Source organism: Magnolia sinica, chromosome 8, assembly GCF_029962835.1.
Source record: "Magnolia sinica isolate HGM2019 chromosome 8, MsV1, whole genome shotgun sequence".
Lineage (NCBI taxonomy): Eukaryota > Viridiplantae > Streptophyta > Magnoliopsida > Magnoliales > Magnoliaceae > Magnolia > Magnolia sinica.
Window position 1 is genome coordinate 68181352 of NC_080580.1, and position 72089 is coordinate 68253440.

At 38.8% G+C, this 72089-nt stretch overlaps 1 protein-coding gene across 1 annotated transcript; it reads right to left on the minus strand.

The window, feature by feature from the left end:
• Positions 1-2380: 2380 nt before the first annotated feature.
• LOC131253393 (probable phytol kinase 2, chloroplastic) lies at positions 2381-25483 on the minus strand. Its single transcript, XM_058254356.1, has 6 exons — positions 25049-25483; positions 7520-7587; positions 7311-7442; positions 5282-5397; positions 4818-4932; positions 2381-2768 (listed from the first exon to the last, which is right to left on the minus strand). Exons 1-6 carry the CDS (start codon positions 25397-25399, stop codon positions 2591-2593), a joined length of 960 nt encoding a protein of 319 aa, XP_058110339.1. The 5' UTR covers positions 25400-25483; the 3' UTR covers positions 2381-2590.
• Between the last annotated feature and the right edge of the window lie 46606 nt (positions 25484-72089).

Sequence of the window (72089 nt, forward strand, 5' to 3'; positions counted from 1 at the left end):
CGTGACTGAATTGGTCATAGTTACCATTCAGGACACAGTGGAAGAAGGGAGGAGATTTTCAAATCGAGAAAAAGATCCAATTACTTTGGAAGAATTGAACGAGGAGCTGTGTGAGGTGAAAATATCATGCACAGTTCTATAGAGTTACAATAAGGGTGACTTGTCTATCAACTTTTCCACTATAACCCCCAAAAAAACCAGATATGAGATTGGGGGCATGAAAGACTTGCTCTCAACGCTACTCATTTACACATCACATGTTTCCCATAATGGCACGTAAGTCCTAGATCTAATCCATCCATTAGAAAGGCACCACAATATCGATGCACTAGCCCAAGAATTAGGTTGATATACTAGTCAGGTGGGCAACAGTTCGCAAAAATAAATATAAAAATGTACAACTCTAAATACTTTGCTAGAGTTCTTTAATCTTCAACTTGTTTCCAACATTGGGACCCACCTTCTGAGCAGACCATATTAATTCCAGGGAAAACATTGTCAAACAATATAGGTGGTTGGATTTGATCTTAGAGCTAAGTGCTATGATGACAAATTTGCGAAGGTGCAGGGATCAACCCTTGTGAGCAACTAACAAACCTTCCAACAAAAAGAGAGATCTTTGATCTTATGAGTGCTCTCCATAAGTAGAAATGGAAATGGAGGGCTAGGCCCTGCCAAAAAAAAAATTTGCAAATTTGGAAAATTATTTTCACAAAATTAATTAATTAAGGTCATGTTTAGATACACGTTGATAAGCTACTACTTTGGTTGTCAATAGCAAATTAATATCTTACATGAAAAAAGTTAGTTTGGTAACATACCATTTTAAGAGGTACTGGCAATCTTATTATGGCTCATACACTAAGTGAAAGAAAACTATTCATAATTAAAATCACAAAAGAAGACTCTTTTTTTAGCAAGGCCTATTAGAGCCTAACAATTTCCCATCAAGACATAACAATAGGCAGGTATAGGATACTTATATCCATACCCATCAATGGATATTGAACTGGTACACATATCCATATCTATATTGAGTCTGAAATTAGCACTCATACTTGTAACTTGTAGGGTATAAATGTACCCATTAGGTATCAGGTACCCATTTATGATTTGAAATAAAAAATACACACACTATTAACTCAAAAGATAAAAATTTTAAAATAGAAATTAAAACATTATAGTTTTTTGTAATAAAATAATATCAAGCTACCTTGAATTTAAATTAATATTTTTTTTTTTTAAGAAAAAAGAAAAAAAAGCAACACTTCATCATGTTGTTTTTAATCCACCACACAGATAAAAGCTAAAAACCATCACACTAAAATTGCATACTTAAAATACATGGAATGAAAATATAAATTGCCTAAATTATGGGCCCCTATGTATATGCAGAATTAACAAAAAGTTGAGCTTGTTTAGTTATCTGTTTTTCATATTGATGAAAGCTTTTTGGAAGCTGAAAAGTGAAAATATCTTGTGTAATGTAGGTTGGGGTATACCCACACCCAGCCTATTTATTAATTGAGTTGAATTAAGGAAAAAAAACCATAACCCACACCACCTATTTTATCTACACTATACCCGGCCCATGTCAGACTGGGCTTGGGAATCCATTATGTGCCCTATGCCCATTGACAACCCAAAATAACAGGCCCATTTGGAGAATTCTCTGTTCAGATGTAGGAGCCTCATCCATACATTGCTCACCCAGACGGCATCTAGAGAGCACTTGGGTTTCCAATTCAAGAAAGTGGGTGCATAGCTCAATGATTTGACCTTTGATATGATGGCCGCCACCACCAACATATCGATGCGCACCATTGATCTCCCACATTGTAATAATACCCAGACGTTGAATCTTTGGCCTTGCTGCCCTTGAATGTGAGGTTGCAGTGGTTTCTTTCTCAACCATCTATTTGTTGGACACCAATTGAAGGCAGTGATTATCCTTAATGGTCCATCACTAAACCAACTTTTACAAACCAGAAGCTCGAGTATCCTGTAGAAATTATCAGATTGAGCTCTGTATAATACTTCCACGCAAATGATGTAAAAGCATCGCTGCCTTATGACACTAAGGTGGGGGCTAGCAGGTGCATACCATGCACAGAGTGGAAGAAGGGAACAACAAGCAATGCATCCTCACTGTTTCTTTTGATGTGGCCCACTCGAGTCCTTGATCAACCTAAATTTTGGGTTGATGTCCTCACATGGGCAAATGCAACAGATGTATAGAGTGAAGGTCACACAGTCATTAGGGTGGGCCCCACAAAGCCTTTGTAGCAGAGTCTTCCCAATTAGATGCTTCATGTAGACTAGATGCTAAGAGGAGAGATTAGTTCAGGCCACACACATTAAAAAATTAAAAGGAAGCGGGTTAGATATAAGCTGTTTACAGCGCCTTGTATGATAAAATTTAAACCATCTCTTGCCATGTAGCTACATTAACGGTAGTTTTATCCTCTAATAACTAAAGTTCTTAAGACTAATTGTCAGGGCAAAAATGTCCAAAAGCTTCCCGTGTTATATGTAATATAAATATAATAGTAATACAACAACAAAAGGCCAGAAATCAGATATAAAGACATCAGAAAACAAGGCTACCAACCAGCAAAGACGTCAAGGGAACAGTGAGATTGTCGTCAAGCTCTGCGCTTATAGGTAGTGATTCCACTACCGCTGACATGGCAGATACCACAAAAAAGCCTGCTATCAGCCGCCAACTTTCCTCGATCAACCCGAACAAGGAGAAGTAATGCATATACCTATTCCACATTGTCAGATGGCCCACCAGAGATCAGATTAGGAATTAGCTGAAATCAACGGGTATTATATGATCCTCAATCTGAGGTCATGTATACATTTATATGTTTATTTTTGGGTATTTAGATTGTTCTTGTGGTACACATGGTTCAGATCGTTCAAGATAAGCCTCACCATGGATCGGCCACTCCCCAAGAAACTTCCAGGCTGAAATATCCTAGCCAGCCATCCAATCTTTGAGGTTCTTTGTTTCAGTTGAATGCGGACAGCTGCTGCATTTTTATTTTTTTCTTGCAGGACACAGATCAAAACCTATGGCTATCAAGGTATTCCGTATCGATAACGGTGTCCATAACAGTCATCACCATTATTGATACGCATATCGGTTATAATGGTTGTAATGGTCGATACGGGGGCATAACGACCGTTACGACCCCATAACAGTTTTTTTTAACTTAATTTGCCTGAAATTTTCTGGAAAATTACCCCAAAAATCTAGAATAATGTAAATATTTTTTTAAAAACATGTTTACGGTAGCATAACGGTCCACTATTTGGTGAGTTTTGTATTGAGTTGTCTAGTGAATTTTTTAACATAGTTACATCTCTAATGTTTACACATCGCAATCAAACATTGGAATTAGAAATTGAAAAAAATGGCCTTCGGAGCTTATTCGCCCAAATCGCTTCAATCTACCCTAAAAACTATAGTACGAGTGGTTGAAATATGTTGTAGAATAATGCAAGAAAGTATTTGGAATGAGAAAAGTAAAAAATAAAAAAAAATAAAAAAAATAAAAAAGATTTACATAGAAAAAAGAAATGGTCGTTTTTCGACTATTACTGGGGTAATAGTCATTGTATCCCTTAATGGCCGTTCTGGCCCCTATAACGGTCGATATAGCCCCAAAAAACTAGCTGCCCCATTTCACCCCCGCATCGCATGATGGTCACAGCCGTTTCCTATACGTATCGACCTTTACGCAACGGATACGGATCACCTTGATGGCTGAACCATGAGGGAGATATTTTTTCATGGTCCGTCCATGGTGGAGCCCATTGGATGTTTTCGGTCAACAAGCAATGGGCCGCATGCATGCCAAATTGAGATCCATGAACCCTCAATAGGCCAGGACGAGGTCTGTCCAAGCCCGGCAGGCATAAGCGAAACCCAGGACTGAACCCCTCCCCAACCCCTGACGGGCCAGAGCCTTGCCTGGGCCCATGAAGGATCAAAATAGACGGGCCAAGGCCAGCTTGAGATGCTTATGATTGGCCCAAGCTTGGCAGTTCACCCACTTTTGTGCAAGATGGGCTGCTCATGTGTGCTAGACCCAAAAATCAGGCCAGTCCAATAATCAGTTGGGCTACACAACTAGAAAGGAATAAAATATATGAAGTACATAAAATAGGTGTTTGCTTGTGTGTGTGTGTGGGCGCCCGTGTGTTTGACATCTTTAGAAAATAAAATAAAAAACCTAAATGACTCATTCCAGGCTTGGGCCAGGCTGTCAGGTTTTTAGACATTGCTCGAGTCCAGCATGACTGATAAATGGGCTTGAATTTTTGGCCCAGGCCTGGCCCTTGAACCTGATACACCAGCCCAAGCCCAGCCAAAATAGACAGACCTCAAAGCCCTGAAGGGCCACACCAGCCCAGCCTATCGACAGCCAACCTGTGAACGAGCAGATAACCAAGAAAGTACTGATCGCATACCGCCAGCTGCATGCTAACTTAGCATGCAACCCATCTTTCCCACCAACATGTCACTTTCCTAGTACACCTGAGCCATGAAATGGTGAGATCCACATAAAGAAACATGATGAAAAAAAATCAGGCCAGTCCCCTCATCAGATGCATTGCTGATGGTTTGACTTGACAGACAGTCGCCACCACATAACGACTGGATCAGCCTAGTTTCCGAGATGAGTGCTCTTTTGCACTGATATGACATCCTACTAGTGCAATGTTTCTGGGAAAGAATGGGGTTTCTTGATAAGTTAACATGTAACCAGCTGTAGATAATCAGCTCACACCAAAGAAATAGTTACCAGAGAGATGCTATAAAACCAGCGCATCCCATGGCGATGCTGCCAGCAATGGATTTGTTGCAGTTGTAAGGAAGCTTTTGACTTCCAAATCGCCTTCCTATAATGTCAGCCATACCTGGAGCCAAATAGATAAATTAATGTTAAGTAAATACTCAAGGTTGTGCTAAAACAAACAAGGTTTAGAAACCAAGCAGTTGGCCCGGTCTCTGAATCAACTCAGGTTACTCAGCCGAGTCTTTCAATCATCTGGTTTCAGCTTTCACGAAAGATAGGTGAAATCTTTTCCATGTCTTTCACGAGTCATGCCCAGCAGATATGACTCGCACAAGTGAAAGCCAAGTTCAATCTCTACCGGTTGACTCAATTCAGCAGGCCCAAGTCCAAGCACCGAGTTTCTGAACAATTTGTGTCCAACTAGGCAATTGACATGCCAAATGCCATGAATATATTATGAAGGTATGTACCATCTCCAGCACACAAGTTGCAAATTGCAGCAATTGCAATTGGGGAGGTTCGCCAAAAGACAGAAGTAGCCAGAGTTATAGTGCAAGCATAGTACAATGGCCCTTTGAGAAGTTCCCTAGAAGCAATAGATAAGTTAAAATGGTGAAAAACCAATGATTAAAGAGAAATGTGATGGCTACATGTAAGAGTAGGATTTCATTCCACATCGGCATGTGTTTACAAGATCCAGGCCACTCATCAGCAACTGCTATGTGATGTGGCCCAAAAATCTGGCCAATCCAGTCAAGAGCTGTGGACCACATCCACAAAAAAAAAAAAAAAATGGATGGTTAAAAGGAAATTCACCAACTTTTCACTTTAAATGCACACAAGTAGCCCACCCAATGACTAAGCAGCATGATTTTCGTGCCAACGTACTATGGATCCCACCGCCCACCAGACAGATGGCCTGGTTCTTGCACACGTGTTCCATTGGGAGAGTAGGACAATATCCGACTCTTCTGACCATAGGAAGGGCCACAATCAAATCGTGCTATAACAATCAATTCAACAACACATAATAAACTACCAGTATCATCCGACACAACTCCGTATTGTCCATGTCATATCGGTTTTAGTCCAAAACGAAATGACTCACCACACTACTATGGGACTGGAACAGTGATGAGGACATCGTGCACACGCACGCCTGCACACCACCACCCCTACGCACGTACGTACGCAGAAGGAGGATCCCACCATCGATCTGGCTCGATGACGACGTCCAGGGAGGGCCTCCTGGCTAGAAAAGTTTTGGTTCAGAAAAGTGGCCCGATAGTCAAGAAAAGCCCATCATGGGATCTCATGATCGTGGCCCACTCGTCGGATTAGTTTTATATTTTAGGTTTTGCTTATTGTTATTATTTAGAACATCGTAAACGCTTTAGATTTCCTTGTTTGGTTTTTATTTTAGTTTATTTCATCGCCAAGTAATAGGTGTCGCACATGGTGCGAGTTTTTGGGTATAGGGTTCTCCCTATAAATAGGCACCCCCTGTAGTTCTTTTCATTGATTGAAGTTAATAAAAAATTTCTGCTTTATTTTTCTGCTCTCTTATTGAGTTGTGGAAGAATTCAAAAGTGGGTACGAAACCCTCCCTTTTCGAAGGGCTAACTACCATGGTGCGAAGCAACATCGACCCCATTCACCCCCATCTTCCATCACCTTTTTTTCCATCTTCCCTCACCATCCGTACTTCGAATTTGTCCTTTTGTTGTATTAGATTTCTTCATTACAGCAGGTTTCTAGATTTCGGCTCGCAGGCGAGCTGAAACTTCGGCGGAGCACCACGCACAAACCATACATCGGATCGAGCTGAGATTTGGGGGTTTTGGAGTTCATCCCTGGCCGACCAAGGCCAAGGTGGTCTTTTTCTGAATAGTGGGCCCCACACACATGCAGCCGGGATCACACGCACGTCCGTCTGGGCCATTGTTGCTGTCCACACGCGGGATCATCTTTTGGCTCAAGTTTTTATCCTCTTTTATCCTTTCATAGCCGTTTTTTCATGAATCCTAACCCTAGATTACATGATCCCTAATTGATTTGCCTCTTTTTATCACCTTAGGGTTCCTTGAATTGAAATTAGGGAATCCCTTGGATTAAGGACTGATTTTTATGCATGAGTAGTTAATTTTATTTCCCTTTGACATCGTTTGGTTTATAATTTTTATTGGTCCAGTCTTAGCCTGTGTCGGCTTGGACCCGCATAGATTCCCCTTTAATTGAATGTTTGGATTTTCATGTGGGATGTGGAATTTGTGTGATTGTTTCTGAATTGGTGTGATCTAAGCCTGAAATCTTGCATATCATATTTAAATTCACGTCCTGCATCAAACAGGAACAAGTCAGACCGAGTCAGACCAAATTAGACTGATTCAGTGTGAGTTGTACTGGTTTTGGCCCCAAGGAGAGTCGCACTCTGAAATCCCTACTCAAGTCCATGGTGCTGTGTTGCCAACTTGAATAGAAAAGCTTATGAGTTGTAACCTGTAGCCTCCATGTCTGCTTATGGACTTCACCAAAGCTTCATTTTTCCATATTCCAAGGCCCAAAAGAAGCATCCGAATTATATTAACCCCTGGAGCTAGAGCTGCCAAGATTGCTGCTTCACGTCTCGAACTGTAACAATTACACATAGCTGAATCATCAGGCAAGTCAGATAAGTGTGAGAAAGCTTCTTCAGCCATATGATTTACCTGAACAAGGGCCAGAAGAGCATGAACACCAACCCAACACTTATGTGCACTAGCTTACGGTTCAGCTTCTGAAAAAGAATATACACATTGAAAGAATTAGCAATGAACATTGAGAATAAATTGATCTATCAGCGGTGAAAGTCAATCCTGTCAAGAAAATGGAGATTTACTGTTGCATTTGCATCCACAACTTGTAAACTGATTTTTCCTTCTTTTTGTTTTTTTTTCCCCTTTGGCAAGTGTAAATATTGAGTCTACTTTATCGAATCGATTCAACATCTTTTTATATATTTCTTTATTTAATGCGAGGCAATGGATAAGAATCCCCTATACAAAGGGGAAGATCTACGGACCCCCTTTGCAAGAGAATCAGCAATACAGTTTAATGTTATAGGAACTTGATTATAATCTTCAAAAAAGTAAATTTTGATTCAAATAATTGAGTTTTGCTAATACATGCACTTCTACATGCGGCCAGGCATATGAACCCGGCATTTTTGTAGGACATTGCACCCATTCATCACTTGTCCTGAAATTTAGCCAACTCCTCAGATCAGGCAAGTAACAGGCATGTTGAATGTGTGATTATTATTATTATTATTATTAAACCATGCAATGTTTTGGTACATGCATGGCCAGCCTGATGAAAGGACCAACTGATTTTTTGACTGGCTAATCTACTCAATGGGGCCCAACTGATGCACGGATCAGATGTCCCACAGACATGGCCACATGTAGAGGTGCATGTGGGCTTTGCATAACTAAAGAAAACATACAGAAATTTTTATTTTGTTTATAGAAAATACATCATTTATCAAGCCCAATTCTCTGGTGACACAGGAAAGCCATATAGGTACTTACTCATTACACGTATTTGTTTTTCATAACAGCATTTTTATGCATGGGCATTATAGTCCATAAGATCTGTGATAGCCATTAGTATAAAGGGAGAATTTTTGATACTCTAGCAGAGCATGATGGATGATATGCAAGCACTTAGAAACTGCACACATGGCATACAAGTAGTCAAATTAAACCGTCCAAGTTATTGTATCCAGTGTAGATATGTTGTGACCCAATAATTAAGATTATTTGATTATCTAAATATTGAATTGGCGGACATTTATTAAACAGGTAAAATGGAAAATATCCAATTGTCCTACTTCCACAAACAAGTTGCCACGAATCAGAGGTTAGGATTCCTCAACCAATCTGAGTGACTTGACGACAGCAGGCTGCACAATCTAGTTGGTTTTATTTGGGTTAATATGAGTCATGTGTACAATTTCTAAGTTGCTTGAAGATCAAACATCATATGCAGCCTGAGTATGATACAATTCTAGTATAAAATTGTCAAACAGAGTTTTCCTCGAAAACCCTAACTTCAACACTATCAAAATTGGGGATATCTGGGCTGCCGCTATTCTCCTTTCCAGTCACCTCTCATTTGAAATTTTGTTCAAAGGACAAGATTTTATTTATTATGTTGTAGAGTTGTTTCTCAATCCACAATCTCCATTTTTCAACTTGTAAATCACATACCAGATTTTCAAAGCTATTCTTGGATTTGATCTCACTTTACTTTTACCCTCTGTTTCTTTATTATGGTGAAGCAAAAGGGGGGAGAGTATCAGAAGTGAATCAAGGTATGGCAAAGTCCAGCATGTGTATGACTATCAAAATTATCCAGCTGTCCAAATAAAAGTACATCAGGTTTTAATACAATCGGGTATATAATCACATAGTGTGCCAAAGACAAGGTTCCATTTATGATCCAGAGGAAGAAGTGAATGTGGAGAATAGTATGGAAATTTCTGGACAGGTCCAAAGCAGTGGGAGAGATGAGCCCAGAATTAACATTGAAATAGTAGAGAGAGGGAGAGAGAGAGGCATAGTGTAATTTCCAAGTGCCTACATATCATAAATCGCCTTCTACCATAGTATCAAAGTTTTTTTTTTTGCTTTTTGTTTTGTAAGATATTTCCAAATCCAATCTGACCATTGTTTTAAATAGCAGTAGCGTGTTGCGTAGCATTCAACCTCTGTAGTAGCCTAAAAGATTATTCATTTTTTCAAGTATAAGCATGTTCAAACAAGTTATTAATAATCAATTATCAAAAGTCAATTCACATACATAAACCAAACCAAATAATTATCACATTAACAACTTTTTAAGCAAACTATAATTAATAATGCCTAATTAAAACCACGAGTCACAAGTACAAAAAGAAATTAAAATCCCACGGGTTGAGAATATTAAGTGCAAAATACAAAATGTAATTACCTTTTAAAAAAACATACAAAATATAACCATTTATTAAAAAAAGGCATAGTGTACGCTACATACGCGATGCACGCTACGACGCTACATATGCTACATGTATTTAGCATCATACTCTACACATACGCTACGACCTCTATAGCATACACTACAAGGGATTTATGCTATTTGCTAACGCTACGTAGTGTCATAGCTATGCTATGGGCACTATTAAAAGCATTGAATCCGACAGACAATACAACAAAGCTCCCTAACAGACTTGCTAAGCCCACATATGAACCAAAATACTGTTTCCACAGTGTCACACGTGTCACACTGTCGCCATGGCAGATATGTGCAATATCACAGTCGTCCATCAAGTGGGTCCGATTGTGAAGATGTTCTCACCTGAAAATCAGGCTGGTGCACTCAATACTCACCAGGTGGTCACAATCAGTGTTTTAAATAGCTACGCTATCTACCGTGTAGCTTACTCTACGTAGTGTAGCATAGCCTTAATGCTACGTAGCTCATGAAAATAGCTGAAGTTGCATGTAGCCTACACTACATAATTTGCATACGTTACACATTATGTAGCTCACATGATGTTTTCAATGATTTATTACATTTTTCCATTTCTAATAAAAATTAGTTAACATTTTTAATGCTTTCAATAAAATAATATAAATAACAATATTAAATCAGTTTCATTGCTCTTTCTTTACCTTTATATTTAATCATTTCCCTTCCCTATTATCAGTGTTTTAAATAGCGGTAGCGTAATGCGTAGCACTCAGCCCTCTATAGCGTGTAGCGTAAATACGTAGCGTGTAGCGTAAGCTACATGATACTTCTAATTTTTAATTTAAAAATAGGACAAATATAATAAATAGTGAAAAAAAAGAAGGAAAAAAATATATAAAAATGCCTAAAAGATGATTCATTTTATCAATTATAAGCATGTTAAAAAAAGTCATTAGTTATCATTTATCAAAAGCCAATCCAAATGTATAAGCCAAATCAAATAATTATCGCATCAACAACTTTCTAAGCAAACCACTTTAATTAATAATGTCTAATTGAAACCACAAGTTACAATTATGAAAAGAAATAAAAATCCCATAGGTTAAAAGTATCAAGTATAATACAAGTGTCACATTCCTCAACATTAGAAACAAAGAAAACGTGAAAAAATAATAATAATAATAAATAAAATAGTAAAAAAATACATTTTAGCTTATGCTACGGACGCTATGCGCTATGTAGCTGTAGCGTATGCTACGACCCCTGTAGCGTACGCTACAGGGGATTTATGCTATTTGGGACGCTACGTAGCGCTACGGCCACGCTACGCTACGTAGCGTACGCTACCGCTATGCTACGGGCGCTATTTAAAACACTGCCTATTACTTTAGGTTGCATTTTATTGCACCAAATATCATGAAAATTTCATTATTAATCAGTCTAATCTGGTATAGAATATCATGACATTGGTGCAACCAAGCACCTTGATTAAAAATCCAAAAGTTGTGTGTAGCTTATGCTACACGTTATGTAGCTTACGCCTCACGCTTCAAAGGGGTGAACGCTATGCTACATGCTATTCGCTATTTAAAACACCAGTCACGATGTTAGAAACATGTGTATGGCTTCAAAAAACTTTGAGCAAGTTTTTAAGGCGTATACTTGTCTCATAAACAGTGGCCCACTTTATTAGTTTACTAACCTTTTTTTCACATACACCCCGCATGTGCCTGCGCACTCACACCACGATGGGTGCTCAAACCCATGACCTCATGTTGAAACTCTTGCGAGTCTACCATTGGGCCATTGGGTTGCAGACAGATTAGTTTACTAACCTGATTACTTGGTCAATGCATCAACTTGGTGATTTTTTATTTTTTTTTCATGTATGTTTAGCAACTACATTTATTTTTGCATTAGCAATTCTCAATAAATAATTTCAGGAAATTATTAAATGTTAATTAATTCTGTACTTCTAGAAGCAACGCCAAACAGGGCTTAGAAAGAGACAGAGAAAGGAATAAAGTAAGGATACCAGCAAAGAGTGATTTAAATAGAAGTTGATTATAACAAAACACAACATTATTACAAAATTAATGTCATCCAGTCACACTTTCCTAATGGCATATTATATTTACCCATAATTATATAAAATGGATCTCCAAAAGCCATCTTTTAAATGCTGACCTATTTAACAATAACATGGAACTTTCTGAAATAGTGTCATGTTAAAATGTATCCAATGTCTAGATGATTGAAATTCATCAACTCAACTCATGTACAACCTAATTTTTATGTTTAATTGTTCTACTAACTTCTTGGAACCTTCTTTGCATATAAATAATTGATTTTCCCTCCCTCCCTGTCTCTTTTGAAAGGTAATGGAAGTTTACTAAAAGGAAGCAGCAAAGAAAAACTCTAAGGCAAAGTACAACAACTAAGGCCCAAACAAAGAAGACAAATACAATCATCAAGAGTTTTTAAGCATGAGACCCATCCCACTTCATCTAGCTTTGCATTCATTGTTATTCATCATCATCATCACTTAAGCCTTATCCCAATTAACCAGTGTTGGCTACATGAATCCTGTACCCCATTCCACTCTATTAACGCCCATACCTATAGTTAGCGCATAGGTCATCAAGTATCTTTCCAACTCCATCCATGTCTTTCTGAGCCTTCCACTTGCCCTTTTAGAACCCTCAACTTGTACTAACTCCAAAATCAGCACGGTTCTTACTCTCCATTGCACATGAGCAAACCATCTAAATCTACTTTCCCTATTCTTATTACCTATTGGTGCTACTGCTAAGTTCCTTCGAATGAATTCATTTTTAATCATATCCTTCCTTGTCTTGCCACTCATCCATCTCAAAATCCTCATTTCAGCTAAACTCATCCTATGAACATTTGTTCCTTAATTGCCCAACATTCTATCCCATAAAGCATGCCATGCGTTCAGTGTTAACATGTTTCAAATTTATGGGATATTTGACACAGGCGCGTGTGCACACACACATGTGATTAGAATTCACTATTAAACTAATACATTTCATAATGTACAATAGTTCAAAGAACTCTCCCTAAGACAAGATAACATGACCGTATGGCAAGGAAACTAAAGGAATGTGACAAAAAACATGATAACTAGACATAGTAATTCACAACTGGGGAATATCCAATATTCATTCCACCATGAGCAGTTATATCCCTCAAATTGATGCAACACGTGCAAAGGAATATCAACGTTCACCTACAAACAATAACATTGGCAAACATAGGGCCATATCCACTATTGACCTTGAATCAAGATCAATGGAAATTTTCTTGCTACAAGTGTAGAGATACAGAACATCTTGCAGCAATGTGTCCTTACCAAGAACCTCAACTACTGTGATGATTCGCTCAAGGAAAATAAGTCAGGAAATGGAAAACTGAGAAATGAGGTCACTAACGAAGTTAAAGACGAAGCAAGAGATGGTGAAGTTAAATGAATCTCTCTTGGCACAGAAAAAAAAAAAAAAAAATCCTTTCCTGAGTCAAGGACAAGTTCAAGCCGATAGGTGAGAGACCAATTGATCTTAGAACAGGGCAAACCATGACCCGTTGAAAAGCTCTTCAAAAATGTTTTTCAAAAGGTCATAAGATCGTCTGATTTTGAGCCTGGATAAGCAGGATGTGGGTGAGTCTTCAAGACTACATGCTCTCAGGCATCATCCGGGAATCAAATCTTTTACTTGGAAGGAAGGAGCTTGAAACTCCCAATTGCAGGACAACACCTAGGGGTGTGATCCGAGCACTTGAAAGGTCATCCACATACCTTTTTCAGAGAGCGTAAGTTCGGCTTAAATGGAGCTATGTTGAGGGAGCTACGACATCTTCTTTGTGAGCTTGTGTGCCTAATCGAAGAATCGGAGGGTCCTGCAACTTATTATCATTTTGGTGGGCCAAGTAGACTCCAATGACCCTAATTCCAAGCTAGTTTAAAGCCTATCCAGTTATCTTTCCAACGATCCAGAGATCACCTTGATCAGACTAGTAACAAGAGAGATACAAGCATTTTACTAAAGTCGCACATTGCCGACCACAAGTGTACTTGCATGGGACCAATTCTCCGCCATCAACAAACCATGAAGCGACACATGTCAGTCACCACAGGTGCAGTACAACTGTCACCTGGACCCATTCGGTGCAAGGCAATTGTCACTTGCAAATCGGGACTGTTGCGCACTTGTCAAAAAGAGTAAGTCACGAGGCTATTTTGAAAATCCCGAGTTCGAGTACACTCACAGAGTTTGGGTGTCGGCGCACAAAGTTAGGCTCCCAACGGATAAGGGCCAGGGTGTCGATGCACGCATCTTAGGTGTCGGCACACCCACCCAATGCACAGAGTTATATGCACAGCTCGAGCGTCTTGCCCTACTATCTATGCCCTTCATGAGGCAAGGACACGCTACTTCCTAAGGGGAGGTGTTGCCCGATCGTCTAAGTCAGGAAAGAACTTCAAAAAACGCTAAGCAATGAAGGGTTGGCACATGCACCAGAGGGTTGGCGCACCCCCATGCCTAGTCTGCGTATGAAGTGTGCAGGTCGGCGCATTCTGCACTGCAAACATTGCATACCCAATGAGGGTTGACGCACACTCCTTGTGCTACTCGGCATGTTAGGTGCATTCAACGCCTATCCCGCACTGAACAACTCTGATACCTTCACTTCAGTACAAGGCTTAACATGGCAGATAGACTCTAATTTGGGCAAGTTGGAAAGATTAAGGAATTCCCTTTCTGACAAGTCTCAATTCGACTCCAAATGAGGGAGTTCTGGAGGTTCTACCATGACTAAGCAGTGTTGCCTCCATACATAGTGCACTGCAGCCTGTTTAACAAAGGTGGCATGGGGTGCTCTGCCACTTGGAGACTAAGGTTTGGCATCCCTGTCCATTTAACAAGAACGCAAATTATCTTCCAAATGAGCTTAACTTCACCTCATTTTGATGAAAATCAAGTGAGATACCAACCATTCATTGCAAGTGTGTAGATCTGAACATTGTAGGCTGTGTTGAGTGCAGTAATAGTGATTTCTCACCATAGCTTTGAATATCAATATTGTATAGGCCGATACGCCATATCGTACCCGTATCAGTGCAAGACAATATGCAATACGGGGTGAAACGGGGCTGTATTGGTCCAACATGAAAATTTGACTTATATCGACATGTATCGACCGATACAGGGCGTATCAATACCAATGTAAGGCCGAAACATCCATAAAAGCCCAATTTTGAATATATATATATATATATATTCAAAATTTTACTCATGTCTCCTCTTCATTTTTTATCATTTAAACTATGGAGAAAACTTAAAAACTCATTTTAGACGAGATCTAAACCTAGTTTGGGATCAAAATGAATAATTTGAATTGGATTTGACAAATCGAAGCGAATTGGATCATTATGGGGGGTTAAAAAAAAAAAGAAGGGTAAACCTTCACTTTCTTTTTGATATTTTTAACTTATTTTTGTTGTACTTCAATGTAATGTGCCCTAATTCACCAAAGCATGCTTGATTTGTGTTCAATTAGGACCCATTGAGTTAACTTTCAAATGAGCCGATACAGACCGATACCGATACACGACGCCCGTATTGTATCATTTTTTGGCTGGTCCGATACGCTCCCTAAGACCGATATTCAGAACCATGCTTCTCACCAACATTTGATAGGGCAAATGCCCTCCAAATGAGGTGATTCAAAGTGCGTCGGAAACTTTAGGAAGTTCCCTTTCCAACAAGCTAAAGAATGCTCAAATCCAATATCGGGTAACAAAGTTATGGGCATTTTATGAATATTGTGCACATGTAGTCCCACGTGCGCTGACTCACATTACCTGTGCTCCGACTCGCACTGTGTGCGCTAACTCACCATGAGAGTGCACCAACACCCCGAATACTCTACATACGTTGGGTTTTGACCTCCTGGGGTCACAATGACATACATAGACCACCCAATTCACTTCTTAGGAATACAATACCCCTCATGCTCAATGGTATCTTTTGAGCCACACAACTCCGATGTCATGTACCTACCCCACACTAGAGTCACAAGGGAAGCAATACCATGCTACATGAAGTCCCAATAGCAAGAGCCAACATTTGACAACACTACAATTACATTTTGATTGGGATCAAGGTATTCCATATCGGTATCGGTGGGGGTAACGATGTCCACCGTTACCCATACGGATACGGGGGTGTAACGACGATACGGGGCGTAACGGCTCGTAACGGTGCATTTTTTTTCCCAAAAAAATATGAAAAAATATGGATTAAATCCAGAATATTCTAAGCATTCCAAATATGCATTCATTTATAAATTGGAACATGTTTATGGTAGTATAACGGTCCACTCTTTGGTGAGAAGTTGTATCGGACTGTTTGATGAATTTATGAACCAGATAACCTGGATTTGATTGCAAAACTCATATATTTAATTTTCTAACTATCTAGTATCAATGATAGATATATTAAAATGAATGTAATATGAAAATATCTTACATGTGTAGGTGTTTGCGATTATTTTTCATAATTTATTCTATATTAAGTTATTAACAATTTAACATACCTGTGGTTGTGACTATGATTCCCGTCCTGTGACCTGTCATCTTCAAGTCAAGAATATTAAAAAAATAATAATAAAATAAAAAATAGTAGTGTCTGATATATTCCCCTGCAACTTGATTAAGGATTACTTGATTGGTTGTCAAGAAAGCTATTTTAAATACAAGTTCAGCAATGTTAAGTGTGTGCTTGGTTGCTTGCAATAATACTGTTGTCTACTGCAAATTCTTGCCTTAATGCAAATATATACTTACAATCATAAGTCACCACCAAAATGAAAATCTGTTTTTTTGTGGTTACTCGACCTCCATATCATCGTCATCGTCATCATCAGGTTGAGGCTGAGGCTGTCCAATAGGTGGAGGTGCTGCATATCCATAATATCCAGTGTCAAAAGGAAGTACTAGATTAACGAGACCAGAGGAAGACTGATCCTGACTAGGCAACGACTCTGACTCCGAGTAAGGATATCCACTAGTGCCCGTCGAATAGCTATATTGGTGCTCGTACTCAGGCTGCTAAGAATCTTGAGATTTAGAGTGTGTCTGTGATGAGTAACTTAGATTTGGATCTGGATATCTATAATCATATAGATATGGTTCGGGAGGACTACTCCAACAAGAATGTGATGGAACAGGCTCAGTAGAACTATAATCATAATCTAATTGGCCATAAGAATACCCATCATAATAAATAGGCCATGAGCCTGCTAATGTTCCAGACCTCCCGGATCCGGTGCACCACTAGACCTACCCTCCTCCTGCTAGTTGTATCGTGACTCAGTACACTCATAAGTCTAACCTCGTGTACTACCTTATCGATGTTCATCGGCATCGCGATCTGTAGACAACTGTATGGTGTGCTGAGCAACACCAGAAGTGTCAATACCAGGGGCAGGGGCACCATCATCACCATCATCCGACACGATCACGCTACCACTACTCGTACTCTTTTGTTGATCTTGAGCCGTACTTGGCATAAAAGTTGCCCCTCTTACTAGGTCCGACACAGCTGCACGACTCTCTTGTTGCGATGTGTGTATTAGTGAGTCATCAATTTCCAATTCTTCACTATCCTCTTCAATTTGCTTTTCCCTTGTTTCCAACTAAGGTATAAGCGGGTCATTCTTATCATAAATATTGTCTAAGTTTATTGGACAGTAGTTTGTGTCATCGACGGTTGTAATGCTCCTATAATGTCGTTGCATTCTTAGCTTCATATTGTAGTACATGAAGACAAGTTTATCCAATGTCCTAGTCTACAATCTATTCCTATTCTTTGAATGAATAAGCGCAAAACAACTCCAATTTCTTTCGTAGCTAGAAGAAGATGTTGTTTGGCTCAAAACTTTTACTGCAATTTTTTAGAGAGCCTTCGTACTCTCTCCAAAATTCATCCATCATTCGGCCGGTTGCAACCTAGATACTGCATGTTGTGCAAGAGCATCACCAAAGCTACCCAGGTGATTTCCAAATGTATCTAATTCATTCAACGCCTTTATTTGCATATCTAAGTCAGGCTCTAATCTCTTTATCATGTTCTTTAGCCCGACAACTTCACTATCCGCAACAAATGATTGCGCATATCTATACCTAGGATTTAGGTAGTAACCTGCTGCATGAAGATCGTGATGGAGTTGTTTTGTCCATCTCTTATTGATCATCCTCCAATAAGACTCCCAACTTCTACAATCACGTTGAATTGCCAACTTTTCCTTATCCATGACATCGTATAAGAAGCTCATGGTAGGTGCTTCGTCGATTTCAACAAGATGGAGTACCCTCATTAGTAGCTCCATCACCTTTAGAATCAACTTGACCCTCTTCCAATATTTATTGTCCCATATAGTGTTCGCAACTTCAACTGGTGTCCTTGATGTCTTCTACCCATGTTTTTTTTTGAGCCAATCTCGGGAAGCGAACATTTCACTCAATTCTCCCCTATGCTGGTATAAACTCTCTAATGCTATAAAGTTTGTTGCGAATCTAGTCACCACAGGCCTCAGTAACTCTCGTCCTTTCGTGAACTTCCTCATTATTGCGACTACTTGATTTTCCCTTTCGACCATTTACTTAACATTATTCTTCTTCCCAATATCTTACAATATAAGATCAATACAATGGGCAGCACATGGTGACCAAAAAAGATGTTGTCTCTTTTTCATCAACTTATGTCCCGCAAGCATATATGATGCTTCATTATCTGTCACAATTTGCACTACATTCTCCTCTCTAATCTCATCAACAACTTTATCCATTAGTCCAGTAATATAATTAGAATCTTTTGTTACGTCTGAGGCATCAATTGACTTGTGGTATATAGTTCCTAAGTGGCAGTACACCATGAAGTTGATCATGTTGCGTCTAATTAGGCCAGTCCAACCATCACACATGATCGTGCATCATCTAGCCTACCATACAGGTTTAAAGGTAGTCACGTATGCTTTCACATCCACATACTCTGCATCTGTCCATTCCCTCTTAATATCCCTAATCGTGGGAGCTTTAATTCCGTCACCTGCTTCTGCTGCTGCATTAATTACCACCTACCAATATGGAGAATTGGCTGCGTTAGGAGGTATGTTGGCATGTATTAATAACTTTGTTGCTACCCTACCTACCTTCTCAACGGAAGTTCTACTCCACATTTGTTTTATCTTCTTTTGTTTAGTTGATATTTCCTAAACAGGATTGGATCAATAGAGAGTCTCCTAGGCTCATTTACTTCTTCATCCAAATGTATAGGGTCATCATATGAAGATGTCTCTCGTTGGCTTCCAAACATACGTCGTAACCCACCAAACCAACCCTCCCACCTCCACCTGCAGAAGCAGTCGCACTCCCACTCCCACCCACCCCCCAGAAGCAGTCGCACTCCCAGCTGCACTCCCCCTTGCCCCCTCCCCCCCCCCCCCCTTTTCTGTATCACGTATTGACCCACTCGCACCAAACATGCGGCGACGTTCTTCCTCTTCACGAGCTAGACGCAAGCTCTCTCTCTCCTAGCTATAGTTAATTCCCGATCTGAATCTTCGTCAGAATCAATAAAATCTTCATCACGAACGCCCATATATTCAGGACCAAACACCTCATGCCGAGTCGCATCCAAAATCTCATCTTTCTTCTTTTGTCCAGCAGCACGTTTACCCTTCGACTCATCCAGACTGGCTTGCATTAAAATCATTCTCTTTCGGTACTCTAGTACATCTTGCAACTTGACCCTTTCGATGTGCTAAATGTTGTTTGAGACGCATATTTCCACCAGTTACTAGTCTATCACAATAGTTGCACTTCATTTGGTGCCTAGTACCACCAACCCTCTGACAATGTTGCCATCCAATATCCTCACTTGTTGGCCAAACCTAGACATTTCCTTAGGTAGATACTAGATATAAATTAGATTTGACCTATGTCTATGTGAGATTGTGAGTCTACTCGCTATTCTAAATTTATATACAATTTTCAGAATCTAATCAATAAAGATGATTTTATGTTCTAAACCCTAAGAAGCTCTAAAACGTGTCCAATATAAGAAAATATAAACATAAAGTCATTAATTCAAAAAAAATATATATATATATAAAATCACAATAAGAATCTGTAAAATGGACATTAATATGTTCGACTATGATTAACACATCATATTCTATCATTAAAACAACAATACATTAAATAAAAAATGATTTTTCCAATTTTTTTTAAAAAAAAGGCCGAAAATAGTGTGTAAATAGAAAAATATTATAAAAAAAATATAAAATCATAATAAGAATATGTAAAATGGACATTAATATGTTCTACTATGATTAACACATCATATTCTACCACTAAAACACCAACACATTGAATAAAAATTGATTTTTCAATTTTTTTTTTAAAAAAAAGGGCCGAAAATAGTGCGTAAATAAAAAAATTATAAAAAAATATAAAATCATAACAATAATCTATTAAATGGACATTAATATGTTCTATTATGATTAACACATCATATTCTACCATTAAAACAGCAACACATTGAATAAAAAGTATAAATACCTATTTTTGAGGAATTTCAGGAAAATGGCCCATGGAGCTTCGAATCAAGAAAATCCTTAATGTAAGTTGTTTTATCTGTAATTTCAAGTTAAGAGTGGTCGAAAATTGCAATAGAATGATTTAGGAAGAGTTTGGAAGAAAGAAGTAAAATAATAATAATAATAATAATAATAAAGGTGAAAAATCAAACCTTAAAAAGAAGGAAAAAAACTAGCCGTCATTGGACCATTACGCCTTGACCGTTATGAGGCCATTACGCATACAGAATCGAGGGGTGCCCGTTTCGACCCCGTATCGCGTAACGGACCGGGCTATTACCGTTATGTATCAGCCATATGGGTTGATACGTAACCGATATTGAATTCCCTGATTGCGATGACCGACCATTTAGGCAATACTCGCCACCTACTGGCTATTCAAGCCAACGCATGCACTGTCATGCATACATTTCATCTCATATATTACCTATAGCTCAAAGCTGAACATAGATGAGATCATTCAGCCCCATCCTTAAGATGGAGAGGCTTCTTGTAGCCCCAACTGACTGCCTTATGTCCATCGCTTAGCAAGTAGCATATGGACCCTTGGAAGTCTTTGATCACTTGACACACTCATATCTATATTTTCTCTCTCACTTATATGTTTACTCACATGACATACTGAAAAATGCTAAACTCTCGAGAAAGCTATAAACTAAGGCCACAAGCCTAGACTCCTTGTCATATGGCCCAAAGCCTAGCCCGCTTGACATAGCCTTGAGCTCCCTATCTATCATATTGACAGTCCCCCATCCCCCTCCCCCTCCACCCCCAGCCAAACCTTATAATTCGATAATGAGAAAGGCCATATAACTCACTAGTATATCCGCCGAGTGATCACATATCTTTTGGGCCCCGCCCGATGCTACTCACCCAACCAATCAACTTATTAGGGACCATGCTATGGACACGATGCCCATGGCTAAGTGATCCATTCGACAACTAAGTCTAATTTGCATAGCATGCATCCCACATCATGCACCACATTATAGCTTAGTGAGCTTTTCTTTAGAATCAAGGGTAATTCCCCTAGAATGTAATTAAGAGTTGTGCCAGACCACAACCTAGAATGTACTTGAATCCAAAGAAATAAAATAGCCATTGTTCTGCTTGTGCCTTCTCTTTCTCGATATTTGTGAATGTCTATGAAGAGATACAAACAGACCAAACACGTGCCAAAAACATGCCAACTATCTCTCTTACTGATACGAAGCAGATTGAGACAGTAACTAAGTAGAAAACAAATGAGAACTAATTGCACACTAGTTCTTTTCAGACCCAAGGTACATGTGTATGAAAGCCCATCAAAGTCATCATCAACAATGGTAAGACCACTGACAGCTACGAGTGAAAAACCACTGATAGCCTCATCGAGTTGCCGGGATAAGCAGTGGGATAATGTACGTGAACCATTGATGCCTGGTGACTTGTTCATTTGAAATATATTACACCAACTTGATATTGTGCGACATTGTCCAAATGAGAGTTTGTTAACTCCTGCTTGCCGACCTTAGATGTAGGACATCATGTAATGTATTGTGGGTTCACCAATACAGAAACACCTACAACCTTGTGGGTGATAAGAAGGAGATCACACTCCACCCAAAGAAGGACAACCCTCCCCAAAAGGATGGTGGGATGAAGATCATTATTGTGGCAACTAAGGATTTCATTTGGCAGTGGCATGACGACACAAAACCAACTAGCACAAGGTGCAAAGGACAAGAAATCAGCTATGCACCAAAAACAAAAATAAAAACATCAAGGAAAAAAACAGGCATCACCTTGATGTAATTGTTGTATATCCCCGTCGTCCATTAGTTTTCCAACTCATTTTAGGGCATTGTCCCTAAGAAGAAGCATATCCAAATCTCAAGTGGACCACGCCATAGGAAAAAGTGGTCATTGAATGCACACCATTAAAAACTACCTAGGGTCAATTGTAATATTTATTTGCCATCTAACCTATTGATAAGGTCACACAGACTTGGATGAAAAGAAAACACAAATATCAACTTGATTCAAAACTTTTGTAGCCCCAAGTAGTTTTTAATGGTGGGCATTCAATCCCTTCATCTAGGTCTATGTGACCTTGACGTGGGGCCCACCTTGATCTTTGTGTTGTATATCCACACCGTCCATCCATTTGCCAGCTCATTTTAGGACATGGTCCAAAAAATGAGGCATATCCAAATCTTTGATGGACCACACCCGTAAAGGCTGTTACGGGGCCGTAAAGGCCGTTACAGGGCCATAAAGGCCGTTACATAAAGGTAACGGTGGCAACTGTAACACATTAATTGACCCGTAATTGCCGTTAACAGCACGTTACATCCCCTATAAAGGCCATAACAACCCCATAATTGTCTGTTATGAGGAATATACATGTTTTCCATACTTTTTAATCAACATTACGAGGCATATACAGGTTTTTCTGGATTTTTTTTCAATAAAAAAAGAGACCGTAATGGCCGTTACGGGGGCCATAACAGCTGTTACGACCCATATTGTAAAGGTAATGGTGGTGGCCGCTACGGCCACCGTTACCGTTACAGAACACCTTGAGGAAATCAATGGCAATTAAATGCCCACCATTAAAACCTTCATAAGGCCCACTGTAATGTTTATTTGCTATTATTTTCCATCCAACCTGTTGATAAGGTCACATAGACCTAGATGAAGCGAAAACACAAATAACAACTTGATTTAAAACTTTTGTTGTCCCAAGAAGTTTTTAATGGTGGGAAATCAATCCCTACAATGCAGTCTACCTAAGATTTGGATTTGCCTCATGTTTTGGACCATGCCCTAAAATAAGTTGGCAAAACGGATGGATGGCATAAATATACAACACATACATCGAGGTGAACCACACGTTCAGGGCCTCATCCACTAAGTTGTTACCTCGTCTCACCTAATCTGGACCTTATAAAAATTGTAAACAAGGCATATATTAACTCAAAATTAACCAATTAAATCATGGGACCATTGTTGCTAAGTCACAATACCAAAATTAAATTGTTTGAACAATTTTAACCATCAATTTGCAGACACTTGTTTTTTGAAATAGGACCATTTAATATTTTTCATTCTTCACAATCCAATAAATGTCCACAGATCCATTAGTGGGATAAGTGTCAATATATTGCATGAATTTCGAGTTCATTTGAAGCATCGAGCAGTCTACCAAATCGGCCCCAAATTGGCGACAGTATTCTTCCGAATTTAATTTCAATTTTTTAAAGATTTATTAGGAGAAATGATATCAAATTATTAGGTTAAGAAATTAAATGATAAGACACAAAAGTCTCTGGAATTTCTATGTTGAAATGGAATGTAAGTTGCAAGGTATGTAATACACCAATACCGTAAACAATGGTAAAATCTGCAGATGTGGGATATTTTGGCATTACATTCATTCTAGTAAATTTATCATTAATATTATATAGTTGGAAAATTACATATAGAAGTTTTGCAATCAATCCTAGGTTGTTAGGTTCATAAATTTATCAGACAACTCGATAAAACAATCTCACAAAAAAGTAGACTGTTACCATATGCATGTTAAAAAAATAATAATAATAATAAATAATAAATAAATAAAAATAAAAATGAATACATATTTGGAATATTTAGATTATTTAGAATTTTTCAAATATTTTTTCAGATTTTTGTTTACAGAAATAAAAATTTGACCGATACAAGGGGCATATTGGCCATTACACCCCGTATCAGCCGTGTATCAATGATGATGGTAACCAGTATGGAACATCTTGTTTACAGGCAATTACAAGCATCCAAATGGCCCTTGCAATGTCTTTATTTATAAACCCTTCACAATGAAAGGATTTTTTAACAGGCATCCAAATGTCCCCTTATAGTGCTCCTAGTCGCATAGGGACACTTGGACAATCCAGACATCTGATCCACACCGTAGATTAGATCCAACATGCATTTCACAAGCCAGAACTTGAAATTCATATTGATTGGATAAATGACCTGATCCATCGACAATTATCCCTTCTTTTTTTTCGAGGCCATCTGTTTTCCATGGATGGGACGGTTAGGATTCTCTGAAAAATATCATTACTTAGTCCCATAAGCAATCCACGACAAGCTCCAACAGATCGATGGCTCCAATTGTTGGTTAGGGCTATTTCTTAATGATTTATCCTGACCATTCCATTTTATAGGCTATTGATCAGATGGTTAAGACTCGTCCCGTCAGTTTGATTTTTCCATGGTAGCCCATAAAAGTCATGCTTGACTTAATGGACAGCCCAGATTGGTTGATTGGACTCTCCCAGTGTCCCAATTCAGCAAGAAAGTCTGTTAACTCATAGTGCTCTAAGACTAAGAGCACTGGATCATTTCTCTGAACTAAAATTTTCAGAATTTAATTCACTTGCACATCCAAACGCAGGCTAAAACAGATTAAAGCAAAGCACAAATTCACAAAAGAAATCAGATTTAAAAAATAAAAAAATAAATAATAAAAAATATATATATAAAAAAAGAATAGGAAAAATCTACCATTTTAGAGAGAGGGAGAGAGAGACCTCTTCCAAGAGGCGCCGCTTTGCTATCTCTGCCCAGAAGCGGAGGAGCAGCAGAGCGACGCCGGATACCAGGACCGCGACGCCGATGTCATAGAAGAGAACGCTCTCCGGCGGCATCGAGGCCGTCAGAGACGTCAGATCCCGGCGAACGCCGGATGCTGACGTGGCAGGGAGGGGGGGGAAGATGCTGCTGCTGGAGAGAGAGAGAAAACGGCAGCAGGGAAAGGGCGAAGAAGAGCAGCGCGTCTGACGGTGGCGGGACTTGGGTGGGAAAAGAATGGGAGGGAGGGGCAAAGATGGAATTTGAGAAAATGCGTAGAGATGCTTCGTCGGCGCTGGCGTCAATGCCATCGGAAGAGGCAAAACCTCCCGCAGGCGGTCACACGTGCGACTGTGTTGATATAAAACGGACGCGGATTAGGCGAGGCAGGTGAGGCAGCGTTAACAGCTTTGTCAGTGAATCGCTAACCGTGGGCCCCCATTGATGTATGTATTGTATATCCACTCCGTCCATCTTTTTTGGCCAGATCATTTTTGTTTAAGATCAAAAAATAGGGTATATTCAAATCTCAGGTGGAACACAAAGTAGGAATTGAATTTCCCACCATTAGAAACTTTTTGTGGTTATGGAAGTTTTCGATCAACCTCTTATTTGTATTTTCCCTTAATCCACCTCTGTGTGACCTTATCAACCGGATGGATGGCAAACAAGCATTACATTGGACTCTAAAAAGCTTCAAACGGCGCCCGTTCGTCTTCTGTGGTGTGGTCCACCTAGATTCCGATCCGCTCATGTTTTAGTACCACGCACTAAAATGAGATGGAAAAACGGATGGATAGCATGGATATACAAAACATACATCAAGGTGGGCCCCCCATCACCCGCTAAACCGAAGGGGATTTGGTGGATGCTGACTGTGGGGCACCTTAATGTGTTTGACATGAATATCAGCTTGATCCAAAACTTTTTTTTTTTTTTAAATTATTATTTTTATGAATCCAAAAGTGAAGCAGATCCGAATCTCAGGTATATTATAATACAGAAAATAATGATAATTAACCGTGAAAACCTTCTCCCAGTACACACGTAATAATTGGATCTGCTTGGTTGTTTTTTTCTTTTTTATTTTATCACGGTTTAAAATAAGCTTTTAAAATGAATGGACCAAATAAATTTAAAGAACATGGCTACAGTCATGGATCCACCGACATCTGGGGATCCACTCAAACCGCGCCCGCGGATGCCCTCCCCCACTTAATCCGCGCCCACATAGATTAAAGAGGGGTGCGAGAGCTGCCCTTGTGATGATTCGCGTGAGGAGATAGAAATTGAAGAAGTGATTGGCAACACACGTGTGAAATATCAAACCGTTCATCCGATTGGGGAGACACAAGGGGAAAGTATCGAGGCCTTCCATTCATCAGGGGTACGTTGGAATGAACATGACTAGAGCTGTCAACGGGCCGGGTCTGGGGTACGTCTCGGCAACTATTTCAGGTGAGTTGTCGGTCAGCTTTATTTAAAATTCTGATTTTTCAGGCCCGAACCCGGCGCATTGACACTCTGACCGGTGATCTTAGCCGCGTACACTTGTGACTTGCGTGATTAGTGGGCCTCTTTGGATTTTGGCTGGTGACTCCAACACCAGCCAGCTAGCTGGTGTCAAAGTTCGGTGCACTCACTAAAATGTATGAGTTTTATCCATGCCGTACATCTATTTTTCTATATCATTTTATAGCATGAGCCAAAAAATAAGATAGATTTAACTCTTATGTGGACCCGACCAAAAAAAATAGTGAGTACTGTACCCTTACTTCTAAAAAAATTTTAGGGCCACAGAAGTTTTGGATCAGGCTGATACTTGTGTTTTACTTTCATGCCTACTTGATCTTATTAACAAGTTAGATGATAAATAAACATTAGTGGGAACAGTTAGTGAACACTATTTTCCTGTTCTATAACCCACTTGAGATTTAGATCTGCCTATGTACCACATAGATAAAACAAATATATCATGATGGGAGTTAGTGCTGGGGTCACCAGCCAAGCCGCATCCCCTTGGATCCACTCAAGGGAATGCCTGATGAGCTGGCAGTTTGCTGAACACATGTGCAATGTTGGGTCAAATAAAAAGACTTGAATTACTCAGGTTTGAGTCATTACCTTAGTGGTAGACTTTGAGGAGTTTCAACATGAGGTCTTAGGTTGGATACCTATAGGTGGTGAAATCCCAATACTGCTAGAAGTGTACATGAGTCGAAAATACTCATTTACTCACTCAACCTGACTCAGAAATAGTCAAGTTGACTCTGCTCGAAGTGAGTTAGAGCCGAGTACGAGCAGAATTCAGATACTCGAAATGAGCACAAGCCGAGCACGAGCATGAACGTACTTGACTCGATACTCGACTAGGTATTACATTTCATGTCTGCCCATTCATCCCCCCCCCCCCCAGCCCAGTGCCCAGTGGCCATCCCCATCCGGACGTCACTCTCTCTCTCTCTCGTCCATTCGTCCTTGCCCTGCCCTGCTCACCCGGTGCCGCAACTCCTCTTTGCCGCTCGTCCGTGCCCGTCCAGTGTGGTAGATCGTCCCTGCCGTTGGTCGTCCCTGCTGTTCGACCTTGCCCTCTCCGATACCGATCATTTCGTCCCTGCCGCAGCTCGCCCGATAAGCACCTATCTAGTGGGCCTTTTTTGGACAGTTATATGTACAAATTCTAAAAAAAAAAAATACAATATTTTGGGACTGATTTAAATGTAATCTAAGCTCTAATAGTGGATTTCAAACAACTCTGGGAGGGAATTTGAAACCCCCATTTACTTTGAGATGCCAAACAACCAAGGGATTTGAAATCTCCTCAAATTCCTTGAATCCATGGTGCCAAACGACCCTTAAGTGTCCGATTTTTCTCTCATTTCTCTTCTCTCATTAGAGGAGAGAAGATGACTTAAGTTCAAGTCAGGTTTAGAGGTTAGAAAACTGTATGGCAATTGGCACTCGAAAACTCTACTTGAACTTGGTTCGGAATTTGCTTGGACTCTACTCGTACTCGACTCGGCTCGGGCTTGCCCGAGCAAAGTCGAGTATGAGCTGGGGCTAAGCATACCAAGCATGAGCACAAGCAGGGCAATACTCAACTTGACTCGACTCGTGTACACCTCTAACTACAGGATGCGTAGGGGTGTGTGTGTGTGTGTGTGTGTGTGTGTGTCGGGTGAGTGTGTATAAAATTATAAAATTAAAAGAAAAAAGAAAAAAGACGTGAATTACTTGTTATTCTTTATCTTGATTTTAGTATGCCATGCTTACCATGTGATGTGCATATGTGGTAATGGCATTAATGGTTGGGGTGTCAACGGCCGGGTTGGGGCTGGGTTGAGCACTATATTAGCCCAAAATGTTGGCCCAAGCTTGACCTGAGCCCATGACAAACTAAAACAATCTAGCTTATACGTTATGTTGGGCGTGAGCTGAGCCTAATCCCAATTAGAGAGAAGGCGGTGGGTTGGTGGATTGGCCGGGCTTCGGACATCTACATCCAATCCCAGCCCAACTTTGCAACTGTCTTGATTTTTAAGCTCAAGCCCAACCTCTGGCCTGATAATCCAGCGTCAGCTCAGCCCGAGGCGTGCCAACCTGACCTATTGACACCGTTAGTTAATGGCTGGAGTACTTTGATACCATGAGAGAGTGTGATAGATGGTATGCATGCACCAAGTTAGTGAGAAATCATGGTATATTCTGCCTGGTTGCAGGCCACTGGGCCAATAATGCACCCAGTAGTCCCTTGAAAAAGGTTCCCATAAAGGCCTGGCCCATCAAAATTTTAAATACAGTTAGGCTGAGTAGTTCAAAATCTGGGCTCCACCTGGCCCATTGCCAGGCCTAGTTCGGATGCACCTAGGCACTACTACATATACCATGAGTCTGATGGTATCAGGACTTGGGCAAAAAAAGAATGTGAATGAGGGGTGAAGATGGAATTTGAGAAAACGTGTAGAGGAGCTTCGTGGGCCGGTGGCAAGACCACCCACAGGTGGACTAGGACTTGGGTGGAAAAAGAATGGGAAAGAGGGGCAAATATAGAATTTGAAAGAAGAATAATAATAAAAATAAAAATAAAACGTGCTGAGGAACTTCCTGGGTGCTGGAAAAGAGGCATCGTGTACTGAGACGTGGGCATAAAAAGAATAGAACAGAGGGGCAAAGATGGAATTTTATTCTTTTAAAAATAAAAATTAAAAAATTAAAAAAAAACGTTTAGGGTCTATATAATCAGTGGGATTAGAAGTGATTAGGTGGGATGGCATTCAAAAAATATAATTATTACCCCCGGCGTGGATTGTCCCCTGTTGCCATGGGATAAGATTAATGCCCTGCTTTGTTGATAATACGGTGGTACATTGAATGGATATACCCACCATCATTTGAAATTACTGAGAATAACACGTGTTATATTTAAATTGTTCATTTGTTTTGTAACCTCATTTTATGGCACGGGCCTAAAAATGAGGTAGATCCAAAACTTATGTGGCCCCAAAGAAGTTTTCAACGGTAACTATTCAATCCCCGTTGCTTTCTATGGTGGGGTCCACTTGAGCATTAAATTTACCTGATTTTTTGGCCCATGCTCTAAAATAATCTCGATTAATGGGTGGACGGTGTGGATATAGCCCACACATCATGGTGAGACCTACAACAACTTGCTAACATTGAGTGAAATTGGGCAATTCCATCTAATCTAATTCCAAGCTTTTCCATTCTTTCCAAACATGGAGTGGAATTGGCACAGGACCAGATGAATCCCATCCCACCTAATCCCTTCTAATCCCACCGCCCAAATAGACCCTAAGGGGGAGTTCGGGGCATGGCATTGGGAAGGAATATGTGGGATGGTTAGAGGTGCACATTTTTGACCCGATCCGGCGGATCCGACCCGATTAGACCCGATCAGGCCCGTTCCGGATAGAACCGACAGTCAAGTGGAACCCACCATAAAAAGCAACATGGATTAAATACTTACCATTGAAAACTTCTTTGGGGCCACATAAGTTTTAGATCTACCTCATTTTTCGGCACATGCCATAGAATGAGGTTACAAAACAAATAAACGGTTTAGATATAACACATGTATGCTATTCTCAGTAATTTCAAATGATGGTGGGTATATCCATTCAATGTACCACCATATTATCAACAAAGCAAGGCATTAATTTTATCCCATGGCAACAAGGGACAATCTCTGCCCTTGGTAATAATTATGTTTTTTGAATCCCATCCCACCTAATCCCAGCGCACAAACAGACCCTTAGAGGAACTTAATAGGGACTGAGTCAATGCCTTCCAGAAGAGGTAAGACCACCGGCTAGTGGTCACGTCGTGTACAGAGACTTGGGTGGAAAAATGGAGAGGGGGGCAAAGATGGAATTTGAAAAAATGTGTAGACGAGCTTTGTAGGTGCTGGGTCCATGCCATGAGAAAGAGGCAAGACCATCTGTTACTCGTCAAATTATGCGAATGCGTTGGTGGGAGATAGGGTTTTAAGAAAGAGAGAAAAGGTGGGAATGGACTCCCTGCTACTATGTGAGTCTCGAAATTAGTATGCTGCTCTAATCGTACCGAGTAAACTCAGTTGGGCCACCATGATTGTTCGTGGTTTATTTACCTGTCCATCCGATTTTTCCAAATCATTTAATGGGTTGAGCTCGAAATTAAATATATTCAAAGCTCAAGTGGATCACACCAGAGGAAGCAATGAAAATAATAATTTCCACCATTGAAACCTTTGTAGGCCCTATAATGATGTTTAATTGTCATCATACATGGATGAAGGGCAAACAAAATATAAGCATGATCCAAAACTTCCGTGGCTTCCAAGAATTTTCAACAATAGATGTTCAATTCAAACTACTTCTTGTGGTGTGGTCCATTTGAGCTATGTAAATACTTTATTTTTAAGTTCAAGCCTTAAAATTATGTGGTAAAATGGATGCACGGAGTGGATAAAATATATAAATCATGGTGAACCTTGCAGAGTTTACCAAGATCTGCCTCATGAGTTTCAACACAGAAGTTATGGGTTTGAGTGCGGTGTGTGTGTATAAAAAAATGACACAGGGATGAATGAGATGAGGTTGATTACCGTCTTCCTCTAGGATAACTATTCCAAATTTACGGAGCTTCTCTGGACTCTTGACAGAGACTTCTCGAATCCACGAGAAAAAAAAAGTAAAGAAAATATAAAATAAATTCTATAAAATTCGTAATTTAATTGATGAATGAATAAATGAGTTTACACCCCTTTAAATATGGATACTAAGCCATGGAAGAAGTTTCGAAATTAAACTACAACTAAAACTCCTAGAAATCACGACTTATTATAAATAGTAAACTTACTATTTTATAAACGGTCATGATTCCTACTAATGCACATGGTTTTCAGACAAAATTAGTAAGTGTCCTATTTGGCTTCACCACGCTATTCTTTTAAATATTCTAAGCACTTTTCATGTTGGGCGCAACTCCTAAAGCCCAACGGATGAAGAGTTATACTCAAATAAAAACTTACTTTAAATAGTAAAAACGAAATTAAAACAAGAATTCGACCGTTGATCTGATGGTATTTCGTAAAATCGGCGTGGGCAACTTGACATAACAGGTTGGGTAGCTAGACTAGCTCGTCCTACCCCAAAATCATATATGGTACGTCCGATAGCTTATTTCGGATTGGTTGATGCATCAGTTTTAAGTTCTGACGGTCCGGATCACCTCCGTCTTTGACCTGGCCTTTTCTAGTCCATCTTGGCCATGAAACTATCCATGACCCACTCTACATCAAATAAGAAGGTGGGAATGAACATGACCCATAATCTTATCAACATGGTTATGCAACCTGCATGGTGAAAAAGAGTTAAGTTCCGGAATCTCTTGTAATCCTAACCTAGACTGATGAAAAAGTATTTTTATGCTCACTGCACATTACACTTAACTTTTTTGGAAACTTGATAAATTAAAGGATGATTTGTCGTTTTAGCATGGCATACTCAGCACGTAAGGCACATGACCATGTGACTTATTTCCTCAAGTCATTGTCACACCCATGTGCAATCATGTGAAACACGACCCGTCCATCTCAGTAGTTATAGGGAAAGGTTAGTATTTTAATACTATAACAGGGTGGGATGCATGGATGGTTGGCATGCAGTTAAATATTAGTGAAAGACCCGTACGTGTATCCTACCTGCAGGTCACTAACTCCACCATTACGACAACTTGCATTCAAAGCAAACTCTAGTACAAAAAATCATATAGGCCCGGCAATGGAGCCATCAAAATTAAAATTTTGAATATGTCCTGTCCATTTGCAAAAAAAACAGGTCCCGGCCATTGCCAGGCCTAGTTTCCATGACTAATACCCAATGTACTTGGCTCTACTGCAGACTCCTTGGGATTGCCTGTGACTCTTCTGGTACTTTGGAATGACGCTAGCGAGAAAAGAATACCTAAGGTCAAAACCAAGAGAAAAAAAAAAGGAAATTTTTTTTTGCAAAATTTTTGAGGAATCTGTATTTTACTAAATGATACCTTCAGATATGGAGATGAGATGAAGGTGCTTTTTGTGGGATGAAAAAGTAGTGAAATTCAAGACCTTGGGGCCCATGTGGTATGTGTATCCAACCTGTTTAACATATACACCACACCATGGTGATAACATGATCAAAACATCAGGTTAACTAGATCATCAGATGGGCTATGATTGAATAGGGATATTTGAATGGTGTACGTCATTTTAATGGATTGCCCCACCTCATGATTATATTTTCATAGTTTTGGTTCGATTAATAATAAAGTTGGTGTGCATTTATTAGATAAGTTGGATGTAATACACATACTACGTGGGTCTCATGACTTTAGATTTTCCACTTTGTTTTAAAGGATTTGGTTTATTTGAGGGCTTTAAGATCCTAAATGTTGCCGACCCCATATCCCTCTGTAGTTTGCCGATGAAACTCATTTTCCATAAAGCAGAGGGTAGTTCGGACCGTTTATCTAAGATTATTTGGTGCTTTGAGGCAATCTTAAGCCTGATAATTAATCTCTCAAAGAGTGAGTTGCTGGGTATTAATGTAGAGTAAAAGGAAGTATCTTCCATGGTTGTGTCTTTGGGCTGTCAAGAAGGCTCTTTTCAATATTTGTATTTGGGTCCCCCCCATGCATCAGAAAATCCGGTAAATTTACCTATGTGATCTTTTGTTAGAAAGATTAATGGAGATGAAATTGGCCCCTTAGAAGGCTAGGACTCCTTTCTTTAGGAGGGAGGATCACCCTCATCAAAGTGGCTCTATCCAATCTCCCAATTTATTTCATGTTCCTATTTTGATTCCCAAAATTAATCATTGTGAGGATTAATAAGCCACAAAGGGGCTTTCTTTGGCAATAAAGTGCACAACAAAACAAATTCCATTTTAATTGGGAGGAAGTGTGTAGACCTTTTTTATCTGAAGGTGGGAATGGTATTAAAAACCTCAGCTCTGCAATGTTGGGCTAGTAGTGTATATGGAGGTTTGGGGTGGAGGAAAATAACCTATGGTGTAAGGTCATAACCGATAAATTAGATCTGAAAGACTCGGAAAAACATATGAAGAACTAGGAAAGGAGCTATGGATGAGGTTGCGAACATGGATTGTTATCTGGTGAATTGATCCTTATCTACGCCGATAGATTTTAAGATTCTAGAAGAAGTATAGAGTGATCATGATGTCGACTACTCACGGTTGCGAGTTTTTTTTTTTTAAATGATGCTTACTTTCATGTACCGTCAGTTGAGAGAGATAAGCTAGACCAAAGGCTGAATAAGTGCACTTTTGTACACTATGGTGATGGAGTGAAGGGATACATGTTGTATAATTGGGTTACTAAAAAGATCATAATTAGCCAAGATGTTAGGTTTGATGAAGATCCTTATTTGACAAGGACAAACACAAGGAACTGAAAAAATCAACAGTCATTGATGTCGAGATTGAAAAAGTTGATACACAGGTAGAGCCTGAGCTACAGGCAGAGGTACAGGAGTAGGTAGAGCCAGCCACTTTCAGAAGAAATCCACTGAGAGATCACAAATTATAGGCCAGATACAGAGATGATTCGAATGTTGCATTTGCCCTCGTTATAGTTAATGGAGACATGTCTACCTTCTAGGAAGTATTAGATGGCCTAGATACTCAGAAGTGGATGGTAGCTATACATGACAAGAGAGACACTCTGTATAAGAATGAGACATGTGAGATGGTAGAGCTTCCACTGAGACGTAAAGCGATCCATTGTATGTGGATTTATGAGAAAAGACAGGATAAATATAAGGCGAGATTGGTCACGAAAGGGTATACGCAGAAGGAGGGTGTCGATTTCAATGAGATTTTCTCGCCTGTGGTTAAGAAAATGTCTATCAGATTTATGATAGTGCTAGTTGCCTAATACAATATGGGATTGGAATAAATAGATATGAAGACCGCTTTCTTACATGGGGAGTTGGAAGAGTAGATTTACATGAAGCAATCAGAAGAGTTCGAAGAAAAATGGTAAGAGAATAAAGTTCACAAGTTGAGGAGGTCATTATACGGCATCAAACAGTCACCTAGGTAGTGGTACAAAAGGTTTGATACTTTCATGTTGGGTTATCGATTAACTAAAAGTGAATATGAACACAATGTATATTACAAGACATTGAATGATGGGCAGTTCATCGTACTGCTACTGTACGTAGATGACATGCTTATTGCCGACCATAACATGTTTGAGATCAATAAGTTGAAGACTAGGTTGTTGGGGACATTTGAAATGAAAGATCTGGGGGCCTGCAAAGAAGATTCTCGACATACATATTCATAGATACAGACAGATAAGCAAGCCACGATTATCATAGGCAGAATAACTTGAGAATGTATTCATAAAGTTCGGTATGGACAAGGTAAAACTGATTAACACATTTCATGTTGCTCACTTTAGGCTTTCTTATGAACTATGTCTTAATACATATGAAGAAAAGTAAATAATGTCTTGTGCACCCTATTTAAGTATCATTGGCAGGTTGATGTATGCCATGTCCCTTACGAGACCGAATATTTCACATGCAATGGGTGTTGTGAGCAGATACATGATTAACCTCAGCAAGCAACACTGAGAAGCAATGAAATTGTTACTTCAGTATATTTGAGGTACAATGGACTGTCTTAACGTTTGAAAAGTCAGAGGACAAACTGGTAGGTTATGTGGATGTCATTTACGCTGGAAATATGGACAATAGAAGGTTGACTTCAGGCTACTCGTTTGTATTAGTAGGTGAGGCGATCAGTTGAATGTTGAAGCTTCAGTCTGTGGTTGCTCTTTCCAAAATGGAAGCTGAGTATATGGTTATGATGGAAGCATTCAAAGAAAGTATGTGGTTAAGAGGAATGATAAATTATCTTAGGCCTCAACAGAAGCCATGTTGGTTAATTGTGACACCGAAAGCGTAATTAATTTAGCAAAGAACTCTATTTATCACTCACGTACTAAACATATTAATGTTCGTCCTCATTTAATCCGACATGTGCTTGAGGAAGATGGTGTGACTGTAAAGAAGATCCATACATACTTGAACCTGGCCGGCATGCTTACGAAGGTGGTTCTTATAGAGAAGTTCAAGTTCTTTGTGACTTTTCTAGGTTTTGCGAAGGCTTAATGAAGATGGAGTATACATGAGAAGCGATAATGAAGTTATGATTAAAGGATATTAAAGATAGTGATGACATGGTGGAGCAATGGAGCATGAGGGTTGAATCCATGGTGGAGATTATTGTTAAATGTCTTTAATCTGATTGAGATCAAGGGTCTGTCGATGCCATTGACAGTCCACTCGATGCCATCGAGAAAATCTGAAAAAAAAATTTAGTTGGATGCTAGACAATTTTGGAATTGCTACTTGATGCCCTCGAAGGTGGCTTTGATGTGATCGACTGGTCTTTAATGGCTATCGATACCATCGAAGGTCCCATCAACGATGTGCGCGGAACTGCGTAAGTACGCAATTTGTTTCTAATTTTGGTTGTAATAGTATATATATCAGGTGTAATCAGGATTAGCGTATTCTAAATGAATGTTAAGATGTTCCTAAGGTGTTAAGAGCAAAGTTAGGGTTTTGAGAAGGGGTTTTGGGGTTGTTTGGATCAGTAAGTATATCTATCTCTTGTAATATCATTTCATAGCGAATTGTTTGTCGCTTTGTGCCGTGGTTTTTTTCTGTTAGGATTTTTCCACATAAAAGTTGTGTTGTCTCTATGTTTTTTCTTGTATTTGATTTTTCCTTGTTTAATTGAATTTGGATTTTCTTCCATGCGATCCCCCAACACACATTATCACTGACATTGTCAGCACTGCTGCATTAAATGCAGTCTGTGATGATGTGGCCTAATCACATTGCAACAAACAAGTTTTTACTATTTGTGGCAAGTGAAGGATCTGAATTCAAACAAAAAAAATATAGTTATAAAATCTTAGCGTACCTAAAATAATAAAAATAAAAATATCAACATCCAATTATAATCGACTTTCTAAACCTCGAATATAGAAATAAAAATGTTAAAAATTTCAAGTCATTTGAAACATACCAATTCAATACGAATTCAATCTCTAAACACTAAAAGTTTGAAAAAAAAGTAGCCATTTTGTGTATGTTAGAGAGAGAGAGAGAGAGAGAGAGAGAGAGACCGACCGATTTGAAGATGCCATGCTTTGCTATTTCTTCACCAAGGCGTAGCATAGCTAGAATGGTGTCGGACACCACGACCGTCATTTAGACATCATGGATGAAAGTGTTTGCTAGAAAACTAGGGTCCATTTGCGATGCTAGAGCTCGTCAGTTGGCGATTGCTGGACGTGGAAGAGAGCACAACAAAAACTATTGGTAGGGGAAGAAATGGTGAATGTTAACCTTATAATAACCATCGCATGTTGGGAGGAGTTTTGCTGGATGCGGATTGCTTATTGAGCTAACGCAGCACGTGTATACTAAGTAAACTCTATGGGGCTCAGTGTGATGTATGTGTCTTATCCACATCATCCATCCATTTTACCTGCTCATTTAAGGGGATGAGCTCAAAATTGAAGCACATCCAAAGCTCAAATGGACCATGCCATAAGAAAGTGTGGGGATAATTATAACATCCACCATTGAAACCTTCATAGCGTACACAACGATGTTTATATGTCATCCAACCTAGCAAAACAAATTTTTTTAATGTGGCTAGCCCATTGGTTGAAAATCAGGTCTTAAGCCAGGCCCATTACCAAGCCTAGTTCCCATGGCTAACACTAATGCACTTGGCACTACTGCAGACTCTTGGGAGTGAATTAGGTGTGGCCCGAATTGGGTATTGCCCCTACCAGGACCTACGCTAGAGTTGGGCAGAGAACATTCAACTTGGCAGACTCAGCTCTTTTGACTCATTCAGACTTGACTCGACCCAAACTGAATGGGTGAGTCAATCCGAACCGAGTAGACTTCGCCCAATCCGAACTCAAACCGAGTCAAGTTTGGGTCACCTAGTAACTCAACTCGACTTGAAATCTTACTCGGTATTGACTCGACTCGATTCGAAACTCGACTCGACTTAGGTTTGGGTAATGTGTGTGTGTGTGTACACACACACAAAAAAAACCTATATGTAATCTAACCTACACCCCCGCACGGTCTGCACCCGACCCAACTTCTCTCCCTCCGTCCTCCTCTCCCAATCCTAACAACTACCCACCACCACCAGGCCACCCTCATCTCTCTCTCCTCCACTCCCTCTCTCATCTCTCACACCTGACGGTCCTGACCCGACAACCACCAGCTCGGCAGCTTAGTCGCTCATCTCGATTGAGCAGCTCGTTCGTACCCACCTGGCCCACCCGCTCATCTAATCTAGGGAAGGGGCAACTCTTTTGATGAGTAGTTCGAGGAAGAGGAGAGTGAGAAGTAGCATGAGACAATACCTACAACAATTGCATGAAGCAATATGACACAGTACCTTTTATTTCCCTTGCATTTGCTTATGGCAATTTGACAGCTATTATTTGTGGACTTGAATTGTAACATTTGATGGGTGGATGGATATTATCTATACGTATCAACTTATATATTTTAATATATATATATATATATTATATTTCTCTTCTTTTCATTTATGCTTTTAAATGACTTAATGTTCCTTAAATCTCATATGGTTGGCTATTTGTGTTTTTTATCTTTATTCCTTAATTATTTATGTTGCCTTAGCCTAATTAAATATTCTTTCATTCAAAATTCACACTTATATATTATCGAAAGATGATCCATTGACAAATATCTGGGATTATGGAGCCCAAGTATATTCCCAGGATGGAAAGATAAAGCTACAATGCAAGTTGTGTTGCAAACAACTTGTAAACAAAATAAATCGGTTAAAATTATATTTGGCTTGTCGGGGAGGAGATGCTCCCCATATAGCAAAGTTCATTTAGAAGTACGATATTTATTTTGAGCTATTCTCGACTCAAATACAAAGGCTTCCACCTCTTCCCTTACAACCAATACAACTAATTGCAGAAGATATAAAAGTAATCCTATTATAAATGAAGAAGGGTCGAGCAGAGGAAGAACCCCTACACTTAGTAGAGAAGAAGAAAATAAACTATTAAGGGAATAAGAAGAATGAGATAATAAAGAATCTGTAAAACAAAGTTTGGAATTGGCATTTAAGACCAAACAACATCAACCCCCTCAGAGTTAACATGATACCAAAGTAGGCACGAGTTCGACACATAAGCCATGCGATAAATCATTGAAGTTTCTTAAAAGTCTTGCTGTATTTTATAGGTGGTTAGGAATCTCATACAAATCGAATCATAAAAAGAGGTTGAAAAAACTCGTTAAATATATAAATGAGGATGATGGAAATACATCTTCACCATCCGATTAAGAAGATGTAGACAACCATAATTTAGACACCTCCACCTTAGACTCAACCCAGAGTTATCTCGCAGTCCAAGTCGTAAAAACAGAAACAAAAGATGATTCTAGCGACGAAGGTGGAGGATGGTGTTTCTATTATGGAAAAGTTTACTTGGGTTACACTCCATAAATGCATTCATCATATAGAGAAAATTGAATGAATGAATGGTTTGTATGTGCAACTCCATATGAGATTCTGAACATACTTTTGAGTTTTGACAATGTTTATTTACTTTGTTCATTTTTTCTATTACAAATTATTTTTGACAATGTTTATTCCGAACAACTCAAGTACACTATAAATTGGGATATAAATAGGAAAAAAAGGTCAACTTGACTCAACTCGGTCCCTGTGAATGGGTTGGACTCGATCTGGGTTAGTCCAAGCCAGACCCGGACTCGGATTGGGTCAGGCATGTTGGATTCGATACCTAGTTGGGTCGAGTTGAAGTCGGGTCTATTTCAAAACTAGGTAGGGTCGGGTCAGCCCTCACTTAGTCCAACTTGACTCGATTCCCAACTGGAAAACTAGCTAGAGACAGACAATTCTATTAGGGGATATGTGGGGCTCACCCTGATGTATACATTTTATCTACACCATCTATTCATTTTGACATATCATTTTAGGGTATCAACCCAAAAAGGAGGTGGATCAAATGCTCAAGTGAACCACACCTAAGGAAGCAATGAGGATTGAACTCCTATCGTTGCAAATTTCCTATGGCCTTCCATGATGTTTATTTGCCATCCAAACTATTCATAAGGTTGCATAGACATGGATGAATGGAAAACATAAATATCAGCTGGGTCCAAAACTTCTGTTGCCCACAAGAGGTTTTTAATGGTAAGCCTTCAATCCCCACTTCTTCCTAGGGTGTGGTCCACTCGAGCCTTCGATCCACCTCCTTTTTGAGCTCATGTCCTAAAAGGATCTATAAAAATAGATGGATGGTGTGGATAAAACATATATATCATGGTGGGCCTCACAGAGCCCCTCGCAGGACTATCTGTCTCTACCTAAGTCTTGGTGGGGTAGTACCCAATCCGTGTCCCATGCAGCCTTAACTATGGGGCCCACCTTAATGTGTGTATTGTATATTTATGCCATCTATCTGTTTTGCCACATGAGACTAAAAAAAAAAAAAAGCAAATCCAAATGTCAGGTGGACCACACCATAAGAAACAGTTGTGATTGACCATTAAAAACTTTTTGTGAGCCACAAAAGCTTTGGATCAAGCCGATATTTGTTGTTCCTTCACCAAAGTCTTCATGACCTTATACAATATGTTGGATGGAAAATAAACATTATTGTGGGCGTTATGGTGGTTCTTAGAAAGTTAAGGGTATGCGTTTAATAACCATTGTTTCCTATGGTGTGGTTCATGTGAGACTTGGATTTGCTTCATTTTTGGGTTCATACCTTGAAATGAGCTGGAAAAACGGATGGACAACATGGATATACAATAGATACATTAAGGTGGGCCTCATGGTCAAGGGCGCACCTAATCCATTCTCTAGACTCTTTGGGCCTGCAAATGACTCATTTGGTATCGTGGAATGACACAAGGGATAAAAGAGTACTTAGGGGACTTTTTGGTAAGATTATAATTTTTGACAAATTTTGTGAAAACAAAGATACCTAAAAAAAAATTCTAATTAATATAGAAAAGGGATGTTCTAGTCCTCTCTATTATTAATATCCTAAATGTGTAAGCAATAGAGTCTGTCGATGCCATCGAACAGACGTCCATGCTATCGACGGATGGTTAATGCCAGCAAAATTTTTTGAAAAATCCATGTTGGTTGTTAGAACGATTTAATGTTTTTACTCGATGTCCTCGAAGTCAGTTCCATGCCATCAAGGTCTTCGATGGATGGTCGATGCCATTGAAGGTCCCATCGAGCATCTACGCAAAGTTGCATAAATGAGGGATATCGAAATACTTGTGATACTTTATATATTGGGTGTAAATGAGATTTGGGAGAGAGAGAGGAGTTCTAGGGATTTCTAATTCATTCATAAAAGTTTCAAGGGCATAACTTGGGCTTGTGAGGAGGATTCGAGATTTTTTCGAATTGGTATTTCTCTATATCTTGTAATTTCTGCTTTCATAGTGCATACTTGTCACTTTGTGCTGTAGTTTTTCTTCGAAAGGGGTTTTTCATGTAAAATTCGGATTGTTTGTGTTTGGACTTAGTTGTGCGATTAGAGTACTTTGCTTGATTCATCTTTATGTGCTTCTGTGGTTCCCCAACAAGTGGAATTAGAGCTAATGTTGGGAAACAGATTGAATATGAAAGCAACATATCAATGACATCTAACCTGAAGATCGATGTGGAAAAATATTCTGAAAAAAAAAACTATTTTGAACTATGGAAGGTTAAGATGAATGGTATCTTATTTCAATAAGGATTGGACGATGTTCTCCTTGAAAAGTAACCGGAATCTATGACTGAAGATGAATGGAAAAAGATGGATAAGAAAGCTATAACCTCTATCCAATTATGCTTAATGGATGAAGTCCTTTATAATATCATGAGAGAGAAAACTATAACAAGTAAATGGGCAAAATTAGAGAATATATATGTGAAGAAATCTCTTGAGAATCATTTATAATTGAAGATTCAGTTGTTCAATCTAAAGATGGCAGAGGGGGTTGATGTTGAGGTCCATATTAGTAACTTCAATAGATTGATTTATAAATTGTTGGATGTGGAGGCAATGATGAAAGATGAGGATTAGGCATGGATTTTGTTGAATTCTCTCATGGCTTGTATGAGTTGTTTAAGGACTCGTTACGCATTAATAGATCGATCATTAGCGTTAAGACTATTATCTTAGCCCTTTAGTCAAAGGCGATGAGAAAGAAAAATGGTGACATGGGTGCCTCTATAAATGTATTGGTTACGAGGGGGTGGAATTGTAAGCGGGACGGTTGATCTTTTTGATCAAGGTCCAAATCCAAGGGCAAGGAAAAGGCAAGTTGAAGTGCTAGAATTCTGGAATATCAAGGCACATGAAGAAAGATTGTTAGAATCCCAAGTTAAGGAAAAAGAATTCAGAGGGTTCTTCCAGGGAGGCTAACATAGTAAAATCCAGTGAGAAAATGAACGATAGTGATGTTCTGACCGCATCAAAATCTAAGTACTTCGACAAAGAATGGATTTTGGATATGAGGGTTTTGTACCACATGATCCCTCATCGGAGTTGGTTCACTAGTTATAGTGAGTGCGATTGTGGCCAGGTGTTTATGGGCAATGACAATGCCTATAAAGTGGTAGGTGTTGGATCAGTGCGCATCAAGATGTTTGATGGCATGGACTGTATCTTGACCGAAGTGAGACAAGTGAGACACGTTCCTAGTTTGAGAAAGAGTTTGATATCTCTAGAAGCACTTGAGACACTAAGGTGAAAATTCACCAGGTTTGATCGCTTCTTAAAATTTCAAAGGGGTCACTCATAGTCATGAAGGCACAAGAAAACGAAAATCTTTACAAGTTGATCGGGAGTACACCATAGGGTGGAGCTCTAATGTTTGTAATGGATTCCACATATGCACACATGTGGCATGCATGCTTGGGCCACATGAGTAAGCTGGACACGAAGGTACTTTCTGACCGTTGTTTAATTCCAGCTTTTAAAAGTATTGATTTTAGTATATGTGAGCATTGCATATATGGTAAACAATCAAGGTTATCTTTTAAGTCTGGAAAACATGTTTGTAAGAATGTTCTTAATTATGTGCATTCTGATGTGTGGGGGCACGCCCATGGTTTCTGATGGAAGATCGTCATAGTTTGTCACGTTCATTGATGAATATTTTAGAAAAGTATGTGTTTATTTTATGAAAAATAAATTCGATGTTTTCACTAACTTCAAGCAGTGGAAGGTGATGGTGGAAAAATAGACAGGAAAATAGGTGAAGGTGTTGAGGACATACAACGGTTGAGAATTCACTTCTGGGGAATTTAATTGGTATTGTAAGGATGAAGGGATCTTGAGGCACAACATAGTGTGCCACACACCAGAGAAGTAAAATGTTGTTGAGTAGATGAATTGGACTCTCTTAGAGAGGGTTCGATGCATAATCAGTAATACTGGGTTGAGCAAAGAATTATAGACTGAGGCCGTTAACATGGCTTATTACTTGGTAAATCGGTCCCCTTCTACATCCATTAATGTTGTTTGCGCACGATTCTAAGTCATATCGCAGACCGACGTCGGCTTGATCCGAAAGTTGTATCATAGTGACCGCGTCGTCGCTGCGGTTCCAACGCCGTGACTTGCGCACCGAACCGATACCCAGGCAAGAAGATGCCGATTAGCGTTTATTCTGAAGAAACACCGTGTTGCGGATTTTGAGGGAATCTCTATACAATTGGTCCCATTAATCAACCATAAATGCAACCTTACATCAAGTACATCAACCCATCCCCTCTTTTTTTAAAAAAATCTACCATCTTTCCACCTCACCACTCCTCTTTTTCCCATTTTCAACATTAACCATACCCCTTTTACAATTTTTCAACCCAAACCATCCCCCATCACACCTCATCCATCCATATCTTCTCTCTCTCTCTCTCTCTCTCTCTCTCATTTCTCAAATCTCCAAGCAACTCAACCCCAAGCCTCATACGTCCAAGCTCCCATCTCCCTCTCAAGTGTGGTCCACCTTCCATCATCCATCTACACCCTCTCATCTCTCATCCCCACCATCAAGAGTCCATCAACCTCCATCAAAGTTGAAGCTAAGGAGCATTGGAGTCTAAGGGACCAAGAAGAAGGAAGATAAGGTGGGTGATTTGTCATTATTTTAAATTTTAGGGCCCACTTGTTGGTGGGACCCATTTGGATGTATGTGATTTAATCTAGAGGGCCCATAGTGGCGGGGTTCCTCTACCTCACCGTATATCTTTCTCTCTATCTCTCTCCCTTTCTTTCTTTGTAATGGTGTGGATCCCACCAATGTGTTACATCTACCCCGTCCATCTACATCAGACGGTGTGGTCCACTCTATTACAGGTGATGATCCACACCATCCACTGTTTGGATGGGCCCAATGCACTTTTTTGTATATATATACTTATATATATATATATATATGCTATATTTTATAAAATATATATAATATATATAACATAATATGTATTATATATATAATATGATATATATATTATATGTATATATATATATATATATATATATATATATATATATATATTTGGTGGGCCACGTCCACGTGGGGCCCACCACAATGACGTGGTTATGTAAGTCGTCCAGCGTCCAGGGACGCTGGACGTTGGCGCTGTGTGATTTATAAAAAAAAAGAAAAAGAGAGAGAGAGAGAGAGAAAGAAGTGGTGGACCTCTCATGCAGCCCCACTTTGATATACATGCATAATCCAAGCCGTCCATTTCGTTCCCCTGGTCATTTTAGGCGTTGAGCCGAAAAATAAAACCGATCCCTTTTCTTGGTGGGCCATACCATAGGAAACGGTAGTTTTTACCGTTGAAACCACCTGGATCTTTTTATTCGTCTGAAACTGGCTGTATATTGGACTCTGTTTGACTGTATTGAGCGGGGGAATGCAATGAACGGAACAGATTTACTCGATGTGGACCCCACCTGTGGAAAACCACAGAAAATTATTATTTTTTAAATTAAAAAAAGGAAGGAGAAAACAAATACTCTATAGGTAGAATCCTACAAGCTGGGCCATTTTCATATTGCCAATCCAAAATGAGGCCCATCGTAGTAACAATTGGTGCGTTGCGACCATCAACACCGTGCATTTGATGGGTCCCAATGGACCAGCCGTCCATACCAATAATCAGATTTATACGGAACTCATGTGGGCCACACCATTTAAAATCGTGTGAAGACGTGCCTAAATATATAAAATCACTTGCTGGGGCCTACCTGAGTTTTGAATGTTGCTAAAACTTGGTTTGGACCGTCAACTAGGTGGGACTCACCTAATGGGCGGGCTGGATCTGTGGACCACATCACAGTGGGCCCTAGGTTGGGTGGTCTCATCCACATTAGTGACAAATAAACATTACTGTGGGGCCTCGTCCAGACCGGGTGCACAAAAAAAAAAAAATAAATAAATATTACGGTGGGCCCCTCCACCTCGTGGCCCTGATAGGTTGTATGAAAAATAAACATTCACAGTGGGCCCCAGTCCAATGGGCCCATTTTGTATGGAAAATAAATATTACGGTGGGCGCTATCTAGGCCCACGTGACCTTGGCCCATTTGGATGGAAACAAATATCACAGTGGGTCCTATCCAGGCCCACGTGACCTTATGAATAGATTGGATGATAAATAAATAATTTGGTGGGCCCTACCCTGGTCCACATGACCTTATGAACAGTGGTTGGAAAATAAACATTATATTGGGCCCTAGGCAGGGTGGGAAAAACAAGCATTATGGTGGGCCCCACTTATGTATGTAAACTATACCCTCCATTAGTGTGGGCTCCATCATGATGCATGTGTTTCATACAACAGTCCAACCGTTTGGAGATAAATTAAGGCCCATTGTGGAGGCCCATCTTCATGTATTGGTGGTCCTTGTTGAGGCCCACCTTGATTTGTATTAGGCCCATATTGTGAGGCCCATTGAGGCCCACCTTGATATAGATATGGGGCTCATGTTATGTAGCCCATTTGATGTATTTGGGTCCTTGGGTCAAGGCCCAGTTAGATGTACAAAAGGCCCATTACAATGTGTGATTCATGGAAGGCCATTCTTTGGGAGCAATGTTGGTTTGATGTCCACATTGAATGGATAATGTTGGTTAAATGTCCGCATTATAACTCTCCCTAAGGCCCACTGATAGGCCCATAATTATGGTAAGTAGGCCGTCTAGGGCCATCTCCATTATACCTAGAGCCCATCTCTTTATACATGTTTAGTATAGATCCATGATTCATGATCATTCGCACCATATGTATGCCTGATATGAGGAGTGACCGATCATAGCATATGCCTTCGGGCCGACTGTTTATGGGCTCCCTGATAGGCGGAGTTACCCCATATAAGTGTATGGTACACGCGAGACTGTTGCATGACTGAGAGTGTGATTCATGCACTTGCATTTGTGTGATTGTAGTCACTGTATGCCCTAGCGACATCAGGGCCATAGCCTTCACAGACACATCGTGGATGGCAGGATTGGATACCGAAAATACTTGGTTCTAGCATACGGGCGCCATAGATGTCCTTGGGTGAAAATCCCTAAACCTCCGAGGCCAGTGGATATATGAGCGCACGAGGGCCCAATACCAGGAGACCGCGTCTCCCACTGTGTCGTGGTCGGTTGGAAAGGAGTGTGGCCTTACTCGCCCTAGGGTTGGGAGCAATACTAGGCTGAGTTTGACCAGCTCACGAATGGGTTCGCTATCGACGTGCCGGATAGGTATTGGCAGACTATTGGCCAGGCGGATAGTGAGGTTTCTTACGCTCACTTGGACTGTGCGGCTAGGAGAGCGACAGTGCCATTTGGAGTGTATTGAACCCCGGTGATTATCCAGAATGAGAACTGTACTGATATATGATGAGGGTTGGCATGCTTGAGTTGCATCTCGCATCGCATGGCCGTGTTATGGCTGATGACATTCATATCTTGCACCGCATAGCCTTGTACTGATTGCATTCATGTGCTCATCACCATGATTCCTCATCACTCGACCTTACATTTTGAGCATGTTTATATTCGCACACACTTACACCACCCTCTAAGCTTTATAAGCTTATGCACGATTGATGCGTGCGGGTGACGCCAGCGCAGTCGCAACCATAGTCTCGCTATAGTTGGAGCGTGCAGCGCTTCCGGAGTTTTGTTTCTTTTATTACATTGTATTTTCCCCTTTCAGTCGCATTGTACTCAAAAAGTTTTTGATCATAGTGGATTTTGTGGTGGTGTTCTTGTGGTTATTGTTTGTGGGTTATGCTTTTGTTATGCTCATTATGAATCGGACTGATGACTTGAAATCCTCCTTGTAGTATTCCAGGATCGGAACCTGGTGAATGGGTGCCGGGATCCGAAAATGGGGAATTGGACTCTCTTAGAGAGGGTTCGATGCATAATCAGTAATACTGGGTTGAGCAAAGAATTATAGACTGAGGCCGTTAACATGGCTTATTACTTGGTAAATCGGTCCCCTTCTACATCCATTAATGTAAAATTTTAGAGAAAGTATAGAGTGGTCAGCAAGACTACTCGGGATTGTGTATATTTGGTTGCGATGTTTAGTCTCATGTACCGTCAATTGAAAGAGATAAGCTAGACTAAAGAGTGAATAAGTACATTTTTGTTTGTTATGGTGTTGGTGTGAAGGGGTACAAGCTGTATGACCGGGTTACACAGAAAATCATTCTTAGTCGTGACGTCAAATTCGACGAGGGATACTTATTCCGTAAGGGTGAGCACAAGGAAACGAAAAAGTTGGTTGTTGACGTTCAGGTAGACACCGATAAGACTTAGGCTAATACAGAGATGCAGACAGAGGTACAGGAGTAGGTGGAGCAACCACTTGTGAGAAAGAATCTGCCGCGGGATCGTAGGTTACTAGGGAGATACAGGGATAACTCAAATGCTGTTTTTTTCCTCATTATGGATGAAGGAAATCTGTCTACTTTTCAGGAGGCTCTTGACGATGTAGATGCCGAAAAGTGGAAAGTAACGATGAATGATGAGATGGAGTCTTTGTGAAAGAACGAGACATGAGAGCTGATGGAACTTCACATCGGTCGAAAAGTGATCAGGTGCAAGTGAATCTTGAAGAAGAAATATGATAGGTACAAGCCAAGATTGATAGAGAAGGGATATGCTCAGACAGAAGGTGTTGAATTTATTGAGATATTCACACTGGTAGTAAAGAAAGTATATATCGGATTGGCGTTTGTGTTGGTTGCCCAATATGATATCGAGCTAGAGAAGATTGATGTGAAGACTGTCTTCCAGCATGGGGAATTGGAAGAACAAATTTATATGAAGCAACTAGAAGGTTTCAAAATACAAGGGATAGAAAACAAGGTTTGTAGGTTGAAGATGTCATTGTAGGGATTGAAATAGTCATTTAGGCAGTGGTATAAAAAGTTTAATTCTTTCATGGTAAGTCAGAAGTTTACCATAAGTGAGTATGATCATTGTGTCTATTTAAGACATTGAGTGATGTAGAATTTATTATCTTGGTTTTGAACGTTGATGACATGCTTATCGCCAGTCACAGCATGTCTGAGATTGACTTACTGAAGATTCAGTTATCAGGGACATTCGAGATGAAAGATCTGGGGGCTGCAAAGAGGGTTCTTTGCATTGACATACACAGAGACAGGAAGAGGAGCATGTTTTTGTTATATATGAAAAAATATCATGAGAATGTATCAATGAAGTATAGGATGGACAATGCAAAGCTAGTTGGTGTTCCCCACACGGCTGACTTTAAGCTTTCTTCTGAATAGTGTCTTAAAACAGATGAAGAAAAGTAGGTTATGCCTTATATGCCTTATTCGAGTGCAGTTAGCAGCTTGATATATGCTATGATCTATACAAGATCGAATATTTCACATGCGGTGAGTGTTGTTAGTAGACACATGTCCAACCATGACAAGCAACACTGGGAGGTAGTGAAATGGCTACTTCAATAGATTTGAGGTATGCAATACTAAGTCTTATCATTTGAGAAATCATGGGCCAGGTTAATAGGATATGTGGATTCTAATTACACGAGTAGTGTAGACAATAGAAGGTCAACTTTTAGTTACTCGTTTGTGGTTGCGGATGGAGTGATTAGTCAAATGTTGAATCTTCACTCTCTGGTGGCTCTTTCCATAACCGAAGTTGAGTACATGACAGTGACAGAAGCATTCAAGGAAGATGTTTGGTTGAGAGTGATGATAAATTGGTTGGGACTTCAGGAGGAGGCCGTGTCAGTCAATTGTGATAGCAAAAGCGCAATAAATTTGGCTAAAAATTCTATTTATCACTCATGTACAAAACATATTAATGTGCATCACTACTTTATCCGACAGGTACTTGAGGAAGGAAGAATGACTCTAAAAAAGATTCACATGAGCGTGAAGCCGACTAACATGCTCATGAAAGTGGTTCCCACAAAGAAGTTTAAATTTTGTAAAACTTCTTTGGGCTTGGTGAAGGCATAAATAAAAGACGGAGTGTGGACGAGAAGCGACGGTAGACCTATGATGCATGACAAAATTAGAGATGAGAAAAGTGAGCTACGAAGAATGAAGATTGAAGACATAGTAGAGATTGTTGTTGATGTCTTAAAATATGTAAGCAATAGGGTCTGCGATGCCATCGACAAATAGCTTGATGCCATCGAACAGACGTCGATGCTATCGATGGATGCTCAATGCCATCGAAAAAATCTAAAAAGTCCATGTTGGTTGTTGGAACGATTTAGTGTTGCTATTCAATGTCATCGAAGTAAGTTCGATGCTATCGAGATCTTCGATAGATGTCAATGCCATCGAAGGTCCCATTTAGCACGCGCAGAGTTGCGTAAGTGCCGGATTTGTTTCCTATTCCGGTTGTGATATATGTGATACTTTATATATTGGGTGTAATCGAGATTTGGGGGAGAGAGAGAGGAGTTCTAGGGCTTTCTAATTCGTTCTTAAAGGTTTCAAGGGCATTGCTTGGGCCTTTGGGGAAGATTGAAGGTTTGTTTGAATCAATATTTCTCTATCTCTTATAATTTTTGCTTTTACAGTGCATACTTGTCACTTTGTGTCATGGTTTTTTCCTGAAAGAGTTTTATAAAATTCAGATTGTTTGCATTTGGACTTGGTTGTGCATTGTAGTACTTTGCATGATTCGTCTCTGTGTGCTTCCATGGTTCCTCAACACTTTCAAAGCACTATAACTTATGGTGACCTTAATTCCAGTGGGACACTTGGACAATCTAATCACTTATTATAGATGGTTAATTAGGTCCATGACAGATCTTATGGACTAAGATGCAAATATATCACTACCCTGACAATCACAATTTTTTCATCATCATCCTTTAACTTGGACAGACAGGATCATTTATACAAAAATAGGTCTAATAAACAATTTGACCAATCTATTTATTAGAGCCCATTATAGATTGCTTATTGTCAAAAATTCTAACTATCACATCCATGGATCAAGAAAAATAATAGCTAAAAAAATAAGGACAAATCTGGGATGGATTGCATAAGTGATGTTGTTGGTTCTCAAGAACCGACAAAGCAAAAAATCTGAATATCGTAAACAAAAAAGGATAAAGAAATTATCTGAAAAGCAAATACAATAGATCTAACCTAAGATATGAATAACTTGGATCAGGTGCATGCGATCTTAGCCACACAAACTCAAGATGTTCTGTCCAATTTATGTGCACATGCAGAGAGAGAGAGAGAGAGAGAGAGAGAGAGAGGAGAGAGAATTTTTTTTTTTTTTTTTTGTATATTAAGAAATGAGAAATGATAAGACTTTTTAAAGAGTAAAAGATAGCAGTTGGGGCTCGACGTGTACACAGACATCACAACAATGACAAGTTGCCGTATCCTAGCTCATTAATTTTTTGACGGTACATGGAGACTCTTTGCCCATGCGTGCATGCACGCGCGAATTAAGTCAAATACACGCTATACCTTACATTGCCACACTTCGGCCATGTGCGTTTGTGTGAGGTTAGGCCCATAATATAGTCTTTATTTCCAATACAAATAATAATTAAATAATTTAATATAAAGGTTTTAGTTTCCTAAATCGTTTTCAATGTCGGACTAAACCACACACCAAAACTACAAGACATGAAAAACAGTGCGTTTTCCTATTTTTTTAATCCTTTGTTTTTTGTTTTGTTTTATTCCTAATAAAATGACTGTGAAGAAGTACGATGTAAGTCAAAATACCGGAACAATAAGTTTCTCTAATAGTGTAACAAAGTCACTGGTCCAAGGGTCCTTCCTCTTACTCCGGTTGTAGACTTTCAAGAGTTTCAACACCTGGTCAAGGGTTCGAGTTCCCATAGGGGGTGAAACCCACCACGGCGAAAAAAGCAAGAAGAAGAAGTATCCAATATATGAAGATATAAAGAGGAAAGTGGCACTTCTTGTTCAAATGATGCACATCAAATTAATACAAAGAAGAGAAGATAGGGCCCTTACTAGTGTTTAAAAAAAAAAAAAGAAAAAAAGAAAAAGAAAAAAAAAAGAAAAAAAAGAAGAGAGAAGATAAAACTACCAGGGCGCTGGACCGCTCCTTGTTTCTCTCTCCCTATTTTCTATTAAGGTTTGAAAAAGTGAAAAATGAGAAAGAGAGGGGATGTAAAATGTGTTCTAAACTTAATAGATGGTTTAGATCAGTCGATTGGACTAAGTGAAAGATGCACCTAGGACTGGAGCATTTCTCAACAAAGAAAAGATGTCATAGGCATTATTTCTGCACCGTTCAAATTATTTGTTGCACAACAATGTCTAATACAACTACAATTCAAAGAAACCTGAATCTGAAATCGATATAGATGATCTAATGTCAAAGTATCCTCGAAAAGATCCATTTCTACCAAACGGGAAAAAAAAAAAAAAAAAGAAAAAAAAAAAAGAAAAAGAAAACACTCTCATAACATCCATCCTAGCCGTTGATAAACCTTTTTATGTCAGATCAAATATCCTTTAAAAACTGATATATAAGAAAGTTTTCTACCATCCAAAAGAAACAGAATTCAAATTCCAATAATCAAAAGCTAATTACAAATTTTCAAGAAAGAGCATCTATAAGTTCATAGAAACTCAAATTCTACCATAATTAGAAAAACAAAAAAACTAGCCGGGAAATCTTTGCGCACCTAAAATAATTGTTGAAAAATCAATTCAATAAGAATTCAAATCTTAAAACACTAAAATTTCAATAAACAAAGTAGCCATTTGTGTGTGTTGTAGAGAGAGAGAGAGAGAGAGAGAGAGAGAGAGAGAGAGAGAGAGACCGGTTCGAAGATGCCACGCTTTGCTGTTTCTTCACCAAGGCATAGAATAGCTAGAATGGCGCCGGATGCAACGACCGCCATTCCGACATCATAGACGAAGGTGGCCGCTAGAAAAATGGGGTCCATTAGGGTGGGAGAGCCCGTCAGCTGGCATTCGCCGGACGTCCAAGAGAGTACAAGAAAAACCACCTGGGGGGGGGGGTGGGTGGGTTTGGAGAAAGGGTGCAATTGCAACGTTTTGGCAGGAGAAGACGTGTAAAGAATTCTAACCTCAAACTAAACACCGCGTGGGAAGAGCACTAGATGCAGCCCCAGCCTCACTTAATACCGTGTGGCCCTACTGTGGGGTCCATCTTAATGTATGTACTGTATATCAATGCCGTCCATCCGTTTTGTTAGGCTTGAGCCCAAAAATGGAGCGATCGAAATCTCAAGTGGACCACACCACAGGAAACAGTGGTGATTGGCTATTAAAAACTGTGGGTTCACAACATTTTTGGATGAACCTGATATTTGTTTTTTACTTCATTCAGGTCAGTGTGACCTTCTCAACAGGTTGGATGGCAAATAAACATTACAATGGGTATTACGGTTGGGCTTAACGGTGAGCGTTCAATCAACACTGTTTCCTATGGTGCGGTTCACCTAAGATTTGGATGTACTTCGTTTTTAGGATCATGCCCTAAAGTAAGGGGGCAAAACGGATGGACCCCGTTGATATACAGTACGTACATCAAGGTGGGCCTACGGACAGGACCACACGGTGTTGGGTTAGGCCAGGAAGGCACCTAATCTACTCTTGGAGTTTAGCGTATCCATCTTGGGGGCAGTAGCTATAATACGAACCGACAAGTAGGGGCCGCGGATTGCTCGTTGTATGTACCTAGTCGCTACGAGTTGGGCTCACCAAGATGTATGTGTTCGTGCTCGGTTTGTAATGTAGGCGGGTGTGTCGGGATCGATAAAATTGAGCAGGGGGGTGTCAGAATTGATATATAAAATGGTTTGATCCAATCCGATCAACTTTTAATCCAAGCACCAAAATAAGTGTATACTTTCGATATGATCTTATACTACCAGATTGTGAGAACACCGCGCTTACTCAGTCACTTGTAGAATTTTATAATAACATGATAATAGTGGGAGGGTGAGTTTCTTCTTTTAAAGATGAGTTTCTTTGTGCCTTCTATAATAAAAGACTTTTCAGAATACCAATACAATTAGAAAAAATGAAAAACTTACAATCGGTCACTGGGAGCGACTACAAGAATGTATCTTTTGAAAGAACTGTTTAATATTAGATAAAGAACAAATTCAGCATATGAGCATAGATTTAGATTACAACTAAAACTTATAACATCACTGCTACTAGATTACCGCTACTCTTAGGATATGTTGAGATAACGTAAATTGATAGATTTGTTTGGTTTAATTGGTCCGATATGGGCTTGGTCTCTAAATTTCCTCTCCCATTTATAGATTTCTTGTACGACTTCTTCTAGATACTTCTTCCATTACTACAACAATTACAGTAGCTAAAAAGCCTTTCTCTAGGTTCTTTCGTTATATTTTCCTTTTGTGACTATTCTACTTTTATCGGCCAAATTTTGTCTCTTAGTCGCCTTCTGTATCTTGAACTGCTCGATTTTGTTTCTCTCTCTGCTCATTAAACATTTGGATAACTTAGCCTCATTCCTCCATCAACCATCTATTGACATGTAAAACTGTATTTACGCTAACTATGATTGCGTAAAAAGTACTCCAAGTATTTTTGAAGATCTTTTTATCTACCACGTATTTCTCGAACAATGCCATATGTCGTATTCCTATTGGTTTTTTTCCAGAATGGCTAGACATAGGGTATAATGTTGAGGGTCAAAATATTTCATATTAGACCCCAGTTATCACATGATTTTATGAACATGATACTGTTTGACACTCTACTTTAATCGTGTTTATGATGCAAGGTGAATTTAGAAGCCTAGACTGAAAAAGGGTACTAAAAGCATGAATTTAACATTTTGAAATCACCAAGGCAAGGGACGGACCTTAGAGGACTAAGATCAGAGAATTTATATGCCAAAGATTCGAGAAAATCAAGTGATCAATGATGAAGAGGCCTGAAAAGCGTCCTGAATAAAAAATCATAGGGTTCCCACCATCCGTTAAGCTTGAAACTTTATATATGGCCTGAGGACCCTAAATTAACCGTACACATCGAATTTTAGCCAGTGGATCTTTGTGGAAGTAGCCCAACGGACAGATCAGCCACTAAATCCTTGATCTGGGCCTCACCTAATATCTGGATATACTTCAATTTTAGTCTCAACCCCTTAAAACGGGTGACAAAACGGATGAATGGAGAAGATTTATTAAAAACGGTGCACTCTAGCACCACACCAGACTGCTAAGTCTGGCTGTTGACCGAAGACCCATGCCCGTCTCCCTCACGTGTCCAGCGGGCGGATGCACTATGGTCCGCCTGTTGATCTCATGGGCCCCACCCATCATTCATTTGGATGATCAGGACCGTCCATTGCATTCAAAGGGGAGGCACGACCGTAGTCATGAAATCTGTCTGGTCTCATGCATACATACACACGTGGATCATCAAAAAACGCAGGATGAATAGTGAGTTGATTTGATATATTGGACCGCACCAAAACTCGACCAAAACCACTCCTTCTTAACTAGTTTTTCACCAAGAATCTAATGATCGGGGTGGATTTCTCCTAAAATACCACTATAGGGCCCACAGAACACATTAGCGTGGCCTCGTGCATAACCAGGCACGTCCGGACGCTGACGGCCTCTGTGGGTCATTTTGTGAACACAACAACGGCTGGATGCAAGATCCAGACTGTTCAAAAGCTTAAAAAGGGGGTCTTTACCCCAATCATGGAGCCAAATCAGATCGGAGGATGATCTTCCAGCCAAAAATCTATTCCAAACGCAAGTTGAGTGTGTTTTCACCGCACAGTCCGTCCTTGCTACATAAATATGACTTCCACTAACTCCAGCCCTCTAAACCACCCCTGATGCCTATATAAAGGAGAGGAGAAGAGAGAGAGAGAGAGAGAGAGAGAGAGAGAGAGAGAGAGAGAGAGAGAGAGAGAGACATGTAGTGGGCCGGCTGTTTGCATGAGTTCTTCGTCCCTTTTCTTTCTTAATTTTTTCCTTTTATTTTTCTAAGAGATTCTAGCCTAATCATGATCGTGATCGGCTAAACCTCTTAGTTAGGGCTAAGAGGTGAAGCTTGTAGCGTGATGGGTAGTTTCCTACGGCTTTGATTCATACTATGCTGAACTCTCTTTGATTATAGTTTGATAATATGGAATGTTTTTAGTCTTTAATGGCTTATTATGACTTAAATTACAATGGATCTGCGATGGCTCTGAGCATGTTCTATTCATTATAGGGATTATAAACGTGGGAGCCCTGTTGTTTACCATCGTCTCATGGGCATGGTTGGATAATGGAACCCTTCCTAACGTTCATAACTCCCTTAGATTGGATGTGGATTGGCTAAATTCTGTTGTTTGCTTTGTCTCATGGGCATGGTTTTGTGATGGAATCAATTCTAATTCTCATACCTCTCATCTCTTGAAAACTAAATAGAAGGAAGTTCAGATATGGATTTTAATGAATTATCTTCCAATTGGATGAAGATGAGACTCTAAGTCCAGTTGCGTTCTTGAATCAAGCATAGATCTCCTTGATCTCTACAAGTGGATCCTTGGAAACCCTAGTTTCTCACCCTTGAATTTTATAAATTTTAGATAAAGTAGTTCACCATTACTTTATTAAATTTACCTGATTTAGATTACATCTTTGTCTAGTTCTAGTTCAAGTTACTTTCAGATTACGAACAAGGTTCAGTTCTCGTGGATTCGACCTCGGTCTTACCGAGATTATTACTATATTGCAACCCTATACTTGAGGTAGTGAACAAGTTTTTGGCACCGTTGCCGGGGATTGACAGTTACGTTTTTCTAAAATTAACTAGTTTTAAAATTAGGTTAAGATTAGGATTTTCTACCTTTAGGTTTATATTTTTCTATTTGAATTTTTTAGAAACTAACCTAACTTTCCTATTTTGTAGGACCTTGAGTTTGACTTTCTAAATTGGTAATATCTTTCTAATCTTACTATTTTTCTATTTTCCGGATTAGGTCTTATTTTTATATCTTTAAAAACTTTCTATTTCTAGGTTCTTTTTTATTTTTAGAAATTAACTTTCTTTCTAATTCTAGGCTAGGACTTTTCTAATTAATTTTTAGAAACTGGGTTAGTTATTTCCCTTTTTAGAAACTTTTTTAGAAACTAACCTATCTTTTTAATTTTTATTTTTAGAAACTTTCTAATTTTAGAATTTTTATTTTTAAAAACCGACTTCTTTTATTTTCTTTTGCAGGATCTTAACATAGGAACATCCAATCTAGTAACTTCTTTCTGACTTCTCCTCTATCTAGATCTCTTATTGCTATAGGTTTTTTCTTTCATTTTTTTAAAAGATTAGATTTAGAGTTAAGGCTTCACCATGCAAGAGTAGGAATGTCAGTATGCTGAGATAGCTAAGAAATCTTGGGAAAGGATGCATGATCATTATGATGGGAAACAACCAATACCTCAAATATTTTTTGAAAATTTCTACAACCAATCGAAATATGATGCTCCACCGATTAAGAAGTCCTTCGGCGATTATCTGTGGGAGAATAATTGCATTTTACGAGTAAAGAAAATAGTACGTGATTATTGGAATGATGATACGTATTAACTCCCGACCTATGACCCGTATGATTATGATCAGTGGAAATAGAAATATTTCGAAGTTAAGTCAGTAAAACATCATGGTGAAAACCCTCTTGGATCAGCTACTTTTGAATATGCACCAGAAACGATCCAAGAGGAGTCACCTCAGATTTACACAGACTATGTTACTGACATGAGAAAATTATTAAAAGCACTTGAATCATTGCTCGATAGGCTAATGGAGACTAATTCATCTCAACCACAACTCAAATTACAAAACAGTGCAAGGAAAGTGATTTCAACTCGACACATTGGAGAGATGAACCGCCAATTGATTTTGTTGATTACTCCTTTGGATTCCCTACTTATGATGAGATAATGAAGGCTAGTTCACCCCAGCCACAACTTCATCTAGAAACACAATATGAGGAGAGTGATCCTAACTTGTTTATGGAGAACTCTGAATTTTGGAATAAGAAGTTAGAATCTATTAATGAGAATATGACTCAATTTTCCAATGAGTCGATCTCGATGACGATCCAAAGGAATAATCAAGAGACATTGTTGGTTTTCAAATATAATGATATCAACACACTTCACTCGCATGACACACCTGATTTTAATGATGAGGAAGAGGTTAGTTTATTCGAACCTCAACCTAATCTAGGAATAGAATGTGAGGAAAGCAATCTCATCCCAAGTATTTACTTCACTGAATTGGATGATGATAAGTATTGGGATGAGATTCATGAGAGCACAGCCCAAACTTCACTGGAATCAACTTCAATTATGGTCCAGGAAGGTGATCATGAGGCACAGGAAGTTCTACTCCACCTATCTGACATGACTAATTTAAACGTGGAAGATGATCCACTTTCATCTAAACCTTTCAACCTTTGTGATGCATGTTTAGACCACTCCCCTGAATTAAATGATGATATGATTCGGGAGATGGACAAGCCGTATGATATGATTCTGGGTAGTACATATAAACAGAGTCTTCACATCAACTCTTTGCCTGTTAATTTTCAATCTACCTATTTAAGGCAAGACAAGATGCATCTGATGATGATTTATTCTCACCGTGATGAAGAGAAAGAGATCATGCTTCTATCCACTTCTAGAGATGATGGAACCCTTGGGCAGATCATCACAAACTTCAATGAGAAAAATGAGTCATTCTCAGTTGAATTTCTCAACTCTTTGGATGATTGCTTGGCACACTTTATAGATTCAAACGATCTTATGATAAAAGAAATAGTGGATGCCTTACAAAACAATACTTCGGTGGTGGTCACGGACCAAGAGAACCCTTACTCTGAAATCCTTCCCTCCATAGATCTTAAATGCTCACCATTAAAGGAGGATGAGCTGAGAATTGAACCGAAATTTGAAACTTCGGAATGTGTTAAGACTATAACATCTGCTGAGAATTCTTCTAAATTATATCTACCTGTAGTCTCTGATTCATCATGGAATACTAACAATGTAACTTTTTTTGTCACAGGTAAATCATATATACTTTGGATACCTTAGGCGATGCAACAATAATTTTTTGATAAGGTTTATAGATTTCTCTGGAATTTCATGCTCCAGGGCATCCAAGCCTATTGCCAAAAGGGATTTTGGATGATCTTGTTGAGAAAACTATTGAGAAATTTATCAAGATATTGGCCGGAGGAGGAACCTTGTGGCATGATTGAGTAGTTTTTCCCCTGTTTTCATAGGACTAGGGTAGTTTGCTTTCATAGAATTTAGGATAGTTTTCTTTCTAGTTGCTCTAGGATAGTTTGCTTTTTGTTGGTTTCGCTCTTGTGCCAACCCACTCTTACATTGAGATCTCTTTGGAAAAAGCTTTTGAACTCCTTCATCAGGTACCATCCTTCTATCACTTCTCCTTCAATTTCGTTGCCTCATGTGCATTACATGCTTCTATCTTTTACATTGAGGATAATGTAGATTTTAGGTTGGGGATGGGAGATTAGGTTACCTAATCAGTGTTTTCTTAGTCTTGAGCGAAAATTGTGAAATTTTGTTTCTGAAAATTCTTGTGAATTCGAGTGATTTTGAAGGATAGTCTTGATTTAAGAAGTATAAGATACGTAATCTTGGTGATTTACGACTCTTAGATTCAATTACCTGTCAGATTTCACAGTTAAGTTCGAATTAGTAATCCATGATTAGAAGTTTTAAACATTGATTAAGTCATGATTTGACATGTTACATCTAGCTTACGCATTAAGGTTTTAATTTGATATTGAATTATTAACTTGGTGATCATTAAGCATGGAAGGAACCAACCTGGGGAATTTATTCATCATGTCCAATAAGAAGAAAAGAAGAAGAAGAAAAAAAGAATACTCAGCTAAAAAAAAAAATAGTTGTTATCGAAAAGGGCTACTTATTAAAGATCTTTAAAAAGATTGACATAGCGTGAAAGCCATCGATGGAAAAATCAAAAGGTGTAAGAATGAAAAGTTGAATTGTAAGGCAAGTTTTAGTTTAGGTGATGGTTATCCTGAATGCTCTTTTAATTATTAATGTTATCATGAAAATAAAGAATTGAGCCCTTAATTGTGATAAGTTTAGGTTTCACTATACACCCATGGAACTTAATATTTAGAATTGTTCTAATCGATGGATTAATACTTTAAACTTGACTATGAAGTTTACCATGCGCTTGAGTTTAGGAGAAGGTAATGCCTAACATTGATGTATCTTGGAATTTTATTACTTTTTAAAAATCACTCAAGTTTATGGAAATTATCCTGTAGTTCTCAACTTATTTTTCACATACTTTGCTCAGGACTAGCACAATGCTGGTTGGGGATTGTATTAAGGGTCAAATATTGCATATTAGACACCAGTTATCATATGATTTTATGAACATGATACTGTTTAACGCTCTACTTTAATCGTGTTTATGATGCAAGGTGAATTTAGGAGATTGCACTGAAAAAGGGTACTAAAAGCATGGATTTAACACTCAGAAATCACCAAGGCAAGGGATGGACCTTAGAGGACCGAGATCGAAGAATTTACACGGTAAAGATCTGAGAAAATCAAGTGATCAACGATGAAGAGGCCTAAAAAGCATCCTGAATGAAAGATCATAGGGTTTCCACCATCGGTTTGGCTCAAAACTTTATATATGGCCTGAGGATCTTAAATTAACATTACACATCAAATTTTAACCAGTGGATCTTTGTGAAAGTGCCCCAATAGACAAATCAATCACTAAATCCCTGATCTGGGCCCCACCTGATATCTGGATATACTTCAATTTTGGTCTCAACCCCTTAAAACAGGTGACAAAATGGATAAACGGAGAAGATTTATTAAAAACATCATGAGTGGACCCCACTGGCAGTGACAGTGCATAGTGCACAAGTACACTCAACATGCACTGGACTAGGATAGCCGGTCAACGGGCGAAGACCCATCTTCTCCTGGCGCTGGAATCAGTGGATGCAACATGGTCCGCCGGTTATCTCAGTGGGCCCCACCCATCATCCATTTGGATGATTAGGACCGTCCATTACATTCAGAGGGGAGGCACGACTCTAGCCATGGAGTCTGTCTTATCCCATGTATATGTACACACGTGGATCGTCAGAAAGTGAAGGATGAACGGTGAGTTGATTTGGTATAGTGGACCGCACCAAAACTCGACCAAAACCACTCTTTCTCAACTAGTTTTTCGCTAGGAATCTAATGAGCAAGGTGGATTTTCCTGAAAATACCACTGTAGGGCCCACCGAACACGTCAGCATAGCCACGTGCGTAACCAGGCACGTCCGGACGCTGACGGCCTCCGTGGGCCGTTCTGTGATCACAACAACGGTTGGATGCAAGATCTAGACCATTCAAAAGCTTGGAAAGGGGGTCTTTACTCCAATCATGGAGCTAAATCAGATCGGGGGATGATCTTCTGGCCAAAAATCCATTCCAAATGCAAGTTGAGTGCGTTTTCGCTGCGCAGTCCATCCTTGTTACGTAAACTTGACTTCATCGACTTCCAGCCCTTTAAACTGCCCCTGGTGCCTATATAAAGGAGAGGAGAAGAGAGAGAGAGAGCATTCTTAGCGACATGAAGTAGAGAAGAGCAAAGAGAGAGAGAAAGACGAGTAGTGGGCCGGCTGTCTGCATGTGTTCTTCTTCCCCTTTTCTTTCTTAATTTTTGCTTTTATTTTTCTAAGAGATTCTAGCCTAATCATGACCTTGATCGGCTAAACCTCTTACCTGGGGCTAAGAGGTAAAGCTTGTAGCATGATGGGTAGTTTCCTATGGCTTTGATTCATACTATGCTGAACTCTCTTTGATTATAGTTTGATTATATGGAATGTTTTTAGTCTTTAATGGTTTATTATGACTTAAATTAAAATTTATTTGTGATGGCTTTGAGCATGTTCTGTTCATTATAGGGATTATGAATGTGGGAGCCCTGTTGTTCACCATCGTGTCATAGTTATGGTTGGATGATGAAACCCTTCCTAATGTTCATAACTCCCTTAAATTGGATGCAGATTGGCTAAATTCTGTTATTTGCTTTGTCTCATGGGCATGGTTTTGTGATGAAATCAATTCTAATTCTCATACCTCTCATCTCTTGAAAACTGGATCGAAGGAAGTTCATATATAGATTTTAATGAATTATCTTCCAACTAGATGAAGATGGGGCTCTCAGTCCAATTGTGTTCTTGAATCAAGCGTAGATCTCCCTGATCTCTACAAGTGGATCCTTGGAAACCCTAGTTTCTCACCCTTGAATTTTATAAATTTTAGATAAAGTAGTTTACCATTACTTTCTCAAATTTACCTAATTTAGATTACATCTTTGTCTAGTTCTAGTTCGAGTTGCTTTTAGATTATGTACAAGGTTCAGTCCCTGTGGATTCGACCTCGGTCTTATCGAGATTACTACTACATCACAACCCTATACTTGGGGTAGTGAACATATAACTTTGCCCCATGTCACTTCACCTTAAATAAAAGGTGAAAGCGATGTTGTTCCATTGCCTAATGCAATAAAAGCAATCGACTATTGTTGCACATGTTGTCTCTATTGACTCTACATGATGAAGGCTGTACCAAAAGATATCCTTTGCCTCTTTCCTCTAGCCTATGCATGTGACGTGTCTCATAGAATCATATCGTATGAGTCATGATTTCATTAATGTGCATGTATCGCGACTGATACATAAACACAATTCTAAGTCGTTGCTTACCTTCTTTCACCCTTTACTTCTTCTCTGTTGTGTCGAAACTCCCTTCCCAGTTTTTTCCTCTTGATTATTGTGGTTGTATCTTCCTCTTCTTTTATTCTAGCTTTTCACCTAGAATCGATCATCAAATATTTGGACGTTCTGTCATTAGGAGTGGTCAATGACCTCTTTTTCAATACTCCCACTGAATTGAACAAGACATTGTTGACACTTGGTCTAGCCTTTCACCCTACAGTTACGAACAACTTCTTAAGATCGAACAAAGTTTTCCAAAGTGCCATGGTGAAATTCTTCTTATCCAATCTGATCATTCCATTGTGTTTAAGTCTCTAAGAGTATAGCTGAAATTGATGAATAGTTGGGCAGAATGGTTTACTCGCGTTGAAGCACAACATGGTGACACATGGAGGTAGGCTAGAATTTATGATGCATTGAACTTTTCCTACACAAATATCCGGCCATACCTTCCTTCTTACAGCAATTTCAACTTTTTGGAGTCAGTCAACCAATACATTCCATTTTGGATGCAGCCCCATGGGTTCGACAATCATGGACTTATGTGCCTTTACCCACCTTTTGTCCTTTGGTGAGCTTGTTTTTTCGGACTTTGCTTTGAGGAATCATAATCCCTTCACCTTTCCGGACAAGACTAGTAAGGCGTATTCCACTTTCATGATTTTACAACATAAATTTCATGATGAAGTTGATAAGCAAGAACACATGACTTTCTTTCTGAGGTGGATTTTTCAATTTCTACTATGTGTGAGTGTCCTTCAAATCACCAAGGAATACATTCATCTGGCCGAAGCACTCGTTCAAGGACGTTATCTTGTTCTCGCCCCTTTCGTGCTCGGCCACCTTTACCATAACATATTTGACGTAACTAAGAAAGGTTTTTACCACTATGGCGGGTCCATCTGGCTTATCTAGATGAGGTTCTATGAGTACTTTAGAGAAAAATTAGTCAAATCTATTCTAACAGATGTGGAATTCACTTCATTCGGCCACCACAATATCGTCTGCCTTAAAATCGACTATTATTTCACCGAGTGGAAGATTTTTTTTTTCTTTTACCCTTGATAAGTCCAACCATTCTTTCTGTTCATTTAAAGATAAAGAGTTTGGTCCGATCCGATTCATTAAAAACTAAGAATCGATCAATACCGTGATGGCAAGCCTCAAAGATATGACTTGAAATAGTTATTTGATCTGCAAAGACCTATTATATGAAAACACAATAAATATGGGTGTTGATGCTAAGGCTGAAATTAAACAATACTGTCCCAATCTTCTTGCTCGTCAGTTTGGTTTGTCCCAAGGCATTCCTTTCCCATTTATTTACCGAACTTACAACCAACCTCCAACTCATTAACCATTTTCGGACTTGGTTATCACCTTTTAGACTCTCCACCGAGGGTTTGACTCCATAAGCTCTTCTTTCATGCTTCCCCTTTTTACCAACTATCCTCAACAACTAAAATCATTCCACTCCTTGTGGAAAAACTATTGTGGGACTTTGATTAGTGGATCCCATGAATTTATCATCATTTGACCTTTTCCTTCATCTAAAATGTAGACATCTATGACTAAGAAGAAAAATGCAACTAAAGAAGGCACCAAAAAATCGACAGTACCTCAGTTGGCCATGTCTCCTGCCTAGAGGAAGACACGATCAAGGAAAATGACTTCAGTCACATCGATTGTCCCATCCCCAACACCAGTAAAGATGGTTGAACCTTCTTTCACTTTAATAAGAATAGTTAAGCCAACTCAACCTGAACTGAATCGTCAGAAGACCACAATCTCAAGTCTAACTAAGGTGATTCCAGCATCTATTTCAATACCAGCATGTACCGTTCCTCACATTTTGAGGATTTCTGAACTCGGGCCTCTCTCAGCTCCTCATCATACACTTCTTGCAACTTCTATCACAGCCTTTGAAAAATATTACAAAACAAATTTTGGCAAGGTATTCCACCTTCGAAATATTCTTGGAAAATGGCAAAGTGAAATTGAAAGATTAAACGATCCTAATATTTCTTTTGATCTATTTCTCAAGTCATATCATCCCAATCCTCCTCATTTTTCTCCTTTCAACCAAGCTCTAGCTTTGGTCGTTGATCCCACCAAAATCTCACTAGCGATCAACTGATTTACCACTATTGTTGTTCTGTCAGATTTAGGTGGATGTTGCTTTAACATTGTGTTCTCTACCTTTTTAATTATTTTACAATTCTCTTATGTTACTTTCTCCCCACTTTTTATAGTAATTAGAGAGCTCTTAGCCTCTAAAAAGCTAGTCTTTATACCATCTTCTCAAGGAAAGATATTTATTCCAGATACTTTGGTCGATACTGCTTAGTCTCCTACAGAAAGACTAAAAATTTTTGACTTGGAAGAGACATGTGCATCATTCATCGATTAGAACATCAGACAGAAGGTTAAAATTAAGAGGAGTTAATAATATACCAACCTATGTAGTCCTTCACTTTCCTTCTACAATCTATAACTTCATCGCTCGCACCTGATTAGGATTAGGGAGTTATGGAATCGGTCACGCCGACAACCTTGTCTTCCATTCAGCTTACTCCATCCACATAACCCACTAATTTAGTAGTCCTTACGCCGATCAACGAAAACAGGATAGTTTCTTTAGAAGAAATTGAAGTATTGGAAGAAGAAACCTCTCGACTAGCTAAAGTCTCTCCTGATCAAACTACAAAAATTCTTGTGGTCGATGTCCTTACCTCTCTTACCCCATCAGTCGATATTTCTCGTGCCTTGTCTTCTTCTTCTTCTTCTTCTTCTTCTGAGAAGCTACTTCCTATGGAAGGCATCTTATCCTCCTTTGATTAGGCAGTGCCTTGTGTTATTCTTGTGGCCGAATCATATGCACCTTCATCAGAGATCCAGCAGCTTCAAGACGAATTACAATTTTTTATTCACTTCAATGTTGCTGACATCATTACATTGGTATTGATTGAGAGACTCAACTTCTTCATTTGTCGATACCAAACTCTCATTCAATCGGATGAGTCTCTGCTGGCCAAATTTCCTGCACTCTATAAATTTTTGAGCTTGATTCACGAGCATTAAGATATAGTTGTTGTGATCGATAGACTTTAAGTTGAGCCATCTCCCTCAAAATGACTTAAATCCCAACTGCTAGAGAACAACTTATTATTTTATACAGTAACCTAAAGGAGTCAAACACAACCTTGATTGATCTGAAAACTTAAATCTCAACCATGAAAGATAAATTAAAATTGCTGAAAGAATAAGAAAAATGTCTGATCGAGCACAGATATGGTCAGAAGGATGAAATTAATCAACTAGGTGCCTACATATAAGAGCACACTTCACTAATTGGTCAAATAGTACGCTCATACGCTAAAACCAAAATTGCTCTCCATTAGTAGGAAGCCAAGGGTCAAAGCATCAAGAAGCGATTGCCTTGTTTTTGTCTGTTGAATTTTGATTTCTTTGTAACTGTTTGTTGTCGGTTTGTACTTTTCTTTATCTTTAAAATAATCGGCCAGGATATTTTTTTCCACATATCTTGTATTCTTTGAAGTACTTAGCTTCGTTTCACTGTGTGCATGACATAACTATATTAACGATATGCCACATTCATGAGAAGTCATACACCCATTCGTTCCCTCTTCCCAGGGTATGCTTCATGCTATTAATGGGGCATTTCACGATGACTCATCTTCGAGCATGACTATCCATTCCAAGTGCTTATATAAATGATCTTTGGTGCTTTCTCTCTTATGCACTCAAATTCCTTTACTTTCCAATCTTCAAAGCTCTTGCTTACTTTTTCAATGGTTGTTGCACCCATGTCTCTTATCAATTGGGTTCAGACTTTCCTGAGAGAAATCTTTTCCCTAGAAATTGATGCATTCATTCACTCCACCCTTTAGTATGATATATATCCATTCGTTCACGACCTCTGGATGACTGCACAGAATGATGGTCCTTTAAACAAAGTGCTAGACACTTTGACCAAACTTTAGAGTATTGGTGATGCATACTTCGTTGCTGAGAAAGATTTGGAATAACTTGATGCTCATGCAAATGAACATGTTGCCATTCACAGGGAAACAAACATACTCTCCGATTAATATGATTAGGCCTGGTATAACCACATGCACTGGACTCAGCAACATCATTTCAACAAAGTGATGCTGAGAACTCTGAAGGTTCAACGTAGAGAAATTGATGACAACCTCTAGGTACTTAAATTACTCCTAGACTCTCCTAAACTGTAACCCCCCGATTTCCAAGGGCGTTACATGAACGTCATTAATTTTCATATCGATCTTTATTAAGCTTAGTCATGTGAGAGCAGCGAATAGAAGAGAGAATTAGAACACAAAGCCGATGTCATTGATCACCACATTGACCAAGTCTTGCAGTTCCTCAATTGTGTCATGGAAAGCAAAGAATTCTGGAAGGCTCAAAGACAAATGACTGAATTCATCAAAGAACGTATTGCTAAGAAATTTGATGAGATGAAGGCTACTTATGCCTAAGTCACATTCCAGCTGAGCCCATCATTTTCATTTTCATTTTTCTTTTTTCATAAATAAAGATATAATCGGCTTGTTGGCAGCTTTTTTTTACTGGTCTCGGTCTTATACAAACATACACACACATGCGTGCGCGCACACACACACCCACACACACACACACATATATATGTCTGTCTTTCGACCAATTTTTATCTTTATACATTATTTGTGATTATTCTAACCATCTTTTGGACTGATCATTCCATATCTCCCATAAACTGAAATGATATGCTTTTAGAAATCAATCATTTATCATTTTTTTTACTATCTTTCCATTAGCATCATGAGAGATATAAGCTCTTCAATGGAGAACCTTTATCACTGTGAATGGTCCATCCTATATAGGCAATCATTTATGAAACTCAGCATCCTTAGTCTCGAGAGGAAATATCACTTTCCAAATCATATTACCCTCACTAAAAGCCTTCTTTTTCATTTTCTTATTGTATACTTAAGTAAATTTGGCCTTGTTTGTCATAATAGAATTTAAGTCCTTTAACTGAGTTTCATCCAAGTCCTCGAGTTCAACCAGCATGGCTTATATGAACTCGGTTGGGATCATGTTGGCTTGATAGACTACCTGTAAGGATGGCACAATCACCTCTAACGGTAACACAACATCATGTCCATATGTAAGTTTGAATGGACTCATCCATGTGCTTGTTTGAAACGAGTTACGATAAGCACAAAGATCTTTTAACAACTTAATATGTCATTGCCTGGGATTTCCATCAATCATTTTGTATAAAATATTATTGACTAGACTCAGCCTGGTTGTTGGCCTAAGCATAGTAAGGTGATGAATACATCATCTTGATTTTATACTAATCAACCATTACCTTGACCTGCTTAGATAAAAATGTTACTCCTTAATACATAATGATTGATTTAGGAATTCCAAAATGATGAATTATATGTGTCTTGATAAACTTAATAATTTCTTGATGATCTGTTCCTAATATATGTTTTGCTTCTACTCATTTGGTGAAGTAATCAGTTACTACAATAATAAAATTATGCCCTTTAGATGAATGATGATAAATTTTGCCTATCAAATCAATGTCCTATCCTCGAAATGGCTAAGGTTTGACAATAGGATGTAGTTCAGTCACGGGTATATGCCGTATCAACCTATGTTTTTTACATGCTTCTAACCTTTAGCATATTGGTTACAATTAGCAGACATGCTTGGCTAAAAATACCTGTAACATCGAAGTGTGAGCCTCAATTTTCTCTCAACCTAGTGTACTGCACAAATTCCTTCATGCACTTCACCCATAGCCAAGATAAATTCTTTTTTTCTCAAACATCACAACAATACCCCATCGACCCATTTTTAATATAGTTCCTTATAGATGAATACATAATTTACAGTCGCCCTCTTAATGTCTTGGTCGACCTTTATCTATTGGGACTGAAGATATTTTATGATTGAAGCTCTTTAGTAATCATTGCTTATCTCAACTTAACAAATTTTCTCGATCAATTCCCTTTGAGAAACTGAGGGTAATGACTCTGAACAATCACCATTCTTCCTTCAAATTCCTGAGTAATTTGAAGCCCTAATGCTAACTATGTCATTTCATTTACATCAATATTATTTTCTTGAGTTATATGTTTTAACTTGACTTCGTCAAATTTACTTAGCAATTATGCCGCTAAAAGATGATATGACTATAGAACTACACTTATATAATTAAACAAACTGATTAATTGGTTTATTACTAATAAGGAATCACTCATAACCAATACCTCTTTTACTCTTAAATCAACCAATATCTCTAAACCGATTATCAAAGCTTCATATTCAGCTTGATTATTGGTGTAATTGAACTCAAGCCGGAATGCAAATTCTTGTGTTCTACTAGCGGGATCGATCAGGACAATCCTTGCTCCCGATCCTTTATCGGTCCTCGAACCATTAAATATCTCTCTAGGGTGAATGATAGGCCACATATAAATCTAAAGCTTCTAAAGGAAGTTGACTTTTTATGTTTTAGGGATGATCAACCTGTAAATCTACTAGGACCTGTCCTTTTACAGCCTCTTGTGGCATATATACTAAATTAAACTTAGATAATGCGAGAATCCATTTGTCAATTTAGCCATTCAAAGTCAGATGATTTAACATATATTTTATTAATTTAGTTACTACAATCACATTGACTATTTCGGCTAATAAATAAGCCGTGAAGTACAATAATAGTCAACTTTTCTATAGAAGAATATTGTCTCTCAGTATGTAACAATGTTTGACTAAGATAATAAACTTTGCACTCTTTTTGGTCATTGTCATCTTGTGCTAACAAAGCTCCAATCGATTCTGCAGAAGTTGTGACATACAATTTGAGTGGTCGACCCTTTACTAGTGACATTAACACTTGTGGCCTGAACAAATAATTTTTAATGTTGTCAAAAGTCAACTGATGCACTACCTCCCATTTGAACTCACCTCCTTGTTCAATTTTAATAAAGGAAAAAATACATTAGTTTTTCCAGCATAATTGGAAATAAATCGGTGCATAAAATTAACCTTACTAACAAATCTTTGTAACTCAATTTTAGTTCTCGGTGACCAAGCTTCTATTATTGATCGTGCATTATGCTGATCAATTTCAATTCATCTTTGATATACCATGAATCCTATAAATTTTTTGACCAATACCCTAAACCACATTTAAGAGGGTTCATCTTTAATTTATAAATCCTCATTCTTTCTAATGACTTTTACAAGTTATTAAAATATTTGTTTGAATTAAGTAATTTGATCACCATGTCATCGATATGGATTTTTATGAATCAGGCAATCATACCATGGAAAATGGCATTCATGGTTCTTTGATAAGTAGCTCTTGCATTTTAAAGCCTAAATGACATTACGACCTAGTAAAGTATACCTAAAGGATTAGGACATTTGAAGGCTGTCTTTGGAACATCTTCCATTACAATGTTTATTTGATTATATCATGAATAGCCATCCATAAATGATACCATTTGATGTACAGCAGCCCGATCGATCAATTGATCGGCTATAAGCACATGATACTTATCCTTTGGTGTGGCTCGATTTAGATTTCGAAAGTCAATGCACAATCTAAGCTTACTATTTTTCTTGATAACATGCACTTTATTCAAAATCCATTTGGCATATTTGATGAGTTTAATAAAACCATCTTTCTAAAGCCACTCAATTTTTTCTATTATCTATTGTGTTACTTTGGCCATCATCTACCTAGGCTTTTATGTTGCCAATAACCTTACTTTATAGGTAACTTGTGTTAAACCAGATTTCAGTCTAACCTAGGCAACTCATGATAATCATAAGAAAAATAATTGGTGAACTCTTTAAGTTAATAAGTTTGACTTGTATTTGGGAATCCAATAATCCACTAATAAAAATAAGTTTGGGATGTTGTTTTGTCCCCAAATTTGCCTCTATTAGAGGATATAAAACCTGAGCTTAAAAATCTTTCAATTTCTTTGCGGATGGTTTCAAATCTTTCATTTCAATACCATCTTTAGTTATTTGATTAGCCGGTAATATTATTTAGACCATATTAATAAAACATCTATTATCATATATTCGTAAACTCTTTTCAAGTTGCTGCACTATGGCCGTGAACTCGGCCTTGATCAAAGATTGATACATCATGGGATTTCTTCTATTGCATAGCTTTTAGTCGCACAAAAGTGAATTATAGTCTTCGACAACTCTTCATTTAGTTGAATTATAGTGGCAATATCCTGTACAATATTATCAAGGTTGAGTCCAGCATCAATTTCAGTTGGTTTTCCATTCTTGTCTCGTCTTATTAATTGTATCGGTCCGATCTCATTTCCATAGAAATAAGCCTCGGCCACGTTAGATATGGCTAAGAATGGTTTATTATAAGCCAAATCCAATTCTACTTTGTCTTGATTCTAAAAGATCATGAATTGTGTAGTGATAATGAAATGCACAAGAACGAATGAATTTAATTTCATACAAGTAAAGCATTGTAATTTGATGAAGTGTCCACCATAAAGAAGACGACTAACACCTTTTTGTTTCTTACAATTAGTTCGACTAGTAAAATACCTTGCATTTGCGTTACTCCTCTAACAAAATTACTCATTGTAAGCTCAATCAGAATAAGGTCATCTTGAGTCTTTTCTAATTTAGCTATCATTCTTGTTGGGAGAATGTTAGCAACATCTCCATTTTGACCAGAACCCAAGTGATCAGACACCCTTCCAAGTGTACGAAGATATACAATGGCTTCAAATGTTGGGTCTTTGTAAGTGTCGGTCTTTCAATAATTATATTTTTAGAAGGGGATCCTGGTTCAATTGTAATGGTCGACACATTTTTGGCTTCATCCTCAGATTTAACGGAACTGTGCTGTATGATTATAGGAGGGCCTAACTCTTCCACATCTCCTTCCATTCTGTTTGGTTGAGATAGTTTAGCTTGAAAACTCAATATCATTGTCAACACCATATTGCAATCCAATGTAATCAACAAGTACAAGGCAAATTGTATTTTCGAATTCGGATATTTCCCCCAGATGTCTCCGAATTCACTTCATTCGGTTTAGAAGAAGTTGGTTCTAATGTTCTTGCTTTAGCAAGAAATTCTTCAACTAGAAGATCATCCGAAAGATCTTCATTACTTAAATATTTAGTTGATCCTTCCATATCCATTGCCATGTTATTGTAATCCTGATATTGACCAAGTTAAGTCCTGCATGAAGTTCGACCATATTAACTAATATTTGTTTTTCTCCTTCTACCTTTGGTATTGCCAGGCTCGATCGGGTTGGCAAGTAGTTCATCTGAGATTTGTCCCATAAAGCGGCTAACTATCTTCTCTTTATTGCCTGCGGCCTTTGCCAAAGTCGTTTCTGAGTATGAGTCATCCCTTCTGGTAGTGCTAGGAATTTCAGATGGCTCAAAATTTTATAAATTCCTTCAATGACGAGACAATGTTTAACCATCCTTTGCCCTATAACAAGCACAGGGTGATCGCTAACATATTTCATCTTTTGTGGGTAAAGGATTTTTTTCCCCATAGTTTTGATTGATCGATTATCTTACTTGATATTTCGGTCGATAAATTCTCTTGTTTGATTGAGTCAACATCGTAAATTTCTCACAAAGGTGCTGATAATTTCAAATTATTGACTCCGGACGTTCTTCGGTTTGTTCAACCATAGGCTTAAGTCTCATACTCCTCTTGCATCCTTTTGCTCCTTGGCTTGACCCATTTGAGTCTTGAGATTAATTTTTTGTTGTGGCTGAACCAACCTTGAGGATTAATGGTGGCCATATTGATCTCTATTAGATAAAAATGTATCAGTATCGATCAACATTGTTTCTTTTTCTTTTTCAGGAAACTTCAACAACCCTTGGTCGATGTTGTCTTGAATAGCATTCCTGAAAACAATACATTTATTAGTGGAATGCGATCAAGTTTCATGCCATTTATAGTAATTA

Coding starts and splice junctions, on each gene's coding strand:
- LOC131253393 (XM_058254356.1), bottom strand. CDS start 25,399: ATGGCATTGACGCCAGCGCCGACGAAGCATCTCTACGCATTTTCTCAA. Junction 7,443..7,519: donor CTCTTCTGGCCCTTGTTCAG/GTAAATCATATG, acceptor TAATTGTTACAG/TTCGAGACGTGAAGCAGCAA. Junction 5,398..7,310: donor AGCAGACATGGAGGCTACAG/GTTACAACTCAT, acceptor TATTGCTTCTAG/GGAACTTCTCAAAGGGCCAT.